General features: G+C 55.1%; 2 protein-coding genes and 1 pseudogene across 6 annotated transcripts in view; all 3 read right to left on the reverse strand.

Moving 5' to 3' along the window:
- Positions 1 to 7640: 7640 nt before the first annotated feature.
- On the reverse strand, positions 7641 to 53953 carry LOC133355405 (diphosphoinositol polyphosphate phosphohydrolase 1-like). 5 transcript variants are annotated; one of them, XM_061572685.1, is made up of 6 exons: positions 53354 to 53953; positions 16754 to 16864; positions 15698 to 15742; positions 13528 to 13612; positions 9039 to 9153; positions 7641 to 9001 (listed from the first exon to the last, which is right to left on the reverse strand). In XM_061572685.1, the coding sequence occupies exons 1-6, from the start codon at positions 53447 to 53449 to the stop codon at positions 8920 to 8922; spliced, it is 534 nt and encodes a 177-aa protein (XP_061428669.1). In that variant the 5' UTR covers positions 53450 to 53953; the 3' UTR covers positions 7641 to 8919. The 5 variants fall into 5 exon arrangements, with proteins under 5 accessions (XP_061428669.1, XP_061428668.1, XP_061428665.1 ...); XM_061572684.1 differs by having other exon boundaries at positions 7641 to 9153; positions 13528 to 13606; XM_061572681.1 differs by having other exon boundaries at positions 7641 to 9153; positions 13480 to 13606.
- Positions 53954 to 54471: 518 nt separating this feature from the next.
- Positions 54472 to 57311, reverse strand: LOC133355644 (basic proline-rich protein-like; annotated as a pseudogene).
- Positions 57312 to 65784: 8473 nt separating this feature from the next.
- Positions 65785 to 71441, reverse strand: part of LOC133355652 (6-phosphofructo-2-kinase/fructose-2,6-bisphosphatase 3-like) — a 43913-nt gene continuing 38256 nt past the window's right edge. The window contains exons 9-14 of the mRNA XM_061573028.1: positions 70178 to 70324; positions 69883 to 69987; positions 69192 to 69321; positions 68443 to 68505; positions 67345 to 67409; positions 65785 to 66909 (exon numbers count right to left, since the gene is read on the reverse strand). Of these exons, the coding sequence (XP_061429012.1) occupies positions 66889 to 66909; positions 67345 to 67409; positions 68443 to 68505; positions 69192 to 69321; positions 69883 to 69987; positions 70178 to 70324 (531 nt within the window). The 3' untranslated portion in view covers positions 65785 to 66888. The remainder of the gene's footprint in view (positions 66910 to 67344; positions 67410 to 68442; positions 68506 to 69191; positions 69322 to 69882; positions 69988 to 70177; positions 70325 to 71441) is intronic.

Raw genomic sequence — 71441 nt, forward strand, 5'->3', positions numbered from 1 at the left:
ACTCACTCACTCACATGTACACTCACTCACTCACATGTACACTCACTCACTCACATGTACACTCACTCACTCACATGTACACTCACTCACTCAATGTACACTCACTCACTCACATGTACACTCACTCACTCACATGTACACTCACTCACTCACATGTACACTCACTCACTCACATGTACACTCACTCACTCACATGTACACTCACTCACTCACATGTACACTCACTCACATGTACACTCACTCACATGTACACTCACCTACACACTCACCTGCACACTCACCTGTACACTGGCTCACATGTACACTCACCTGTACACTCACTCACCTGTACACTCACCTGTACACTAACTCACCTGTACACTCACCTGTACACTCACTCACCTGTACACTCACCTGTACACTCACTCACCTGCACATTTACCTGTACACTCACCTGTACACTCACTCACATGTACACTCACCTACACACTCACCTGCACACTCACCTGTACACTGGCTCACATGTACACTCAAATGTACACTCACCTGCACACTGACTCACCTGTACACTCACATACACACTCACCTGCACTCACCTGTACACTCACCTACACACTCACCTGTACACTCACCTGCACACTTACCTGCACACTGACTCACATGTACACTCACATGTACACCCAATCACCCACCCACATACCTGTAGACTCACTCACATTTAGACTCACCTACCCACTCACCTCTACACTAACCTGTACACTCGCTCACATGCACACTCACCTGTACACTCGCTCACATTACATGCACACTTACCCACTCACCCACCTACTTACCTGTACACTCACCTGTACACTCACTCACCCACTCACCTGTACACTCATTCACATGGACATTCACCTGCACAACGACAACGATGTCCCGTATAGCCTGTAACAGACTGTTGGGGCAAGTGCTGTTAGCGAGTATCAGCACCTATGAAGGCCGGCACGGCACACGAGGGGGTGGGTGGCCAGCACCACGCCCTACCGCCAACTCACTCATTCACCTACTCACCCACCCATTCACCAATCACCTATTCACCCCCCCCCTAATCTGCCCACTAGCCCACTCACCTGGACACGTATCTACTGACTCACCCACCTACTCACCTGTACACCTTACTCGTCGGTGCAACTCACCTATAATGCTCACCTATAATATTTAGCACCCTAGGGGCCGTCCATAAATGACGTCACGCACCTAGGGGGGGGAGGGGTCAGACATTTGTGACGATGTGTGATGAGGGGGGGGGGGGTGAGAAATGTGACGTCACGTCAAAATGCGCAACTTAATAAATATAGACAACACTTTCTACTTAATTAAATAGACTTTTTAATACATGTTTTCTCCTACAACATCAGAGTGCAGCGCCACATTAAATACGCACTACAACTGACAATAGTTTAAAGCGATTTGAAGCATGTTTTATTTTGGGGGGGGGGGGCAGAGCTTTGTGACGTCATATTTGAGGGGGGGGTCTGACTTTTTGTGACGCCGTGTGACGAGGGGGGGGGGGGGTCAAAAATCGTCCAAAGTCGCGTGATGTCATTTATGGACGCCCCCTTATATACAGGTACACTCACACACGCGATTGTAAAATTAAAAATATATATTGTGCACGTGCGCTTGACGTCGTCAGCGCGCGCTTCTAGACGGTTAAGATAGTTACCGTATACAGGAACTCCTCTACTTACGAACACTCGACTTACGAACTTTGAGAGATACGAACAAGCCTGGTCCGTACGTCCGGTTGTCTGTTCGGACCTCGAGTCGTGAGTTCAACCGCCCCGCGCAATAGATGGCTGTGGTGGCATCTACATCTGCAGAACACGATGAACCGGTGGCATCTACACCTGCAGGAGAGTTTACAACTTTTAAAGCCATTATGAGACCTCCTTTACCAGTGGCAAAATATAGTAATAGGTTAAATTTCGATTTAAAGCTTTCGTGACTGCAGGGATTCATCTTCTTGGTTCTTTCGGTAAAGTCACGTAGAAGGGAAGTAATAAAATAATAAAAATAAAACATAATTATTTTATTTTATTATGTTTTATTTTTATTATTTTATTACTTCCCTTCTACGTGACTTTACCGAAAGAACCAAGAAGATAGTAATAGGTATTTACCCTTTCAACTGGTACAAAAACTGACACCTGTATACAAGGGATCATGTTTGCAATAACCACAACACAAGCAGTCAAAATGCAAACAAAAAGAAACAACTCTGATAATGATAATGATATCCACTATCCTTGAAGTTGATTGGTCCACACCCGAGACAGCTTTTCTTAGAGCCTAGTCTCCACTGGTGTTGGACCAGATGACGCCAAAAGGCGTACAACTCAAAAACAGCGCACTATCAGAGTATAAAGGTGTCAGTTTTTGTACCAGTTGAAAGGGTAAAAACCTATTACTATATATTGCTACTGGTAAAGGAAGTCTCATAGTGTAAATGCTTACCCCGAGCTCTCAATACTCTGATAGTGCGCTGTCTTTTGAGTTGTATGCCTTTTGGCGTCATCTGGTCCAACACCAATGGAGACTAGGCTCTAGGAAAAGCTGTCTCGGGTGTGGACCAATCAACTTCAAGGACAGTGCATATCATTATCATTATCAGAGTTGTTCTTTTTGTTTGTATTTTGACTGCTTGTGTTGTGGTTTTTGCAAACATGATCCCTTGTATAAAGGTGTCAGTTTTTGTACCAGTTGAAAGGGTAAAAACCCATTACTATTTTAAAGCAATTCCCCGTGTTTCGTGTGCACGCCGTACAACGCGTTTGAAATCGACGGGAGTAAAATTGGACTTACGAACAGACATCTGGAACGTAACGCGTTCGTAAGCAGAGCCCATGTAGTCACTGAACAAAGTGGTTGTTGTTGTTGTTGTTGATTAATAAAGACTTCAGTTGTTTAACAGCGACTCACTTCACCGGTATTTACTTCTGTATCGTTACGAGACCATCCGAAGCGGAACGTGTGTTGAACTTCTTTCGCACCGTACGTACCCAACCGCGCTAATCGGAGGTGCGCGGGGGGAAGGACAAGAAACTAAACACAAGAACCACTTCTAAGCAAATGAGTTTTCAATCTAGATGTACAAGTGTACAGCTCTATATTGGCTTCCTTAATGATAACCGTAAACGACTTCATTCGTGAACAGCCGTGGTCGGAAACACGTCAATTATCATATTTTGCTACTGGCAAATGAGGTTCCAATGGTGTAAAATCTTACCCCGAGCTCTCATACTCTGATGGTGCATTTTCTTTGAGTTGTGCGCCTTTTGGCGTCATCTGGTCCAACACCATGTGAGACTAGGCTCTAAGAAAAGCTGTCTCGGGTGTGGACCAATCAATTTCAAGGACAGTGCATATATTATAAGAGTTATGTTTTTTGTTTGCATTATGACTGCAGGTATTGTGGTCTATGCAAACATGACTCCTTGTAAAAAAAGGTGTCAGTTTTGTTGCCAGATAAAAGGGTAAAAAAAAACAATTATCATTATTTGCTACTGGCAAATGAGGTTCCAATGGTGTAAATTCTTACCCCGAGCTCTCATACTCTGATGGTGCATTGCCTTTGAGTTGTGCGCCTTTTGGCGTCATTTGGTCCAACACCATGTGAGACTAGGCTCTAAGAAAAGCTGTCTCGGGTGTGGATCAATCAATCTCAAGGACAGTGCATACATTATCAGAGTTATGTTTTTTGTTTGCATTATGACTGCAGGTATTGTTGTCTATGCAAACATGACTCCTTGTAAAAAAGGTGTCAGTTTTGTTGCCAGATAGAAGGGTAAAAAACCAATTATCATATGTTTTACTGGCAAATGAGGTTCAATTGTGTAAATGTTCACCAGGTTGGTTTTCTACCTGATGGCGATTGCTTGCGTTGCAATCGAAACGTCGGATTTTATTACTTAATTTATTTTCTGCCCACGTGACTTTACCGAAAGAACCAAAGAGTAATTCCTGCAGTCACGAAAGCTTCAAATCAAGTGTAATACAAGTTCATTTACACATCCCCATCACCGACACGGCTTTCTTGAAAGTGCACACTTTTCAACAGCATCGGGTTTCATCCCACGCATAAAAATACTCTGCACCAGTTTCGACATTTGTTGTTTCATCAGCAGTCGGGCTTGCTTGAGCCAATGCTGATGATGAGCCAGATGTGTTATACGCAACGGCCCTCTGTGTAAGATATGCGTTCTACTTCTATGCAAAACACTTTAGTAGATTAACATTAACACAAACAAAAACATTCATGAGGGTCGCTGTGTCAAATATAACAAAATGAAATTGCTTTTTTGTTTTGTTTTACTCGCCACAAGGGTGGGAACTTCCACGGATTTCTCGAGGACGTCCCCACGGATTTCTTCTGTCAGAGATGGTGCAGGTGTTGGTGGAGAGGGGGGCCCACAGAGACCCCCTTTGCCCAGAGAGGCCCCGATTATCCCTCATTAATTAACGCGCTAATTAAATGCCCGGCTTAGAGGGCAGATAGGGAGCTCCCAGGTTCCAGCACCGGCGACGCGATTACGCGGAGCAATCATAACAAAGACAAAAGATCCACCCCCCCCCTCCCCTGTATAGCCTTAACAGACTGCTTGGGGCAAGTGCTGTTAAGCGAAGCAGCACCTATGAAGGCCGGCACGGCACACGAGTGGGTGGCTGGCCAGCACCACGCCCGGCCGCCTTTGTCTCCCCAGCGACGATGAATTTTTTTTTTACGCGCAAGCACGCACTCCCCCGGTGGCGATGTTTTTACGCACCGCACCAAGTACTCATTTGAGGCCGAGTCGACCTAGGGGAGGCCCAGGGACCGGTTCAAACAACCGTCACCGGTGGTGTTGGTGGCCGTGAGCGGGAATCGAACTCGGGTCGCCGGGTTTCATGTGCAGCGGAGCGCTAACCGCTGCGCCACCGCTCGCCACATTCATAACACGGCCGTCCAAGCACGTTCTAGATTTGAAGCTTTCGTGACTGCAAGGATTAACATTCTTAGGTTTTTTTCCGGTAAAGTCACGTAGGTAAAAATTTAAATTAATAAAAGTAAAATAAAATAAAAAAATAAAAATCACGACGTTTCGGAGGCAACACAAGCTTCCGTCTTCAGGTGGAACCGTCACAGCACGATAGCTGTATCAAGTGATACAGCTATCGTGCTGTGACGGTGATACAGCAATCGTGCTGTGACGGTTCCACCTGAAGACGGAAGCTTGTGTTGCCTCCGAAACGTCATGATTTTTATTTTTTATATTTTACTTTTATTAATTTTAATTTTTTACCTACGTGACTTTACCGAAAAAATCTAAGAATATGCGTCCAAGCACGTGTCTACCGCCGCTGGCTTGAATCGTTATTCTTCTCCGCTTTGCGTCTCTCTCGCGAGCGATGATTTATTCCAGGGTTTCGTTTCTCGGGCCACAAAAAAATCATCTCAGATCGGGACGCTAAATAATGAGTTAAGATTTATATTTATTTTCAAATGTTTCTTTTTTACGAAAAGCGCCCACAAATTCGGCGTCGTAAATGTGGAAATATTTCGTGCCCAGGATGAGAGAAACCACCGTCACGGCGCGCTTCATGATCCACCCTCGCCAATGTACCCCCCCACCTCCACTCTCCCCCAGTCATGACTTTGTAATTAAATGTAATTGACTATGGTATAAGCCTACATACATATTTAGGTAGGGAGAAATAATATGCACTGCGCAGATCGTCCCTTTAGCCCTCTTTAGTGGGGGGCTGGGAGGGGGTAGCGAGTTTTTACTAAAAAAATAAATTGAATGAACGAATCGGCCATGATCGAGCCACTGCTGGATGAAGGCCTCCAAAATTCTCTGGCGGATTCCCTCCGCTGGTTCGCCACTCGGTCGCCAGTCTCGATCATCAACCGCGTCCGGGCTGTCACGACCCACAACACACCCAGATATTGCAAGGCACACGCAAATACTCGGCAATGTGTGCGGCAAATTGCAGCTCCGTAGCCCTTCCAGAACCTCACTACAACGTACACTCTGCCAATCACTCAGGCACTCGATTAGCGCCTCCGTGTAGCACGGTTGGCTACTACGTACGGTGCGAAAGAAATTCAACATACAAAGATCCCCCGTATAGCCTTAACAGACTCTTGGGGCAAGTGCTGTTTACGAGCACCTATGAAGGTCGGCACGGCGCACGAGGGGGTGGGTGGTCAGCACCACGCCCGGCCGCGTTTGTCTCCCCAGCGCCGATGTTTTTACACACCGCACCAGGTACTCATTTGAGGCTGAGTCGACCAGGGCCGGTTCAGATAATCGTCACTGATGTTGGCCATGAGCGGGAATCGAACTCGTGTCGCCAGGTTTGTAGCGCAGCGCGCTAACCCACGACACGACCGCCGATCACTACGTACGGCGCGAAAGAAGTTCAACATACATACATCTTCTTGGTTCTTTCGCTAGTCACGTAGAATGGAAATAATAAAATAATAAAACTATAACATAATAAAAGAATATATAATTTAAAAAAACATAATAAAATATTATAATAGTATTTAATGCTTTATTTTTATTATTTCCATTCTACGTGACTTTACCGAAATAACCAAGAAGATAATCCCTGCAGTCACGAAAGCTTTAAATTGAAATTTAACATACATACACTCACAACCACCTTGACACGAATAAATCTATGAAACAACCTTCTTCAAAAGTGCTTTTTTTTATTTAAGAATGTTTCCATTTGTTCCGGTGGCCTAATGCCTGCTGCAAAGCGTGCCGGGTCTCACGCTGCCCATACGCTGCCATCTGCGATCGGCGTCCTTCACACATCCAACCCTCCGCACGGTCACCGGCGTCATGGCGACAGATACACAGCCCTGCCTCTTCTGTTGGCGAGGCAACCATCCCATCGGCAATTCCTCGCAATCGATCGCACGGCCAGCAAGCTCTTAAATCGGCGCGCAACTCAATCCGCCTGCGACTGCTTTGTCCAACGTCTGAGAAAGTGGTTGCCCATTTCGCCCCATGACGTCAGAAACACGCCCCTTCACATCGGAGCCCCGCCCCTTTCCCGGTTAGCTCCACCCCGCATCAGGATCGCGATGACCAATCACGAAGGCAGGATTGTAACGACCAGATTTCCAATGTTGCAGCACGTGCTGCAAGTATCGTCGCTCGAGGGACGAGCTTACCGCCGAGTAAACCAGTTGCGGAGGCGATTTAAGTTGCGTGCAACCAAAGTTGCGCGAACCGATCTCCGAGGTGTGGACGCGCGTTTAACACGCGTGTCGTTAAGCAAGTGCACGCACGTTAAACAGCTGCCTTATGCACCAGGGTTGTTGGCGAGTCGTCCATCCTGAAGCTTTGCGTCCACATAGAACCCATGTCGAGCAGAGAGGCTCCGTGCCAACAAACATCCGGCAGGTCACCGGCATTGGATCAAAGCAAGACTTAATCTGCCGCCGAGATGCCCGAATGTTGAAATCTTCCCGGCCTTTTGCTGAACACTGCTGGAATTACGCACTTAGTGGATGACGGGATGTGTAAAAAGAAAACAAAAATACTTATTTTTTTCCTTCACGTGGAGGCATCGATATGGGTTAAGAGAGTTATTCAGTAAAAACTATCGGACTTCTTAAGTTGAACTTCACGTTTTAATAAACACATAAAGCGCGTTTAAAAAACGTGTGACACATTTACGAGGGACGTCAACCTTGAGGCTGCCCGCGTACAACTTGACACGAGCCGAGCGTCGCTGCTGCTGCTACCGCTGCCGCCGCCGCCGCCGCTGCTGCTGCCGCTACTGCTGCCGCTGCTGCCGCTACTGCCGCCGCTGCTGCTACCGCTGCCGCCGCTGCTACTGCTGCCGCCGCTGCTGCTGCTGTTACTGCTGCTGCTGTAGCTGCTGTAGCTGCTGCTGCCACTGCCGCCAGCTGCTGCGTCAGCGATCTTCACTGCCCAATGACGTCTACATCAGCACGTCTCTTCTCGTGCGACGTGGAATTCGCCATCACCCGATGCCCGATTGCTTTGCTACAGAACCCTCGGTTCATCCCACACTGAACCCTCGCCCCTCATCTCAAGTGGGCGCGCTTAGGAACTCCGCTTATTCGCCGGTGACTGACAACTCTTTATCCGACGATGCAATTAGTCGTCAGCAGCAACTGCAGTCTAAACACTTCGATATAAAATGTTCGTAACTAGTTTTTTTGTTGTCGTAATAACGAGTGTTGCGCGTAAATGTTTAAACACATTTTTTTAGTAGTGTTATATTACACGGGCGCTTAACAACATTTCACCTATATACTGATAAGTTAACTTTTTTTTTCAGGGAAGTTGAAAATCCCGGCATGGAGTCCCACACAACTGGAGTGAGTGGATCATGGAGTGAGATACTTCTGTTGCTTTGTGCAGAGAAAAAAAATAAATGCGTAAAATTGACATTTGAGAGAAAATTAAATAAAATCACAAAACCCAAGAGTATGGCTTAGGATAATTAACTTTGTCATGCGGTGAAACAGCAGCAGTAACTTCGACAATAGAAATTAAAAACCACTCTCTAAAAATAAAACGACGGGAAACGCAAATTAATGAAAATAAAGACAAGAAATATGACAAATAAAAATAATAACAACGCCTGTGCAAATTCAATACTGGCAACATCCATGCAAGCCTCTGTACATCACATTATAAAATACAATTGAACGTTTCTCCTGTCCCGAGCTGCTGATAATGATCTCATCTCCGCGTCACCGTTTAGTTTCTTTGTTATCGCACTACGAACATTAACATCGCAAGTGACAACGCGTGCCTGCACAATTCACACCGCACCGTCGTCACCCTCGCCATCATCTATCTCCTCCCCCCCGCCTCGCTCAATCTCCGTCGCTGTTAAAGATGCTCGCGCTCATCGCCGCTATCATCTGACGTCGGGCGTGCTAGCGATGGGGTGGGTGGCGGCCTTGTCTTCGGTTGCTGCTGCTGCGGCGACGACCGGGGTGGTGGGGGTGGCGCCGTTGTTAACGGTGGCGGCGCTGTCCTCCCCTGCTGGGACCGCCCTGCTTGTGCTTCTGCAGGTACGAGGCCTGCACGGGCTTGTGACCCTGCAGACACTCGATGGCCGCGTCCACGGAGAACCAGCCCCGCTTGCGGCCTACGCAGGGCACACGCGGGGGCCGTAGTCGGGATGGGATTGGTGGGGGGGTGGGTTGTGGTCGGGATGGGATTGGTGGGGGGGGGGGGTTGTGGTCAGGATGGGATTGGTGGGGGGGTGGGTTGTGGTCAGGATGGGATTGGTGGGGGGGGGGGGGTTTTGGTCGGGATGGGATTGGTGGGGGGGTGGGTTGTGGTCAGGATGGGATTGGTGGGGGGGGGGGGGTTTGGTCGGAATGGGATTGGTGGGGGGGTGGGTTGTGGTCGGGATGGGATTGGTGGGAGGGGGGGGTTTTAGTCGGGATGGGATTGGTGGGGGGGTGGGTTGTGGTCAGGATGGGATTGGTGGGGGGTGGGTTGTGGTCGGGATGGGATTGGTGGGGGGGTGGGTTGTGGTTGGGATGGGATTGGTGGGGGGGGGTTGTGGTTGGGATGGGATTGGTGGGGGGGGTTGTGGTTGGGATGGGATTGGTGGGGGGTGGGTTGTGGTTGGGATGGGATTGGTGGGGGGTGGGTTGTGGTTGGGATGGGATTGGTGGGGGGGGGGGGGGGTTGGGATGGGATTGGTGGGGGGGGGGTTGTGGTTGGGATGGGATTGGTGGGGGGTGGGTTGTGGTGGGATGGGATTGGTGGGGGGGGTGGGTTGTGGTCGGAAGGGATTGGTGGGGGGGGGGTTGTGGTCGGGATGGGATTGGTGGGGGGGTGGGTTGTGGTCGGGATGGGATTGGTGGGGGGGTGGGTTGTGGTTGGGATGGGATTGGTGGGGGGGGGTTGTGGTTGGGATGGGATTGGTGGGGGGGGTTGTGGTTGGGATGGGATTGGTGGGGGGGTGGGTTGTGGTTGGGATGGGATTGGTGGGGGGTGGGTTGTGGTTGGGATGGGATTGGTGGGGGGGGGGGGGGGGTTGGGATGGGATTGGTGGGGGGGGGGTTTGTGGTTGGGATGGGATTGGTGGGGGGTGGGTTGTGGTTGGGATGGGATTGGTGGGGGGGGTTGTGGTTGGGATGGGATTGGTGGGGGGGTGGGTTGTGGTCGGGAAGGGATTGGTGGGGGGGGGGTTGTGGTCGGGACGGGATCGGTGGGGGTGGGTGGAGTGGACGGAGGAGGTGGTACGGGGGAAGGGGAGGCATTGGGCAAGCCGATAGGGCAAGGACCAGGAGTAGGTGGCCGCAGCGATTGAATACCAGGGATTGGTGGTAGGTGGTGGGGGTGGGTGATTGGTAAGTGGCACAAGGTAGGTGGTAGTTGGAGGTGCAGGGAGTTGGTAGTTGCCGGTAGTAGTTGTTAAGTGGTGGTAGTAGGTCGTAGGTGGCATGGGTAGTTGGTAGTAGGTGGTAGTAGGTGGCAGTAGTTGAGGGCAGGCCATGGGGAAGGAAAGGGGGAGCGAACATGGGGTTAGAATGAATGAATACACAAAGGCGGATAGATGAATGAGTGAGATGACATTTCACAATTGTTAATAAACAATATCATATTCATTTGCATGCACATGGGGCTTGAATGGCTCAGCAACTCAAACCAGCTCACATATTCAGAGACCCCCTCCGCCCCCCACCGTGGCAGCTGTTCCCGTGCATCAGTCTGCCAGTAACGGGTGACGATTGCTATTGAATGTGGAGCTTATTTAGATTATTTTGGTGCTATAAATGTCCAAATGATGGGCCACTTTGTTGAGCTATCATTTGCGGCCAGCTCGCTTCTGAAACACAAGTTAATACCTCAGTGGGCTTTGCCTGGTAGGATGGGGCTGATTTAGTTTCATTTGCATGTATATGTAGTGATTCGTTTACCCTTCTTATACTTTGCACTGTCATGCTTTTTGTATTGTTTATTGTTGCAACGTTCTTACCCGTCCCTACTGGACAACTGTGAAAAATACCTCATCAGCTCATCGGATTCCTCCTGCAGTATAAATAAATACAGTAAAACCTTGGATTGCGAGCATAATTCGTTCCGGAAACGTGTTTATAATCCAAAGCACTCGTACATCAGCTGTGATCACGTGACGCTCGGCAGACAAAGCGTACACGTACTACTCGTATTGCAAGACCTCGCTCGTTTATCAAATTAATATTTATTACAAATTTCTGCTCGTCTTGCAAAACACTCGCAGACCAAGTGACTCGCAATCCAAGGTTTTACTGTATTATCATTCTGTAAGATCTGCGGCCTGCGATTTAATTGTTTAAATGAGACAAACTTGGACTGCGACGCCGGGCACGCGACGGCCTACTCGGTTAGAATGACGCCGCGGGATGTTTGAGGCCCACTGCGAAGCGGACAGCGTGCGGTAATTATGGGTAAATACACCCGGCAGTAATAACCAGTGTTGTCCTTGTGTACCATAGACCATATTGTTTTATATGGAGGCTGCTTTAAAATTCCAATTCGGACCACGAACTGATTCAACAAGCGGGCAAACGGGCTCCACCCCCCCCCCCCCATTTCTCTGGGCCGCGTTACCGCTCCAATCAGCGGACAGTTCGACTCGGTTCCACGCGGTGCAAGTAAAACATCTAGAACTGCGTGCGCTCGTGCATGGCGCAGCTGATTTATTCACCGTTAATGATTCACTGCTATAGTAAGTAACATAAATAAACAGATGATTCCTGCATTTCCGACATGTGCCTTGATGTAAAAAATACAAGTAGGTTTTGTTTACACAATCCCATCGGCCACACGGCCTTCTGGGAGTGCATTTCAACAGCATTCGTTCAACTCTGGACCCGTTTCTGACATTCAGTGTCTCATTTACAGGATTGATAATAATACGTGTCTCTATGTGACTGTATGTGTGTCTGAATGTGTGCCCCGCATGTGTCTCTGTGTGTCCGTCTGCATGCACCTTCGTGTATGGGGAGCGGTAGTGTAGCGGTTAGAGCGCTGCACTACGATCCCGGCGACCTGAGTTCGAATCCCACTCATGGCCAACACAATTGAGAATTATCTGAACTGGTCCTGGGCCTCCCCTTGGTCGACTCAGCCTAAACTAAGATGTCAGTCATCTCAGGCGGTTAATCCATAACACCTGAGTCTATCCCGTGACGTCAATGAGCCTTGAACACTCCACCTGGCTTCAAGTGCACCTAGCCTGGCACAAGCGCTGTTGTTGCCTCAACGTGTCTGTGCCTGTATGTGTTTGCGTGTCACTTGACAGCCTGGCCACCCTTGGAAGCGAGTTGTTCCAATCTCAAGGAATTTTCCAGGTGAAATGTTTAAAATAAAACACGTTTTCTTTTTTCATCCGCAATGTTCAGTGAAAGGAAAGCGCGTTAAGTTTGCTCATACAGTTTGTAAATACGCGACTAAAATAGACAAAACGTGGCGAATGGAGAGAGAGGACCCCAGAGTAGCGGTGGCCAACGGGCGCCGCCCAAGCCGCGTGTGGCTTTTTAATCCACCACATGCGGCTCTATCAAAGGGGCATGACGTAGAACACACGGTCACAGTCGCAGCAAAGAATGATGAATGTGTCCCGTGATGTGCCAAAAACTGTCTATATATACACTCACATATACATATATAAATATCGGCTCTTTGCAGAACTCGTGGGTACTTTTTGGCTGTTGGTCTGTTACAGGTTGGCCACCCCTGCCCTAGAGGGGCAGGCCGAGAGTGGCAGGTTGAGAGGGGCAGCCCAAGAGAACGGCAGCCCAAGAGAGGGGCAGCCCAAGAGAGGGGCAGCCCAAGAGAGGGGCAGCCCAAGAGAGAGGCAGCCCAAGAGAGGGGCAGCCCAAGAGAGGGGCAGCCCAAGAGAGGGGCAGCCCAAGAGAGGGGCAGCCCAAGAGAGGGGCAGCCCAAGAGAGGGGCAGCCCAAGAGAGGGGCAACCCAAGAGAGGGGCAACCCAAGAGAGGGGCAGCCCAAGAGAGGGGCAACCCAAGAGAGGGGCAACCCAAGAGAGGGGCAACCCAAGAGAGGGGCAGCCCGAGAGAGGGGCAACCCAAGAGAGGGGCAACCCAAGAGAGGGGCAGCCCGAGAGAGAGGCAGCCCAAGAGAGAGGCAGCCCAAGAGAGAGGCAGCCCAAGAGAGAGGCAGCCCAAGAGAGGGGCAGCCGAGAGAGGGGCAGCCCAAGAGAGGGGCAGCCCAAGAGAGGGGCAGCCCAAGAGAGGGGCAGCCCAAGAGAGGGGCAGCCCAAGAGAGAGGCAGCCCAAGAGAGAGGCAGCCCGAGGGAGGTGGCTTGAGGGAGCCCCGAGCGGATCAGGTGGAGGCCGAGGCCACCCGAGAAAGGCAGCCCAAGCAGAGCAGGTGGAGGTGGCAGCCGAGAGCACGTTGGTGGCCCGTCCAAGTCCGGAGGTGGGAGAGAGCGCGGCGAGCGAGGGTTCTTACCGGCGGCTGCGGCGGCGGCGGCGGCTGACGGAGCGTGCGTTTCCTTACCGATGTTCACGGAGTCCTCCCAGTCCTCCAGGATCTCCGTGACGATCAGGATGTACACGTAGGTGCGGTGCTTGCGCTCCTGGTTCTACGGTTTGGGTTTTGGCGAGAGACGCGCGCACCGACGGAGACTTTCTAAATCACGGTTGCGCCGAGCACAGAACCGAAGGCGCGGAATGTCAAGTAAAGAGCAACACAGAGCTCAGTGCTGCTGTTGTAGGTGGAGTTAATGTGTGTCTTGCATTGAGCAAGGGTGTTGTATGAACTTGGGAAAAAGAAGCGAGGTGACCTGCAGTTTGGCGAGTGGGTGGGTGGGCGAGTGAGTGAGCAGGTAAGCGAGCAGGTGAGCGAGTGGGCGAGGGGCTTACAGCATGCTTGTGTGCTGCGCCAGCTTTCATAGGTGCTCCCTAACAGCACTTTCCCAAAAAGGCTGTTAAGGCTACACAGGGGATCTTTGTCTTTGTGTCCTGCAGTGTGATGGGTGAATGTGGAGCGGTGGGTGAATGCGGCGCGGCGTGAAAGTGAACTTTTCGAATACAGAAAACAGAAAAGACAAGTGGCACGGGGAGCAGTGGCCTTGATTGACAGCCCCCCATTCCAAAACGGCTGTATGTACCGTATGTTGAACTTTCTTTCGCACTGTACGTAGCCAAACATGCTAACCGGAGGTGCGAGGAAAGCCAACAAACTTTGGGTCTCTGTGTGAGTCTATGCGTCTCTGTGTGTCTATGGGTCTCTGCGCGAGTCTATGGGTCTCTGTGTGAGTCTATGCGTCTCTGCGCGAGTCTATGCGTCTCTGCGCGAGTCTATGGGTCTCTGCGCGAGTTTGTGGGTCTCTGTGTGAGTCTATGCGTCTCTGTGTGAGTCTATGGGTCTCTGTGTGAGTCTATGGGTCTCTGTGTGAGTCTATGGGTCTCTGTGTGAGTCTATGCGTCTCTGCGCGAGTCTGTGGGTCTCTGTGTGAGTCTATGCGTCTCTGTGTGAGTCTATGCGTCTCTGTGTGAGCCTATGCGTCTCTGTGTGAGTCTATGCGTCTCTGTGTGAGTCTATGGGTCTCTGTGTGAGTCTATGGGTCTCTGTGTGAGTCTATGCGTCTCTGTATGAGTCTATGGGTCTCTGCGTAGGTGTATGGGTCTCTGTGTGAGTCTATGGGTCTCTGTGTGAGTCTATGGGTCTCTGTGCGAGTCTATGTATGTACGTATGTTGAACTTCTTTCGCATTGTACGTAGTCAACCGTGCTAATCGGAGTTGCGGGGGATGGACAAGAAACTAAACAACAGCAGTTCCAAATAAATGAGTTTTCAATAGAGATTTAAAAGTGCATAGCTCCAGTGGCTTCCTAATATCGGAAGGAAGGGCGTTCCAGACGGCCGCTGACACGCGTCCGAAAGCGTCACGCGATGATGCGGTTGACCCGCTGAGAGAACCACCGACAACACCGACGGCTCTCAAGCCGTACCCTCGCGTCACCCGCACGCCGGTGGCCGTGTCGAACGTGGCCTGTAGCCCAGCGCGGTGGAGGCAGCGAAGGTTGGTGGATCACCCACACACACGCACACGCGCGCGTGCGTGCGTGCGTTCACGTCTCCTACCCTCTGCGCATTGAGGTCGCCACCTCCTGGCTCATGACAGCACAGCAAGCGGATTCATTGCCGTGTGCACGCAGATTGAGCATTACCCCCCCCCCCCCCACCGGCCCGTCCCCCCTTGAATGCCTGTGGGGTTTGTCCAGGTACTCCGGTTTCCCCGCACAGGTACAAGTACTCATTAATGGAGGTGGCAAGACGACAGAGGTCGCAAACGGGTTTTGATTCCTTACCCGTACCCGGCCGCACCAGGGTCGCAAACGGGTACCCGTACCTGGCCGGGTATGGGTAGCCGGGTATCGGGTAGGGTACGGGTATCGGGTACCCGGTTGCGACCTCTGCAAGACGAGCAAGGGTAGGACGACCACAGGGGTTGGGGAAATTGTTGGCGCCACTTCTGGCTGCCCTCCCCCGCTCGTTGTCCGTGGTATCCCGCCACCCCGTGAGCAAACTGAGCACTTCTACGGCTATTTGACGCTGCCGCTGTATACAAATAAAACATTATTATTCAGAACCAGAACATGCATTTACACTGGAGGAATCCGATGGCTCTTTTTCCCCCCACAGATATTGCAATAAGGACTCACCTCAAACACTCCCAGTAACCGCCCAAGGTCTCCCTTCACTCCAGCCTGGAATTAAAGCCACACAAACCACATCGCAGATTTATGAAGGTCGAGACGTCATCCTAGCCACCATTTCGCTCCCAACACTCTCCACCTTCCACCAGATCATGAAGCTATTGCGCAGTCAACAACCAATAAAAGTAGCAAATATGTGAAGCGGTCCTGGGCCTCCCCTAGGTCGACTGAACCTTAAATTAATACCTGGTGCGGTGTGTAAACATCAGCACTGAGGAGACAAAGGCGACCGAGCGTGGTGCTGGCCACCTACCCCTCGTGTGCCGTTCTGGCCTTCATAGGCGCTCGCTAACAGCACTTGCCCCAATAGTCTGTTTAGGCTATACGGGGGACATTTGTGTGTGAGGGGAGGCGAGGTTCTCCCCGTGTCTCCCAGTATCTCCACAATGTCTCCCACACGTCTCCCACATGTCTCCGCGTGCCTCCCCCGTGCCTTCTCCCCCGTCTGTGTCTTCCCCTGTCTTCCCCTGTCTCCCCCGTGCCTCCCCCGTGTCTCCCCCGTGCCTCCCCCGTGCACTCCCCCGTGTCTCCCCCGTGCCCCCCCCGTGCCTTCCCCTGTCTACCCCGTGTCTCCCCCGTGCCTACCCCGTGCCTCCCCCGTGTCTCCCCCGTGTCTCCCCCGTGCCTACCCCGTGCCTTCTCCCCCGTCTGTGTCTTCCCCTGTCTTCCCTGTGCCTCCCCCGTGCCTCCCCCGTGCCTCCCCCGTGCCTCCCCGTGCCTCCCCCGTGCCTCCCCCGTGCCTCCCCCGTGTCTCCCCCGTGTCTCCCCCGTGTCTCCCCCGTGCCTCCCCCGTGTCTCCCCCGTGCCTCCCCCGTGTCTCCCCCGTGCCTTCCCCGTGCCTCCCCCGTGTCTCCCCCATGCCTCCCCCGTGTCTCCCCCGTGTCTCCCCCGTGTCTGCCCCGTGTCTCCCCGTGTCTTCGCCGTGCCTCCCCCGTGTCTCCCCCGTGTCTCCCCCGTGCCTTCCCCCGTGTCTCCCCCGTGTCTCCCCATGTCTCTGCGTGCCTCCTCGTAGACCTCCCGCATGGCTGCCACGCTCGCCTCCTCTTCGGGCTCCATGCCACCGCCCGGCACGATCCACTTGTCCGGGTACCGGCTACTGCTCACCAGTAGCACCTGCATTGGCACAGACACGCACGCACACTCACTAGCCCGTCCACAAACACACCCATCCACAACTCACTCGCCCACGCTCATACACACAGAGCGCCTATGCTAAGCTCGGATTCATTTTGATGGTCGGCGTCGCCATCCACTGGACGATGTTGGAATGAGCAACACTTTCAAACTCCCCGCAGGGCCTGTACAGGATGCACAACGGCAGGCTGCGGGAGCCAACAACAAAGATATCCACTCCGACACCCACCCCCAGAGGTCGCAACCGGGTACCCGATACCCGTACCCTACCCGATACCCGGCTACCCGTACCCAGCCGGGTACGGGTACGGGTACCCGTTTGCGACCCTGGTGCGGCCGGGTACGGGTACGGGTAGACCGTGAGTCACTGGTGAGTAACTGTTTGTCACTCATTTCCCAACGTCTTGTCTCTTCTCACAATTCAAGTTCCTAGAATGAACCCACCCGCGCCTGCAACATGGCTTCATCCCAGAGGTCGCAATCAGGTACCCGATACCCGTACCCTACCCGTACCCGGCCGGGTACGGGTACGGCCGGGTACGGGTACCCGTTTGCGACCCTGGTGCGGCCGGGTACGGGTACGGGTAAGGAATCAAAACCCGTTTGCGACCTCTGCCCACCCCCGACCAACAGCAGGCACAGATTTGAGAGCAGAAAAAGGGAAAGGAGAGGGGGAGGTTGGACGCCCGAAAACGTAACGCGGCGATCGTCGTTTGCGCTCCACAACAAGCATGAGGATACGAAATGCCATCGGCCAGGCCCGAGAACGAAACGCAACGCGAGACCTGTGCAGAGCGGTACCCGACCGGTGAAGCGCCCTATTTGAACTTGTTTTTAAACCAGGTAAAAGGTCCACTGAGCTACCATATAGCTCTTTTTTTCACAAGCCACCTGACCACAAACAATAGCACAACCAAGTGGCTTATCGTGTGGAAATGTAGAGCGGCTACATTATCTAAACGTATGTTGCTAAATTTGGAGGGAAAACCCCGGATGACCCGGATAAAAATCCACGCAACGCCGGGGAGAACGAACAGGCAAACTATAAATATACAGGAGTCAGGGTCGGGATTTAACCCACGACGACTTCCTGTATACCAGGCGAGGTAGTTAACATCTCGCCACCGTGGCGGCCGAGCCAGGCTCAACCACACTTAGCGCACTTCTGGAAAATTGGTCATTGGCACTTCAAAAGTAGATCCGATGAGAACCCTCCAACACACTATGAGACCTCCTTTACTAGTGGCAAAATATAGTAGTAGGTTTTTACCCTTTAAACTGGTACAAAACTGACACCTTTATACATATATGACACCTATATTTTGCCACTGGTAAAGGAGGTCTCATAGTGTAAATGCTTACCCCGAGCTCTCAATACTCTGATAGTGCACTTTTTGAGTTGTACGCCTTTTGGCGTCATCTGGTCCAACACCAATGGAGACTAGGCTCTAAGGAAAGCTGTCTCGGGTGTGGACCAATCAACTTCAAGGACAGTGCATATCATTATCATCATCAGAGTTGTTTCTTTTTTTTTGCATTTTGACTGCTTGTGTTGCGGTTATTGCAAACGTAATGCCTTGTATAAAGGTGTCAGTTTTTGTACCAGTTTAAAGGGTAAAAACCTACTAATACAACCCTCCAACAGTCCTAGCGCGATTGGCCGACCGATTGGCCGGCCGGTCGGCCACACACATGGACAGGTGGGAGTCCAGCGGCCGACGATGTCGACCATCAAAGTTTTTCACCCCAGGTATACATTTTTATTCTATGATAATTGGTGTTTTAGCCTTCTATCTGGCAACAAAACTGACACCTTTTTTACAAGGAGTCATGTTTGCATAGACCACAATACCTGCAGTCATAATGCAAACAAAAAACATAACTCTGATAATGTATGCACTGTCAAAAGCACAACCAACCCTCAACATCGCCGCCGACTGGACGATATCGTCATTGACAACGTCGGCGACTACCACAGCTGGCAATCTGGAGGAGGGGACACGGCCATCAAACAAGGCGGCACTCCCAAAGGAAGCATTCGAGGAGGCCAGAGTACCCAGCCTGCAATGCCTGGTGAAGGTACGGGCCTCCCACTTCCACGTAGCCGCCCGGCATATGGCCCTGGACCAGGAAGGTCGCCACTGCCCTGGTGGAGTGGTGCCACCCCCTCAAGCCTTCGGGTCACAACTCGTAGCAAGGGGTGATGCAGGCTCCGAACCAGTCAGAAATGCGGGCCACACGCGGCTGCAATTCTCCCAAACTGCTTCACCGCACGCGACGAAAATCTCGCGAGACTTGCGCCGGTCAGTTGTCCTTCAGGAGACTTGCCACATCAGTATCAGAATCTTTAGTTTATCATGGAGGGATCCGAAGAGCTATGATGCTTTCTTTCGCAGATCGCGTAAATGTAAGCCCCCTCCCCTCTGCCTATCCGTCGCAAAAGGCGGCGGGCACACAGTCGGCAGGTGCAGCTCCTGCTGAAAGTGGAACGTGGATGGCACCCAGCGGATGCCACCCTGCAGAAAAACTGCGGCGAGATTCTGAGCACCTCCAAGTCCAGCTAGAAGAATACGGAGGGAGCATGAGACCTCGCCTGGCATGCAGGAGGTCGTGGGTTCGATTCCAAACCCGACACCTGTATATTTGGGGTGTGCGTGTCCTCTCTCCCCGTGGTCATGTGGATTTGTCTCCGCGTGCAGAGTATTTGGCTGCTATAAATGTCCACGTGATAAGCCACTTCATGTGTGGCCAGTTCGCTTGTGAAAAATAAGCTATATAGCTCAGTGGGGCCTTGGCAGGTAAAAGAATTTTTTTTAAATTCTAGTTTCGTATTTCACTCCTGCCAAATGACTTGCCCGGAGCGTAACCTCCTGGGGCATTGGGGCCACTGCAGCAGCTCCCAACGCATCCCGCGCCAGGCGGGGGGGGGGGGGGGGGAGGTGCGGAACATCGACGACCCCTTGCCGGTCGTCGTATAATCATCGCGCCTGATTTAGAACGGACTTCCTCCTAATAAATGAAACTGAAAAAAAAGTGAAAAAAACTGAAGATAGCTCAAGAGAGCTAAGTAGTTAGATCTATTTTTTACTTAACCCCATTTTTTACTTAACCACATTTTTTTGCTTAACCCCCACTAAAAATGTTGTACTTAACTCCATTACGAGGTGCCGGATTTATTTAGTCTGTGCATAAAACATACAGTTGCAAAGATCGTTTTCCGAGGCTCCAACCGACTCCAAGGCGACTCCAGCCTTATTTTATAACCAATTTGTTCGGGGCCTTTAGCCTGCGGCTAAAATATCTCGCTGCATTCGGAACGAGTGATGAAGTGATACGTCGTGGGTAGTAGCACGTGATGGAGGAAGATTTCGCTCTGCATTCTGGACGGGCATTGTGAGTACCAACATCATCCAGTGGGTGGCGACGTCAGTGGTTAAAGACCCACAACATAGAAATGACCCTGCCAAATCAACACTCACACCTCACACCCAGCCTCACCACCCAGACTCACACACTCACCACCCAGACTCACACACTCACCACCCAGACTCACACACTCACCACCCAGACTCACACACTCACCACCCAGACTCACACACTCACCACCCAGACTCACACACTCCCACCCAGACTCACACACTCCCCACCCCAGACTCACACACCTCCCCACCCAGACTCACACACTCCCACCCAACTCACACACCTCCCACCCAGACTCAACACACCTCCCAACCCATGGAGCTCACACACTCCCCACCAGACTCACACACTCCCCACCCGACTCCCACACTCCCCCACCCAGACTCACACACTCACCCACCCAGACTCACACACTCACCACCCAGACTCACACACTCACCACCCAGACTCACACACTCACCACCCAGACTCACACACTCACCACCCAGACTCACACACTCACCACCCAGACTCACACACTCACCACCCAGACTCACACACTCACCACCCAGACTCAACACACTCATCCACCCAGACTCACCACACATCCCACCCAGACTCACACACTACCAGACTCACACACTCACACCCAGACTCACACAATCACCACCCAGCTCACACACTCACCACCCAGACTCACACACTCCCCACCCAGACTCACACACTCCCCACCCAGACTCACACACTCCCCACCCAGACTCACACACTCACCACCCAGACTCACACACTGCCCACCCAGACTCACACACTCCCCACCCAGACTCACACACTCACCACCCAGACTCACCACCCAGATTCACACACTCCCCACCCAGACTCACACACTCCCCACCCAGACTCACACACTCCCCACCCAGACTCACACACTCACCACCCAGACTCACACACTCACCACCCAGACTCACACACTCCCCACCCAGACTCACACCTCACCCCCAGCCTCACACACACTCACACTCACCACCCAGACTCACACACTCACCACCCAGACTCACACACTGCCCACCCAGACTCACACACTCACCACCCAGACTCACACACTCCCCACCCAGACTCACACACTCACCACCCAGACTCACACACTCCCCACCCAGACTCAAACATTCACCACCCAGACTCACACACTCCCCACCCAGACTAACACCCACTCTAGACGAACACACACCACCCACCACCCAGCCTAGCACACACACATGTACACAATAGACAAACACACCATAGATACACACACACTCTCCACCCAGACTAGCACACACATACACCATAGACAAACACACACATACACAATAAACACAAACACACTCTCCACCCAGACTAAAATACACTCACCACCCAGACTAACACACATACACACCCTAGACGAACACACATTCACCATCCAGACAAACACACACACCTCACCCAGAATAACACACACACTCACAACCCAGAGTAACACACATACCTCAACCAAAATAACACACACACTCCCAAACCAGACTAACCCACATACACACCCTAGACAAGCAAAGACACACACACACTCCCCACCCAGACTAACACACACACACACACCACCCAGACTAACACACACACCACAACACACACACACACACCACCCAGACGAACACACACACACCACCCAGACTAAGACACACACACACCACCCAGACAACACACACACCACCCAGACGAACACACACACACCACCCAGACTAAGACACACACACACACCACCCAGACAAACACACACACACCACCCAGACGAACACACACACCACCCAGACTAAGACACACACACACACCACCCAGACAAACACACACCACCCAGACTAACACACACACACCACCCAGACAAACACACACACACCACCCAGACTAACACACACACACCACCCAGACTAACACACACACACCACCCAGACGAACACACACACACACACACCACCCATACTAACACAGACACCACCGCTGCCTTCAGCCTACCACAACCCATGGTGGCGTTGCAGTGTTGATGGCTGTGCTGGGTCTCACCACAACTCCCCTTACCCCACCACTCTGAGAGCCACTAATCTCTCTCCAATTACAGGCTGTGGCCGATTGATGAATCGCAAAATTGATTCGCTCGCTTAATCCATCTCCACCACGTGAGCCTCTGGTTGTCTGCCGTGCCAGCGCTAAGATCGTTGTGATGCGGTCGCACCATCACACTCGTGCGCGCCCATTTAAGGCCGAGTCGACCTAAGGGATGGCCCAACAGCGGTTGCAGGTATCACTCGCCGCTAATGTTGGGAGCTGCGGTCGGGTAATCAAATTCTTTGGCCAGCAATAGCCGGCGCTAATTCAAAAGCTGTTATGAAGGATTAATGCGTCCCTTGATAACAGGTTTTTTTGGGTTAGATCGCGTGAATATATAAATGTGTCGTTAAACCTGCCATTACCCGACACGGCCAATAAGTAAGGGTAAACAGAATGTGCCAGTTCGTCACTAGTTCAGCACACCGGTGTGTTGGAGAGACAAGCCACAACATTCACAATCTGAGTGACGTTTCGCCAGGAATTACAACCAGCTTCATCAGGCGGCAGCCAGATTTGTGGAGGAGTCCTCCTGTTTCGTTCCTTAAATACATTTTGTAAATGTTGTGGCTTTGCTCTCCAACACACCGGTGTGCTGTACTAGTAAAGAATTGGCATGTTCCGTTCACGTGACAAACCTTACTAATTGGCTGTGTCGGATGGTGGCGGGTTAAATGACACATTAATTCATATATTTACGCGATTTAACCATAAAAAAAAACCTGTATTATGGATGATATTGGTCGCGAAAGGCTACGTGTTATACGTTCCTTGAATTGGGCAAGGTTTGAGACCATACCTGTCAACCCCTTATCAGTGCTCCTACCTGATTACAGACCAATTCAGAACCTTATTGGTCACCCCGTGCCCCTTATAAATATCAGCGTTCATCCTACAAAGTCCCATCACAAGGGAGAAACACAAACAAATAGACGCGTTTTTGGTTGTTGTCCCGTGTTGAAACGGCTGTACGCAGTATGGACATGAAAACTTAAATTTCTCTGTACAAGAATACGGAGTCAAATCGTATCGGTTGACACAGCATGTTAGAAGTTGGACATCGGGGGCGTCAACGACACCGGTTATTAAACAAAAGGCCAAATCAGCCAGAACGTGTGTCAACGCCTGCGTCGTCGTGAGCGCAAAAAAAAAAAATCTGCCCCTCGTAAGCGACACGGACAAAAATAAACTAAACAAAAATTAAGGTAATTTTACGCATCCCATCAGTATCACTGCCTTCTTAGCCGTGCGGAATGTCAGCAACATTGCTTTCGTCGCTGCAAGAAACCTCGGGAACCAATTTCGACGTTCAGTGTCCACATCAGAGGTCAAGCTTGCTTGAACCAACGTTGGTGAACTGCCAGATGCTTACAGGCAAGGCTCCCCCCACCAAATATGAAGCTTTTGCAAGGCATCAAGTCCACATTTACCACACACAGTTCTTATGGTGAACACGCTCTGATAAAATAGATGGCATTGTCTTTGAACTGAATGGCCTACACCAGAGACAGAAGCCCTCTTTATGGCCTAGTCTCACCAATGTCAGACCAAAGAACGCCAATTGGCGAACATTACATAGCTACAAACACAATCGATGTGTATTACGAAAGCCTGTTGAACTTCTTTCGCGCGGTACGTAGGCAACCGCGCTAATCTGAGGTGCGGCCGAAGGACAACAAACTAAACACAAGCTCGACCCAGGCAACCCGTAGGAACCCCACCCCCCCCCTGAAACCCACCCCCAGCCCGTCTCTCCCTGATAACATCCACACAGCAAGCGCTCTCTTGCCACATCGCATGATGAGGTTACGACAAGCTGGTTTAATTAAGGACAGCTGACCAGATTTCACCCCAGGATCTCAGTGGCGCCAGCTCCGTGTCTCCGACTCGAGTATTAGCTGCCGTCCACTCGCCAACCTGCTTTGGCTGTCAGTCGCCTCAACGTCACTCTTCTACAGAGGTCGCAAACGGGTTTTGATTCCTTACCCGTACCCAGCCGCACCAGGGTCGCAAATGGGTACCCGTACCCTACCCGATACCCGGCTACCCGTACCCGGCCGGGTATCGGGTAGGGTACGGGTACCCGTTTGCGACCTCTGGGATGACGCCATGTTGCAGGCGCGGGTGGGTTGATTCTAGGAACTTGAATTGTGAGAAGAGACAAGACGTTGGGAAATGAGTGACAAACGGTTACTCACCAGTGACTCACGGCCTACCCGTACCCGGCCGCACCAGGGTCGCAAACGGGTACCCGTACCCGGCCGGGTACGGATAGCCGGGTATCGGGTAGGGTACGGGTATCGGGTACCCGATTGCGACCTCTGGTCTTCTATCCTCACTACCACGTGGTTATCGTTCCTGTGAACTCAGTATTAGCTGCCGCCCATGGTCCACTCACCAACCTGCTTGGCTGTCAGTCTCCTGCTCGTCACTCTTGTATCGCTCCTACCACGGTTACCGCTATAAGCATCCATGATGTATACGTATTTTGAAACTTCTTTAGCACCGTAAGCAGGCAACCGTGCTAATCAGAGGTGCCGGGCGGGGGGACAACATAAATTCCTTTTCAATCTCGATGATTTGAAAGTGCACGGCTCCAGTGGCTGTCTCATCCTGCAGCAGTCATCAGATACATTTTCAGGTCTCGCTCGAAGTGGCTGAACTCGAGGTTGCTGGTTCAAGAGTTTGTGGGACCCACTGTGAGGGGACAGACATTTTGGGCAGTGCAGCCACCGTACGTCTTTAGCCGGGCACGTGTAACAACTGGGTCACCACCAAAGTCAAATATCCCCCGTATAGCTTTAACAGATTGTAGGGGCAAGTGCTGTTAGCGAGCACCTATGAAGGCCGGCACGGCACACGAGGGGGGTGGGTGACCAACACCACGCCCGGCCGCCTTTGTCTCCCTAGTTGCGATGTTTACACATCGCACCGGGTACTCATTTGAGGCCGAGTCGACCTAGGGGAGGCCCAGGACCGGTTCAGATAATCGTCACTGGTGTTGGCCGTGAGCGGGAATTGAACTCGGGTCGCCGGGTTCGTAGCGCAGCGCGCTAACCGCTACACTACCACTGGGTTACCACCACCACCACCATCATCACCACCATCACCACGACCATCACCATCACCACCACGAGCAGCTGGGCTAAGGTGGTGTCGTTTGCAGGTCACTGGTGACAGGAGCACGTAGCTCCGACAGATAACGGGGTGCGCCGCAACGCGTATCGGCCCTCGCGCGCGCAGCTAGGTAAAGTTCAACGCTTTACACGCTGTGGGACAGGAAGCCAGTGAAGGTCTTACTGCATCAGCTTCTGGTGTCCGTGGCCACATCGCCTCGTGCCGGTTAAGTGCCCTGCCTGCCGCACTCACGGCATCCTGCAGTTGTTTCGGCGCATTCTTGGTTGAGCCCACCGGCGAGCCATTGCGACGGCTCAACTCGGCGACGGAGGAACGCGCGCTCGAGTGTAGCAGCCGCCTCGGCGTCAAGGGATCGACGGGACGGGGGTGGGACGCAGCAGCTGACCGAAACTGCAAAGATCGGGCCGTGCAGATCGCAGCCACGCGTCGTGCGGGTTGGGGATCAGGTGCAGCTCGAACGGCAAGGCTATTAACGATCGGTGGCAGCTGGTGCTGGGTATGGGAGCGGCGTCCGCGTTGAGCGACAGACCACGGCTATTCGGCTTGCTCAAGGCTGCGTTTGGCACCCGACCAGATCAAATCTCTTTATTCTGCATTCAGTTTGAGTCGAGCGGATGCCGTTCGGTTGACTCGCGTTGAGCGCACGTTGTTCAAGAGCCGATGTCGCCACGCCGTCACGGCTCACAGTGAACAGATAATTCAGTGTCATCTGCAAATACGCGTAGGTTCACTCCACGTTTGTCTGCTAGCTCAGATCGCTCAGAGGTGTGTAGATGATGAAAAGCATAGGACCTAGGGACAGATCCTATTGGCAATGAACAATTGTCACGAAAATCCGATGACATCGACATAAACCCGGACAGTGCCGAATCTTCGCCCGAGATGCTGTAGCAGTACGTCGCGGTCAAACGTACCGAACGCTGCGGTAAGATCGAGAAGGCACCGTGGAGATACAATTCCGTTGTCCGTGGCCTTCAGGAGGTCGTTGCAGGTTTTCAGCAGGACTCTCTCGGTGCCGTGACACCTCCGATGGACCGGCGGAAACGTCGAAATTGGTTCTGTGGCATCGAGATGATGGGGCCTGTAGTATGCAGTTGTACTGTTTTCTCAAGCAGCCTCGAAATGAATTGCAGATGCGATACTGGTCGGTAGTTCTTCAAGTCATCAGCATCAAATGTTGTACTTCTTGAGTGGTGGCTGAACTATCACTTCCTTAACTCGCCCTGGGCAGAGAAACGAATGGCGTCAGAGCGCACCGGCGCTGCTTAAATCAACCAAGTTGGTGGACGCGACTTTTTTGGGGCAGCAGAAGCGGTAATCGGCTTCCCTCCAAGTCCGTTGTCGACCAGAGCCCATGAGTTGCGAGGAACTTGGCCCAACGGTGCCCCACCGGCGATCCAAGCCTGACAATCGGCGACCACGCGAGCCAAAGGGCGAGGCCGAAGCCTCCGCTTTGCGAGAACCACCGTTCATTTATTCCCCCGCGTTCGCCATCTCTCCGCGCCTCAGACAACAGGTCCACGTGCCACAGCCTCACAGTTCCCGTTTCTTCTTACTTACCTTACTCCTCTTCGATCCCTGTGGAGCACTAGGCCGCAACAAGCCCATGCCATGCCGGACGGTCTTTAGCAGCTTTCTTATCAGAGATCTCATCCGTGCCAGTGCTGGGCTTCAGATATTGTGATGTAGTGACTGCCCCCCCCCCCCCCCCCCCCCAAGGCGTGATGGACCCATGTTGGTACGAGTGCGTCGTACCAGCATCGGTCAAACGCTCCTCTTTGCCGGTGTACAGCAAAAGCACTCGGTGTGTGGGCAAGTGTCGTAGCGAGTAAGGTAGTGAATGTGAGTGCATGGTCAAGGTTATAGGCGTATGTACATTGTGAGATCCGTGAGAGACGGTGACGGTCTTGATCCAGCAGTGGATTGCTCATGGCTGACGATGACGACGGTGGACGGGGTGGGAGAAGTGACGAGCTGATGCCTCGCGAGATTGAGCGAGCGAGACAGCAGAAAGAGCCATCGATTGAATTAACACCCCCCTCCATCCATCTTCTGCCTCCCACCACCACTTTCCAGATTAAGGGGGGGCCCCCAAGGGCTTAGACGAGAGAGCGGAGGGGGGAGAGCGGTGGGGGGGGGGGTAGAGTCAACCGAGTTCATGGTGCTCATTGTCAAAGCGGCTGCATCTTGCTCGCATCCCGGTGAGACGAACGGCGCCACTAAATCACCGGTGCCACCGCCGCCGTTGAGGATTCATGTTATCAGCGTATTCACCACGTATGTATGTTGAACTTCTTTTGCACCGTACGCGGCCAACCGTACTAATCGGAGGTGCGGGGGAAGGACAACAAAATAAACGCAAAAAGCAGTTTTAAAAGAAATGAGTTTTTAATCTAGATTCAAAATTTCCAGACGGCTGCAGAAATGCCTCTGAAAGCGTGCGATGTCTTTGTTAGATAGCCAGCCAAAAGCCGCTGCGAGGATAAGTGGAGTTCGCGTGGTGGTTTATGTTCCTTGACGAGATCACCACGGTGGTCATCATCGTCGTCATCATCGTCGTCATCACCAGCCGTGGTCAATCCACTGCTGGACCTCCCTGGTGAATGGATGGAACCCGACTGAAGAAGACGATTATGAGCATAAAGATTTAGGGGTTGCCAGTCTGGGAAATGGCATCCATGTTGATTTCGTACCAAGATCAGGTACCGGTGTTGTGATGGGATTTTGTTACAGATTACTGCGCAGTCTTGACGACAGACCTAGGGGCTGACGGAGAAATCTGTCCGAGTTTGGTCTGGAGCGGGAGAGGTGGCAAACCTTCGTAATAATATCGATGAATCGATGCCTGGCGGCAAGCCACGACTGGAGGGGGAGGGAGAGCAGCGCTACTCGGCGACGTGCAGTGTGGGGGGTCTTGACGAGCCACGCTGACCTATGCAATATTTATTTTTGCGTCGAGTAACCCAAGCTCTGTCTGTGCAGCCCTCGACGCACCCCACACCACCGCCGCCACTACTACTTCCATACCAGACAGCGCCACACCATAACTCCCCACCGCAACCACCATCACACAACCACCGCCATCATTACCACCACAAACACCGCCACCCACTGCCAACGTAATCACCGCCACCATAACTGCTGCTACAATAGCCACTGCCGACCATCACACTCGCTGCTTCCAGCACCGCAATCACTGCCACCACCACCACCGTCACCGCCACCACAAAAACCGCCACCACTGCTATTAGCACCACCATCACCATCACGTGGCCGAGCGCTCAAGGAGCGATCGCACAACGTGGAGACTCGGGTTTCACTGCGGCGACCGCAGATTATTCCTGTCCCCAGCGCCGAGAGAGAGCGCATGGTGGCGGTGATGATGCCGATGACGGTGGTGCCGACACAATTGTGGCGGCGCTGCTGCTGCTGCTGCCGCCACCGTCGCCTGTAATGGCGGCGGTGGTGGCCCTGGCAGTCGCTAACGTCGTCGCCATGAAGGCGCGCCAGGCAGACGTTGCCGGCAGCAACGACTCTCGCGGTATCACTGATGATGGGGAAGGTGGGTAGAGCGTAATGCACAAAGTCCATCACCGCGGTGGGGGGCATGGAGACACGACGAAGGGGGTTGCGACGTGGGGGGGCGGCGAGGAAGGGGGAGCGCGGGGGGGGGGGACGACGGATGGAACAGGCTCGTGATTGTAAGCCGCTCGTTGCGTTGCCAATGCGTGCGTGAGCGCGCGTTGCGGAACGCTCTTGTGTGCGTGCCAGCCGCAGCTACATTGGCGGTCTTCATCCAGCAGCGGACTGAGCATGGCTTGTTGCCAATCCACCCGCCGTCAACATCACAGATCACTCGCCTGCTCCCATTCCCTCACACGTGCCCCTCACGATTGCTCCAACACCCACATGCTTTCTCATTTAAACACGATCACACGCTCACACACGCTCTCACTCACACACACGCTCTCACGCTCACACATGCTCTCACCCTCTCACCCACTCTCACACACGCTCTCACTCACACACACGCTCTCACCAGCTCACCCACTCTCACACTCACCCTCTCACCCGCTCTCTCACTCACACACATACTCTCACCTTCACACACACTCTCACTCACACTCTCTCACACACACGCTCTCACCCTCTCACCCCCCCACACTCGCTCTCTCACCCGCTCTCACACACTCTCTCAATCATACACACGCTACCCTCTCACCCACTCTCACACTCACTCTCTCATCCGCGCTTTCACACACGCTCTCACTCTCACACACATGCTCTCACTCACACACACGCACTCACCCTCTCACTTTCACACACACTCACTCTCACACACGCTCTCAATCATACACACGCTCTCACCCTCTCACCCACTCTCACACTCACCCTCTCACCCGCTCTCTCACACGCTCTCACTCTCACACACATGCTCTCACTCACACACACGCACTCTCACACACGCTCTCAATCATACACACGCTCTCACCCTCTCACCCACTCTCACACTCACCCTCTCACCCGCTCTCACTCACACACATACTCTCACCCTCACACACACTCTCACTCACACTCTCTCACACACACGCTCTCACCCTCTCACCCCCCCACACTCGCTCTCTCACCCGCTCTCACACACTCTCTCAATCATACACACGCTACCCTCTCACCCACTCTCACACTCACTCTCTCATCCGCGCTTTCACACACGCTCTCACTCTCACACACATGCTCTCACTCACACACACGCACTCACCCTCTCACTTTCACACACACTCACTCTCACACACGCTCTCAATCATACACACGCTCTCACCCTCTCACCCACTCTCTCACCCGCTCTCTCACACGCTCTCACTCTCACACACACGCTCTCACCCTCTCACCCACTCTCACACTCACTCTCTCATCCGCGCTTTCACACACGCTCTCACTCTCACACACATGCTCTCACTCACACACACGCACTCACCCTCTCACTTTCACACACACTCACTCTCACACACGCTCTCAATCATACACACGCTCTCACCCTCTCACCCACTCTCTCACCCGCTCTCTCACACGCTCTCACTCTCACACACACGCTCTCACCCTCTCACCCACTCTCACACTCACCCTCTCACCCGCTCTCTCACACGCTCTCACTCTCACACACACGCTCTCACCCTCTCACCCACTCTCACACTCACTCTCTCATCCGCGCTTTCACACACGCTCTCACTCTCACACACATGCTCTCACTCACACACACGCACTCACCCTCTCACTTTCACACACACTCACTCTCACACACGCTCTCAATCATACACACGCTCTCACCCTCTCACCCACTCTCTCACCCGCTCTCTCACACGCTCTCACTCTCACACACACGCTCTCACCCTCTCACCCACTCTCACACTCACCCTCTCACCCGCTCTCTCACACGCTCTCACTCTCACACACACGCTCTCACCCTCTCACCCACTCTCACACTCACTCTCTCATCCGCGCTTTCACACACGCTCTCACTCTCACACACATGCTCTCACTCACACACACGCACTCACCCTCTCACTTTCACACACACTCACTCTCACACACGCTCTCAATCATACACACGCACTCACCAGCTCACCCACTCTCACACTCACGCTCTCAATCATACACACGCTCTCACCCACTCTCACACTCACGCTCTCACTCACACTCCCTCACTCACTCTCAATCGCTCTCACACACTCTCACTGACGACGATGATGTTGATGACAATGATGACCGAGTGATTGATATGTGACAGTGATTATTTTGATGATGGTTGATTTGATTATTGACATGTGCGAGGGCGTGAGTGTGTGTGAGAAAGTGCCAGTGAGTGTAAGCGAGTGTGGTAGCATGTGTGTGATTGAGTATGTGTGGAGCGGTAGTGTAGCGGTTAGCACGCTGCGCTACAAACACGGTGAACCGAGTTTGATTCCCGCTCATGGCCAACACCAGTGACGATTATCTGAAGCTGCCCTGGGCCTCCTGCAGGTCAACTCAGCCTCAAACGAATACTTAGTGCAGTATGTAAAAACATCGCCACTTGGGAGACAAAGGCAGTCGGGCGTGGTGCTGGCCACCCACCCCCTCATGTGCCATGCCGGCCCTCCATAGGTGCTCGCTAACAGCACTTGCCCCAACAGTCTCTTACAGGCTATACGGGGGATCTGCGTTTTTGTTTTCGTGATTGAGTATGAGAGAGTGTGTGGGAACATGTGAGAGTGTGTGAGTGAGCGAGCGTGTGAGCAAGCGTCAGAGGGAGTCTGCAAGCGAGCTGAGAGCAAGCGAGTCCGAGGGTGTGAGAGTACGTGTGTTGAACGAGTGCGAGAGCGAGCATGACACGATAATGTGGGTGAGCGAGAGCGAACGGTGTGAGTGAGCCAGAGCGAGCGTGAGACGCTCGCTCTGGCGAGCGGACAAGGGGCCTTAGAGAGAGATCGGGGCGGGCTGATCGCTCGGGGGGGGGGGGGAGTGACGCACGTGGTAGCCGCTGGCGCCTCCACGCTTACTCTCGTCGCTCACTCACGGAAACTTTTCTAAAAGCGATCGCCGCGCCCGCCGGTCCGAGTGAGCATAAGGCCGATTTGAAACACGGTAGGACCAATCCTTCTGCCGTGGCTGATCATTATTTTCATGCGAATGGCTCACGCGAAATGTATTTCTCGAAGACGAAGGTACTTTGCAAGCCCACTGGCTATCAAAAAAGATTCGTTCATGAAGCCATCCATAAATACAGACACGGACACAATTTCAACCGAGAGGATGGTTACAAACTGAGCAATCATTGGAAAGATGTCAACCACTTTGGGTCATGACTTGAGTCGTGTTCCTCCTGCCAAGGGAGCACAGGTTAAGTGATGATTTGATTTGTGTTTTCTTGTTACCTTACCCCAGGGCACATACGCCCCGCCCACTTCGTTCTGACACCTGTACGTTGTGGCCCTGCATGTTCCGAGCTTTGGGAGTGCTTGTACCATGCCCACTTTTTTGAAGCCTTTAAAAGCGGTTGCTTTCTGTGACCTTCCCCCCCTCTTTCCTCCTGACAACCGCTTGTGTTGTGATCGAAACGTCGTGGTTTTTATTTCATCAACTTTTTTTTTCTTTTTCTATCTACGTGACTTTACCGAAAGAACCAAAGAATATTAATTCCTGCAGTCACGAAAGTTTTAAGTCGAAATCTTGAAGTCCTTCATCCAGCAGTAGACGGACCACGGTCGAGGTCGATAATGAGCACATGGGGATAGTGCGATGGCCGCGTGGATTCAACGAGGTTCCTGCAACATTCACTGCGATTGGTGATTTAATTCAGGTGTTGCCATCGCAAGTGGCACCAACAAAGTAAGAATGTCGTCCAGGCCCGTGGAAAAACTTTACGATTTTCTCCCGGGCTCTGCTATCGAGGATAGAGAGACAGGCATATGGACAGATACACAAATGGACAGAGGCAGATAGACTTACGTACATGCAGGCACGCACACGTAGAGAGACAGACATATTATAGACATACGGGCATACATACGGGCAGACAGATATTTCCCGACCGGTATGCGGGATGCGTGCAGCAACGCCGAACCTCACCAGGAACTCCGAGCGTCGCGTCGCGCAACGCCAACAGCAGCACAATGGCAGCGTAAGCGGAGTAGCTAACGCAGAAACACTCGCGCTAAAATAAGATGCGGAGTTTCGGGGAATAGAGACACCGGGGTGAGACGATCCCTGATTTAATTGCGGAGGAACACGCACAACGGAAGACTGCTCACCCGCTCGCATAAGTCGCCCGTTCATCCATTCGCTCGCGCTCGCCCATTCACCCGCTCGCCCAGCTGCCATTTCGTGCTCATACGCTCACTCACTCATCCCCTCGCCCACCTACTCGCCCAACCATTCTTCTACTCGTTCACCCACTCTCATCCTAGTTCGTCCACGCCCTCACTCATCCACTGGCCCGCCCACTCACCGAGCCACTCGCCCAACCACTCTGCCACCCGTCAACTTACCGACCTGCTCGCTCACTGTCCTGCTCGCTCACCCACTCCGTTTAGTATATTTAGCGGTGATATTTGAATTTCTTGGCGAGAAAGGGGAAGAGTGATTTGTTTTCAGGGCATGATGAACGCAGTAAAGAGGGAATCGGCGTGGTTGCCGCGCGTTTCGTTTGACCTTGCGCGGCCAGCAGCCGTCTCCAGCTTTGCACACACGCGTGCCTACCAGCGATGCTGTCGAGGAGGGACCGGCTCATCTGCCGTTGTCTAGAGACACAGACATTGGCATGTCTGTCTGTGCCTCAAGTTTGAGGGTTGACACGAGATGTTTAAAATGAATGTATGTTTAATTATTCGGGAATAATTCAAGTGTTCATCAATCACAGCGAGGCTCGATGTGACATTGTCACGAGCGAGCGTGTCTCTCCGCGTGCTTTCTGGGCACGCGAGGCCGCGTGCTCAGCAACCGAACCCTGGGCTCAGCTGATGGCAGCTAAACCCAGACGTGATTTGTATGCGGCGAAACGTGGCGATGGCACACGGGGAGTCTCACAGCCACGTGGGGGGGGAAGGGGGGGGGCGGTGGGCTTCGGTGCCGCGCCACAGCGAGCCGCCAGCGACACCGGACACCCAACTAGGAAATTTAACTCGTTTAACGCGGCGGATTACATTCGTGCGCACCGGTTTTTTTTGTAGTCTTGTTCTATTTGCTTTTCACAACGCGGCTTGTTTTTTGGTCCCAATTTTCTACTTTGTTTTCGCTCCGATTCTCCAACTTGGTTGTTTTTGTTGCTTTGATTTCGCCATCGGCGGGCGCTAGGCTCTTGGGTGGCGCGCGTCGCGTCCCTCCCGCAACAAGGGCGGTCCCGCGTCAAGGTCGGCAAGTCCTCAACCCCAGTCCACCGCGCCCACTGGCCAGTGTGCCGCGGCAAATCCCCGGCGGGTCCTTTACTTTGTTTGCCCAGTCCACCACATCTCCCCCCAACTGATCATGCCTTTGCATTATTTAGCTTATTCTGGCTGCTATACATTTCCAAACGATAAGCCACTTTGTTGCGCTGTCATTTGTGGCCTGGTCGCTTCTGAAAAATAAGTTGATACCTCGGTGGGTTTATCCCGGTAGGATGGCGATGGTTTAGTTTTGTTTGAATGCTTTTGGGTGATTTGTTTACCTGTGGCAAAGAGATTTACAGCTCATCGGATTCCTCCAGTATAAATATTCGGATTCTGATCGCCTCATCGACAGTCACGGAATAAACGACTGCACCTACGCCAATGGCACTCGATTATACCCCACTTTAGCTTGTGACCAGGGCCCATTCAACCTTGCCAATTGTACCTCTACCCTACAGCACTGGTGTTGGTCTAATCACCTCCAGTTGTACCCCGATGAATCCGTAAGCGGCTCTTTTCCCAGGTACAAGGCAGTGGCTCGCCACAGCGTCGCTCCTCTCAAAATCTACTCCATCGCTGCCTCTCGCCTTGCACTCCGCCGTTCTTGCTCCGCTGCCACGGCCCTCAACATAATGAAGACGTTCTAGATTTGAAGCTTTCGTGACTGCAAGGATTCATACTCTTGGGTTTTTTCGGTAAAGTCACGTAGGTAAAAAATTAAAATTAATAAAAGTAAAATAAAAATATAATAAAAACTCTAACAGATAGGTAGAATTCCTCCCCGTAGAGGGTATTAATTCTAGATTTGAAGCTTTCGTGACTGCAAAGATTCATACTCTTAGGTTATTTCGGTAAAGTCACGTAGGAATTTTTTTTAAATTAAAATGAATTAAAGTAAAATGAAAATAAAATAATAAATCACGACGTTTCGGAGGCAACACAAGCTTCCGTCTTCAGGTGGAACCGTCACAGCACGATACTTTTATTAATTAAAAATGTTTTACCTACGTGACTTTACCGAAAAAAACCTAAGAGTATAATGAAGACATGGCAATCACCAACTCAGGGGGAGCCTCGTCGCACATGTGGCCAATGTCGACCACAGCAAAGCACTCGGGATTGCCGCATTGTCGGAAATCCACTCGATTACTGCAACAGACAACCTTGTGCGGACATCATAAAAAAAACGTCTCAACAAACTACAGTGGTTTAAAGCTTTCGTGACTGCAGGGATTCATCTTCTTGGTTCTTTCGGTAAAGTCACGTAGAAGGAAAATAATAAAATAATAAAAATAACAATATTTTATTATAATGTTTAATTTTTATTATTTTGTTATTTTCCTTCTACGTGACTTTACCGAAAGAACCAAGAAGATCAACTACAGTGGCTTCAAAACAGCTCCTCTCAAGTTGTGCCGAGCATCAGGTGTGGCCACAAGGCTTCCATAATACCCGCTAATATAATTTCTATTTGGTTGTTTTTGCTCCGATTTCTCTTTGTTTCATTGCTGTGCTGTGACTTTTGTGTACGTTAGTGTTGCTCTCATTGTGGTGACAACCGAGGTCACCTTGGAAACGAGACTCATCCCTGGGCTCTTGACTACCCACCTGGATCAATGGCTCTTGGACAGACTAGGCCCCCCACCATGGCGATGTGGAATTTCCACCACTGGCTCAGGGCTGTCAACTGGGCACGAGCACCAATGCCTCAATTCTCATTCGAGTACGAATCACTTTGACTATTAGTGAGTGTACAGGTTAGTCTATTGGTGAATGAGCGCATGAGTGAGTATATATAGCACACTGAACGAAAATTTTTATTTTTTATTTCACCAGGTAAGGCCCACTGAGCTATATCGCTCTTTTTCAGAAGTGACCTGGCCACAAATTATAGTTTATAGCAGCCTAATACTCTAAAACGCAAGTTGATTCTAAACGAGGAGGGAAAAACCGGAAAACCCCGAGAAAAATCCACGCGACCATGGGGAGAGAGAGAACAACGCAAACTCCAGATATACAACAGGCATCGTCAGGCTCAAGATCGAAACCCACGACCTCCTGCACACCAGGCGAGGCGGCTAACATCTCGCCCCCTTGAGGACAGCGTCGACCGATGGCGATCCTCGAGCGAAAGCCGGCGGATGGAGAAGGTGGCCTGATAATTGGTTTTTTACCCTTCTATCTGGCAACAAAACTGACACCTTTTTTGCGAGGAGTCATGTTTGCATAGACCACAATACCTGCAGTCATAATGCAAACAAAAAACATAACTCTGATAATGTATGCACTGTCCTTGAAGTTGATTGGTCCACACCCGAGACAGCTTTCCTTAGAGCCTAGTCTCACATGGTGTTGGACCAGATGACGCCAAAAGGCGCACAACTCAAAGACAATGCACCATCAGAGTATGAGAGCTCGGGGTAAGCATTTACACCATTGGTACCTCATTTGCCAGTAAAAAATATGATAATTGTTTTTTTACCCTTTTATCTGGCAACAAAACTGACAGGTGGCCTGGTTCGTGACGTCGCCCCGGAGAGGCTCACCTCCCGGCGGGGACTAAACTCGCAGGCTTCGGCAGCCGATAACTACGCTTCGCAGTCGACTTTTGGACGAGGCCAAGTACGTCGCCGATTTCATTTGCGACGTGAGCTCAGGAGAAATGCCCTACTCGGCGGCGACAATGTGCGAGGAATGCCGTCGCTCGGTGGCGGCGGCGGCAGCGGCGGCGTTGTGCTGCGCAGAACTCTTTTTTTTAGGTCGGGAATTGGCGCCCCACCTGGTGTGCTCCCCCCCCCACCCCGCTCCCACCGCTGCCCCCCCGGCCCCCGGTGAGTATATTTAGTTTGACTCCTCGGGCTGAGCATGGCGAGGCCGGTGCGCGTGCAGGGGATGACCCGGTATATTTAGGGTCTCTATATTAAAATGTAAATACACAAACGGATGGGACGATCGGCCCCATCGCGTCCACGGATGGGGGCCACTCGGTAGTCGCCCGCTGGCTCAGGTCTACCGACGTGTTTTTGGGTGGTACGGTCGCCGAGTGTCGGTCGGAACGATGTCCGACGTTTCAGGGACTGAAGCTCCCTGCAACGAGCCACCCCCGCCTCTCGCAGATCCGACGATCTAACATTTCCCTTCCCACCTGCGCACGAGCCGATTTCATCGCTCCATCTCCGTGCTACGTCAGCAGAGGGCTAAAGGTCTCATGTAAGTCTATGGGTCTCTATGGAAGTCTATGGGTATCTAAGCGAGTCTGGAGTTCTGCTGTACTGTGGATGGGGACATTGTTACACGCCTTATCTACATCATCGGCCAAAATGAATCCACTGCTGGATGAGGGCCTCCTCTACCCGCCGCCATCCCTTGCGAATCAACAATCCTGCACGCAACTCCATCTCCATAGTGGACGTGCTCTAGGGGCATGCTCCCTGCCTTCCTCGGCTGCAGTTCCATCGTTGACTCTGGCGCACCGCCGTGAGGCCTACATTAACCGTCCGAGCAAGTGCTGCTAGCGAGCGGCGATGAGTGCCTGCACGGCGCACGAGGAGGTGGATGGCCAGCACCACTATCGACCGCCTTTGTCTCCCCAGTGGCGATGTTTACACACCGCACCACGTACTCATTTGAGGCTGAGCAGACCTAAGAGAGGCGCAGGCCGTGAGTGGGAATCGATCTCGTGCCGCCGGGTTTGTCGCAAAGCGCGCTAACCGCACACACAAAGACAAAGATCCCCCCGTGTAGCCTTAACAGACTGTAAGGGCAAGTGCTGTTAGTGAGCACCTATGAAGGCCGGAACAGTACACGAACGAGGGGGTGGATCGCCAGCACCACGCCCGATCGCCTTTGTCTCCCCAGTGGCGATGTTTACACACCACACCAGGTACTCATTTCAGGCTGAGTCGACCTAGGGGAGGCCCAGGATCGGTTCAGATAATCGTCACTGGTGTTAGCCGTGAGCGGGAATCGAACTCGGGTCGCTCGGTTCATAGCGCAGCATAACCGCTACACTACCGCTCCCGACCGCACATACACGAAGCAGCAGCTAATACAGTTGTGCAAGATAAGCCAGCGGACAAGATGGTATCTTTTTCCGATACAATTGCCTCTCAGAACTGATGATGTGGCGAGGGGGGGGGCAGGAGGGGGGCAACAGAAGGGGGGCAGGTGTCTGCATTGGCTGGGCCTCTGTCAGACGCACGTAAGATTGATTACGTTTACGCTCCGGCCAATGTCACTGCCCGAAATAAATCACGTTTGTTACGCCCCCCCCCCCCCTCTTCTGCCACCCCCCACCCCCCCCCCCTCACTACCTCTAGGAGTTGGGGGCTTCGGTGATCGCCGCAGGCGTATTGACGATGCCGGCCGAGCCGCGATGACTAACACCTGGAGGCATTAGAGATAGTGTGGCAATAGTGCGATGTGAGTGCGGTGTTAGCATCGTATTAGTGTGGTGTTAAGACGTCCATAATATATATAATCTATAAACATACAGGGAGACCCACAGTCGCATACATTTACATGAAGTCCAATTATTGCATGGCCGTTGGCTACTTACACATTCTCCCTCCTCCTATTCTCTTCTGTGCCTCCCTCTCTACCCACATCCACTGTCCCCAGAGGTCGCAACCGGGTACCCAATACCCGTACCCTACCCGATACCCAGCTACCCGTACCCAGCCGGGTACGGGTACCCGTTTGCGACCCTGGTGCGGCCGGGTACGGGTAGACCGTGAGTCACTAGTGAGCAACTTTTTGTCACTCATGTCCCAACGTCTTGTCTCTTCTCACAATTCAAGTTCCTAGAATCAACCCACCCGCGCCTGCAACATGGCTTCATCCCAGAGGTCACAATCAGGTACCCGATACCCGTACCCTACCCGTACCCGGCCGGGTACGGGTAGGGTACGGGTACGGCCGAGTACGGGTACCCGTTTGCGACCCTGGTGCGGCCGGGTACGGGTAAGGAATCAAAACCCGTTTGCGACCTCTGACTGTCCCCCCCATCGCATTCTCGCTCCAACCTCACCCTCGCTCTCCCTCTCCTGCTTCTGCCCTGCGCCGGCCTGGGCCCTATCCACGCTCCACCCTTCCGAGCCTGCGAGATCTGCCGAGAGCGGGCACATTCTGGCTGAGCGGGTCACGGCTGCCCGACACGCCCCTCAGAGATATCAGGGAGGCAAAAACAATGCACGCAGGAATAAGATTAGTGTTGTTCCAAGTGCACTTTGCCAAGACAAAGTATTCCACTGCAGAATCCGTAGCTGTAATGAAATGCACCGATGTTTTTTTACGAACAGAGTTATTTTATCCGTGCGCCTATCCGTGCTCAACCACCACACTGCAGGTCACAACACACTCACCACTCACTCACCCTCTCACTCACACACTCACTCACACACTCACTCACCCTCTCACTCACACACTCACCCTCTTACTCACACAGTCACTCACACACTCACTCACCCGCTCATACACTCACTCACACTCACCACTCACTCACCCTCTCACCACTCACTCACCCTCTTACTCACACACTCACTCACTCACACACTCACTCACCCTCTCACCCGCTCATACACTCATTCGCACACTCATTCACCACTCGCGACGCTCTCATTTGCAAAAATAATCACCAACTCATCGATTCACTCACAAAGCCAAAGAACCCCCATATAGCCTTTAACAAACTGTTGGGGCAAGTGCTATTATCAAGCACTTATGAACGCCGGCACGGTACACGAGGGGGTGGGTGGCTAACACCACCACATTTGTCTCCCCAGAGGCGACGTTTACACACCACACCAGATTCTAATTTGAGGCCGAGTCGACCTAGGGGAGGCCCAGGACCAGTTCAGATATTCATCACTGGTGTTGGTCTTGAGCGGGAAACGAACTCTTACTCACGCAAACACTCGCTCGCTCCGTCACTTATTCGCTTAGTCACGGGCGGCCTGGGTTAGGGTTGTGACTGGATCCTGAGCAAATTGTGTCGCTTAATAATTCATGTCGTCACATGGAGTGTGGCTAATGACAGGTGAGGGCTCCACACTGTCACCCTGCATGAGTGTGTGTGTGGGCGAGTGAGTGAATTCGTGTGTACGAATCACTGAGTGTGTGGGTGAGTGAGTGAATTCGCGTGTGTATGAATCACTGAGTGTGTGGGTGAGTGAGTGAATTCGCGTGTGTACGAATGAATGTGTGAGTGGGGAGCGGCAGCGTGATGGTTAGCGCGTTGCGCTCCAAACCAGGCAAACCCAGTTTGATTCCCGCTCATGGCCAACATCAGTGATGATTATCTGCACCGGTCCTGGGCCTCCCCAAGGTCGACTCAGCATCAAATAAGTACCTGGTGTGGCGTCTAAACACCGCCACTTGGGAGACAAAGGTGGTCGGGCGTGGTGCTGGCCACCTCCCCCGCTTCGTGTGCCGTAGTTGTTTTGATTTAAAGCTTTCGTGACTGCAGGGATTTATATTCTTGGTTCTTTCGGTAAAGTCACGTAGAAGGGAAATAATAAAAAAATGTCTTGCTGTGGATTTCACACCTGATGATTGCTTGTGTTGCAGTCGAAACGTCGTGAGAATTTTATATTGTTTTATATTTTCATTATTTTATTATTTCCCTTCTACGTGACTTTACCGAAAGATCCAACAAAATAAAGTAGTTGTTACTTACGGGCCCATGCTCAATTTGCGTTTTCGTTGATTTACCTTCTAAAAATACCTTGTCTCGCACACCCCCCAGAAAGAGCCTCTCGCACCCCCAGGGAGTGCATGAACTCCAGGTTAAGAACCACTGGTTTCTGACCGCAGGAGGGGATCTTTGTCTCGCGAGTGTTGCGAGTGCCTCTTTCAACATTGACTTGAGCGCCCTAAGGAGGAAGGCACTCAAAGACTGCTGCCGAGCTTGCCATCATATTTGGCGCGGAGCACTAAGCTCCTACCCCACGACAACCTGATGAGAATCCAGAGCGAAGCGTTTGGGGTGCAACCACTTTGTTCACATTTCAGTGGGTAGCTGTTCTATGCCCATCGCAGCAGCGGAGTCCCAGGGGGGCAACACAAAAGGGTGGAAGCACACGGAGTGCAATACAACAATGGATTTTACTGCACTGCCATTTACTGCCCGCCAATAGTAACCGGGCCGACAGCTGATAGAAACCCGGGGCTACGGCAGATAATAACGAGGATTACAGCCCAAAATAACCGGGACTACAACTGATAATTGGTAAGCCAATTCGTTGAGCTATCGCTTGTGGCCAGGTCGCTTCTGGAAAAATAATTATATAGCTCAGTGGGCCTTACCTGGTAAAAAACAAAAAAAACAAAAATAGTTAACGTTTTTTAAAAAGTTTAACCGAGCTTACATCCGATAACCAGCGGGCCAACAGCTGGTAACAGCTTGCTGTGCATTGTGGCCTCCAGTCCCAGTGGTTATCCAGGCTCAAACACTTGCTTAGCTTGTAGGATTATGAGATCAGCGACGCTGGAGCCGTGCTCCTCCGTCACGGTCGAGTTATATTATCATCATTATTAATACTTCAGCAGCAGACAATGCTTTCCCACCTGATGACGGACGCTTGTGTTGCGCCCGAAACGTCGTGATTTATTTTATTTTACACCTACGTGACTTTACCGAAAGAACCAACGAGTATAATACTTCGCTTGTTTACCCAGGAAGGCCTTGCCGGGTCTCAAGACTACTTCAGGAGGGTCCTGCCAACGTTTTCACAGTATGGGAACCACGTTGCTGCTGGGTGCCATGGTAGCGAGATGTTACATATCTCACCTGGTATGCAAGAGGTTGTGGGTTCAATCTTGACCCTGATGCCTGTATACTTGGAGTTTGCGTGTCTCCTCCGATTTTTTCCCTCCACATTTAGAAACGTGTGTTTAGAGCATTTGGCTGCGATAAATGTCCACGCGATAAGCCACTTTGTTGTGCTTTCATTTGTGGCTAGGTCGCTTCTGAAAAAGAGCCATATAACTCAGTGGGCCTTACCTGGTAAAATTTTAACGTTTTATTAAATAGATTATGGTTTATTTGAGTAATCTGTGGGTACATTTTTCAGCTTTGGGATGTTTTATTCATTCGCTATGGGAGGTCTCTCGTGAGATTGTCAGCCACAACACTGGGCTTACACCTGGGTGTTAATGTCGACATCTGACTCACTGAAGTCTTAAACACAATGTGACACAGGAGTGCAGACCCACACCACGTGTGGGCACGCCGCATTGTCACCGGTAAGGCTGCCACCATTTAGTTTTCTCGAGTTGCCGGGCGACCGCACCGAGAGAAAAACCCACAAACACAAACCCCGATCCAGAAATGAAGCGTGGACAGGGAATGTCTCAAGCAATAAAACCTGAGATGTGGCTGCCCTTTTAACTTTCAAACAAAGGGGCGGTTAGTACACTGCAATCCAAAGGTCGTCAGTTCGATTCCATCTCCTGGTGCTGCCGTCTTAAATCCGCCCCCCCCCCCCCCCGATACCCCTTTCCAAGACGTCTGGTCAGCGTGGAAGAGTAGACCAAACACCCCCTAGACCTCCCTTTGCCGTGAGCAATTGCTAGGCCTGCACCTTTACCGCTTTGCCGAGAAATGAGAACCACTGGGTGCTTAGGCCTCCACCATGCGTTTGTATGTCCAAGCAAACCGATCGGCGCAATGGTTACTCGCGCTCCACCGCCGTTGGTCACCGGTCCCAAACTCTCAGAACCGGTAACCGATTGTGAAATCGATTACCGGTTTACCGGTTACCATACAACGCACCTCCTCAACATTCACCCAGTTTATAAATAACTTCCAACTCAATTGGATTGACAGAGGCCTTCATCCAGCTGCAGACCGGTGATGGATGATGATGATGTTGATTGTCTCGTTACTGTGATCTCACTGGGCCCTCGCATGGTTACGTACAGCATAAGGGCATCCATGAATCGGTCGTTGATGGCTTGTGCCCTAATATTAAACGTGGTCTCAGAGGTCAGAGACGCTGAGTGGCACGGCTGAAATCCTGGGTTTCCATTGCCGTGTTCACAGCCACTGCCTGTTATGAAACTGGGTTCTCAAGTGCAGGTGGTTGATGGTCTCAGCCGGGACACCGATGACGGTAACAAAACCCATCGCATTAAATTTGGTCATGCCCTTAATCTGGCTAAATTCCAGCTTTGAGAATTAAAATATCGGCGTGACTGTCATGCTACTAAACATTACTCTACTTAGCAGGGCAGGTGGAAAAGTGTTGTGCTCCATTGCGTGCACCAGAGGTGAATTGAAGAGATCTTGGAAGTAACCCTGTTATATACGCTTCTACGGTCCACTGCATTGCTCTGCGAGAGATCCGAACAGAGTATTGCTCTTGTGACAATGTGATGCTGAAAGCTAAATTGGGATGAAATTGAGGATTTTTAAAAATATTCTTTAGCAATTTCACCACATTGCGGCGAGCACTTAGCTCATGCAAACTCACACTCGTTGACCTTTCTGTGACCTCAGAGCCCACACTCACGATGATCTAGGGCATGGATTGTGCAATGCTTCATCCGCTGCGTGCAATAAAAATTGGTTCAAAGACACGGGGGGGGGGGGGGGGGGCGCGGGGGGGGGGGGCGCGGGGGGGGGGGGCGACTCGGTGCGTCTCTCGTGATCACACACGCACCCGCTCGCTCACTCACCCGCTCGCTCACTCACCCTCTTGCCTGCTCACTCGCCCGCTCACTCATCCACGCACTTAGATTACCCATCTACTCGCTCGATTAATCAACCAAAACTCGTAATCGACACCTTTTGTGATCCGTCAATCTGGCCTTTTAAGCAAATTTCTTCCAGCCCCCACATCCTGCCTCCAAAAGGCAAGAAAGCCTCCTACCAGCGCCACGGCGCTGAGGAGCGATGGAGGGGGTACTCGGGAAGGGGCTAGTGACGGAGAGAGTCACTTCGACTGTGATTTGTCTCGTCATTCGCGTGACTTTATACACAGACCACATTGCGCAACGTGGCGGAGTGGTGGTGCAGCGGTTAGGGCAACGCGCCCGATTAACCTGTTGATCCGAGTTGTGTTCCGATTCCCGGCCGCGGCTGCCATCAGTGGCGAGTGATATCGCACTGCTGCCACCAAACCAAGCTGACAATCTTGGTAAGGTGTGGTCAGACAACCCCCACGACTGACACGTATGTATGCTGAACTTCTTTCACACCATACGCACGACAGCATCAGGAGGCCCTCACCCAGCACAGGATTAACACCAGACTGCACCTTACAGAACTCAGAGTAAAGCTGTCAGGATGAGTAATGGTCCAGCACTCGCTGATTCACTCCTGCTACCCTGACCCTAACTCGTTGATGCCTCTTCCCATGTTGAGAACTCGGTTCATCAGACTGTTAACCCATCCATCAGACACTGGTTCAACCACCACACTGCAGATCACAACAAATCACACACTCACTCTCCCACCCCCTCATCCACTCACCAACTCACGCATCCACTCACCAACTCACACACCCACTCACCCACTAATTCAACCACTCACCCACTGATTCACCCACTGACTCACCCACTCACTCACTCACCCACTCACCCAGCTGCTCGCCCACTCACTCGCTCACCCACTCACCCACTGACTCAACCACTCACCCACTGACTCACCCACCCACTCGCTCACCCACTCACCCACTGACTCAACCACTCACCCACTGACTCACCCACCCACTCAGCTGCTCGCCCGCTCACTCGCTCATCCACTCACCCACTGACTCACCCACCCACTCAGCTGCTCGCCCGCTCACTCGCTCACCCAATCGCCCACTCACCCACTGACTCACTCACCCACTCACCCAGCTGCTCACCCGCTCACTCACTCGCTCACCCACTGACTCAACCACTCACCCACTGACTCACCCACCCACTCAGCTGCTCACCCGCTCACCGACTCACCCACTCACTCGTGACGTAGGGGGGGGGGGTAAAGAGGGAATGAGAACCAGGCTACCCTAGAATCGTGTCACTCAACCCCATGGCTCTGCGGGGGCTGGGTGGCTCAGCTGGGGCAATTCGTGCTCATTGGATGGATGAGTCAACATGCGCTCCGTGTCTCCGCCGCAAATTGGAGCCATCGCGTTCGCCACGGGAGACTTCTTGAAATTTCACTCGTGACGGCTGCGCACAAACGACTCCCATAGAGCAACGCAGCGAGCTTGTGCCCGCTACACTACACTCGCCCTCCCGCTCGCTCGTTCACTCACTCACTCACTCGCCAGCCCATCCGCCCAATCACCGGCCCACTTGCAATCTCGCGTGTCACCGTCTCATTCATGCCGCCTTGTTCTGTCTCATATGTAGTGTCTTGTTTGTGTTGTCTGTCTCAATCGTGCTTTGTCCCTTTAATAACCCAAGTCAGCATTGTTTAGACTTTGTAATTCCCCCCCCCATCGTCTCATTTCCAAGCTCTTTTACTGACCTTGCTCAATTCAAGAATGTGTCTGTCCCATGTGTTCCCGTCGGTACTGTACGGCTCACGTATACTGCCCGTGTCTCTCTTTACTTGTTTTTGTCCGTGCCGTCCACTTCGATCGTCGTGGCTGCACGGTCGCGTTTGTACTTGAATTTATTATTTTATTATTATTATTACTCGTGTTTACCCAGGGGAGCCTCACCGAGTACCAAGATTCTTTTCCAAGTGGGCAGGAGGCAATGTTACTGCCGAGTGTAATCCAACTGGATAAATTTACAGGTCATTTAGCTTCAGCATTAGGACACTTGGCCAATGCCATGAACGTTTTGTGTGCATTTCAGCTCTGGGAGGAGACCAAAGGAGCCGGAGGAAACACGCGCAGTACAGGGGGAGAACATACTCTTTGTTTTTTTCGGTAAAGTCACGTAAGTAAAACATTAATTAATTCACGACGTTTCGGGCGCAACACAAGCGACCTTCTTCAGGTGGGGACAACTTAACGAAAGCACAACCGCTTCAGTGTGTTTTTCACCTACGTGACTTTCCCGAAAAAACCAAAGAGTATGAATCCTTGCAGTCACGAAAACTTCAAATCTAGAATTAATACACAGTCCACACGAAAAGAGGCCCAAGTGGGGAATCGAACCCAGGCCCGGCTTGCTACGAGGTGCGCGTGTTGACACCGCACCGCAGCCCTGCTGCTGCCTGGTGATACCGAGCGGGAACCGCCCGCACCGGCACGCCGGTTCCGTGGGCTGCAGCAAGGTGCTTAACTTGCGGAACCCGACCCGACTGGATATCTGTGAAAAAGAGCTTCACGGCTCGTCGGATTCCTCCATCCAGTCTCAAGTGAGATTCCGATCCTGTTTGCGCAGGCGCTGCCACTGGCGTTTCCCTCTTCGGTTCAACTCAACTCGCCACCCAGCGCAGAGGTCGCAAACGGGTTTTGATTCCTTACCCGTACCCGGCCGCACCAGGGTCGCAAACGGGTACCCGTACCCGTACCCGGCCGTACCCGTACCCTACTCGTACCTGGCCGGGTACGGGTAGGGTACGGGTATTGGGTACCTGATTGCGACCTCTGGGATGAAGCCATGTTGCAGGCGCGGGTGGGTTGATTCTAGGAACTTGAATTGTGAGAAGAGACAAGACGTTGGGAAATGAGTGACAAACGGTGACTCACCAGTGACTCACGGTCTACCCGTACCCGGCCGCACCAGGGTCGCAAACGGGTACCCGTACCCGGCCGTACCCGTACCCTATCCGTACCTGGCCGGGTACGGGTAGGGTACGGGTATCGGGTACCTGATTGCGACCTCTGGGATGAAGCCATGTTGCAGGTGCGGGTGGGTTGATTCTAGGAACTTGAATTGTGAGAAGAGACAAGACGTTGGGAAATGAGTGCCAAACGGTGACTCACCAGTGACTCACGGTCTACCCATACCCGGCCGCACCAGGGTCGCAAACGGGTACCCGTACCCGGCCGGGTACGGGTAGCCGGGTATCGGGTACCCGGTTGCGACCTCTGACCCAGCGTGGCAGCTTCCACGACTCATTGTGCCATTTGCAGGAACGATGATGCAAATCCTTTAGATCTCGGTCAGGAATTCTACTCCTGTTCAACCAATGCTGCCGAAGAGACGTGGAATGCTGAAACAGTTCTACAGCTGCTGATAAGATGCCAAAATGCCGTGTTGGCTGCTGGGATGTGTAAAAATTACTTACAGTACAGATATGGGAAGCAGGCAAATTGTCTGCTTATTTATTTTGCTCATTCGTATCTAGGTGAGGAGCCGGTCAGGCAATAGTTCCACCGTGTGCACTTGAGTCGAACATTGCCTTGTGGGCATTTGGCAGCAGTGTGCGGTTGACGCGTGCCGGTGGGCAACCGTGTGAGTGATGTATCCAAGTTTTTCTCTCCCTCCAGGGCAGCACGTGCCCAGACCAACGCTTGCACACAATGTTGGCGAGGGATCATTTACAGCCACGTGGAGTGGCTTCGCTGACCGTGCGAATGTTGGGGTGAGTTACGCAGGCACAAAGTGTCACACTAATCACACAAACGTGGACCACGCTCGCATTCGTGCGCACACGCACCAACAACAGCCATTCGCCACCAAGTATCGGTGATGTCACCGCGGTGCTTGTGCCAGGCTAGGTGCACTTTGAGGCCACGTGAAGTGTCGAAGGCTCACTGGCAGGTCACGGGACAGACCCAGGTGCCATGGGTTGCCTGAGATGACAGGCAGATGCACAGGTGTTGCACACACACGCACACGCGCACACAAGCAAGTGCACAGGCATGCATGCCAACGTGCACGCACAAACGCACGCACGCTTTCACGTGTACCGCGCATGCATCGGGCATCGTCAATTATGGTAGCTGACAGCGCTGGCTCCATCTCAGTTAAAAAAAAACGAAGTTGAACGCCGCAGCAGCTTAGAGTTCATGACGGTACGACGAGGGGGGAGATGGGTGCTTTTTCTTTTTAATGCCGCTGCGGGATTCGACAGGACGTCCACCGCTCGTGCGCAGGGGCCAGGCGGCTACCCGGCGATGGGGCGAGCGGCTCGCGATTGGAACGTAGCGAGTTCATGTCCTGCTTTGGGGGTTGACGCGGCCCATCATCTCTCCTGCAAAGGTCGATAGAATGAGTGCCACTGTGCGGGGAAGTCAACAGTGGTTGTCCTGAGGATACGCTCGCCCCTGCCACGACTGTCGTGCGGAATTTTCATACCCTGGCTCAGCTGCAAGCAGGAGATGAGCACCACCGCAATGTTCATTTGAGCAGCAGGAGATCACTTTGAATTTTGATTGCGAGCGATGGCGATCGTTTGGGAAGGCCTTCAAAAAGAAGTGGATGGTACATGGCAGAAGATGATGATGATGATGTGAGAAGCAAAATCTATTCTGGAGGTTGTTGAGTGTTATTGCCCTGGCTCTAAAATAATCACCGTAGCAATGGAGGGGACCCGTGTTAAGGACTATTTTGTTTCAACCACACTGTGTTCGACCACTACACTTGCACATCACAACAATGCTCTCTCACCCACTGACTCACCCACCACCTCACCTCTCTTTCTGCCTCTTCTGTCAACCACTCCACTTTGTAATTCTCTCCCATCGTCTCTTGTCCCCCAAGCACTTACAATAACCTTGCTCAGTTCAAGAAACATGCTGAGGCTCTTATCTATTACAACTTTGGGCCTGTGCTGAGCAACGGCGTTTCAAGTAAATAAGTAACAGTGTTGACTGTAACTCGGAACTAGTCACTCAACATGTATGCATGTATGTTGAACTTAATGTTGAACAGATCAGCACAGCAATTAATTATTGCATTTCTCCAGAGAAAAATGACAAAAATATACACCCACACAGACTAAAGACAAAGATCCGCTGTGTAGCCTACACAGGCTATTGTGGAAAGTGTTGTGAGAGCACCAATGAAGGCCAACATGGCACACATGCTGTGGTCAGCAACACGCCCGGCCGTCTTTGTCTTCCTAGTGCTGGTGCTTATACACCGCACCAGGTACTGATGTTGGTCGTGTGTGGGAATCGAACTCACGTAGCCGGGTTCGTAGCGCTCCCCACTCACACAATCAGTCACACACTCACTCACACACTCAATCACACACGCACTCATACACTCAATGACATGCGCACATACTCGCACTCAATCACAGACGCACACATTCATACACTCACTCTCACAAACAAAGATCAAAAAACAAAGATCCCCCATATAGCCTTAACAGACTGTAGGGGCAAGTGCTGTTAGCGAGCACCTATGAAGGCCGGAACGGTACACGAGGGGGTGGGTGGGCCAGCACCACGCCCGACCGCCTTTGTCTCCCCAGTGGCAATGTTTACACACCGCACCAGGTACTCATTTGAGGCTGAGTCGACCTAGGGAAAGCCCGGGACAGGTTCAGATAATCGTCACTATTGTTGGCTGTGAGCGGGAATTGAACTTGGGTCTATGTGTTCGTAGCGCAGCATGTTAACCGCTACACTACCGCTCCCCACATACCAACACGTTACAAAGAGAAAGATTCCCCGTATAGCCTTAACAGACTGTAGGAGCAAGTGCTGTTAGCGAGTACCTGTGAAGGCCAGACCGGCACACGAGGGGGTGGGTGGCAAGCACCACGTCCGGCCGCCTTTGTCTCCCCAGTGGCGATGCTTACACATCGCACCAGGTACTCATTTGAGGCTGTACATACACAATTAAAAATGTATGTATTTTGAACTTCGTTTGTACTGTACGTAGCCAACCGTGCTAATCAGAGATGTGGGATAAGGACAACAACACGGGGAAAGACAACAAGCATTAGGTTAGGGTCAAGGCTGTAGGATTGAGGTGGCTGGCTATTGGTGCGTTGCATATTATGGGTCAGGGCTATATGGTTAAGGCTGTAGGGTTGACGTGGCTATATGTGCGTTACATGTTAGGTACACACACAGGAACGCATACCGACACAGCAACACATGTTTAAACATCAATACCATTCCAGAATCTCACTCAGATCTGGAAGAACGCTGACGAACAATGCAGTCGTCCAGAATAAACACGTCATTTGAGACCCAAACATCGCAACCACCTGGCGTTGACATTCCTCCTCAAACACACCCGCATCAGAACATCAACAGGCCGCTGAATGTCAAAATTCAAGACATTGGGGCCACACAATCAGAACTGTGGATCACACAGATGCATGAGAGATAAGCCAGAGTGGTGCGCGAATGGGTCCATGCGACCCAAACTGTGGACGATATTACTAAACCCACCATAGTCTGTGCACTCCTTCAACAGAAGAGGAGCGGCGAATCGACACAAACTCTCTCGTGGCCAGCAGACCTCGACATCGTCATCTGTAGCTCCTGAACAAATTGCTGCCTTACGCAAGAGAACACCACAGATCACCCACGTAGCTGATGGGGCAAGTGCTGCTATTACGAGCACCCCGATTATGGCCTAAATGGCACACGCGCAAGGGTGCGATGTGACCCCCCCCTCCGACCGCCTTTGTCTCCCCAGCGCTGATATGCGCACCAAGACCAATACCCGTCATTCGCAACTAAGTGATGGTGACGTCACCACGGCTCCTGTGCCAGGCCAGGTGCACGTTGAGGCCACTTGAAGAGTTGAAGGCTCGCTGACATATGCATACTGACACGTGCACACACAAACACACAATGAAAGTTACACAAACAACCCAGTTTTCCCAAAAAACTGAGTAATACACATCCATAGACTAAAGACTCATCGATTTCCATAGCCATCCATGTGCTAAACTTAAGAGACCAATAGATTCAGAGACCCAAATGCTTAAACAGCTAACCAAACAAATACCCACAGATATACTCACGTTGATATATACTCATATATTATATATCCCTATACTGTACTCAAATAGACCAATAGTCTTTCACAGAGTCAGACTTACACAAAGACCCAGTTATCATATAAGATGCCCATTTGAGACTCACACACAGAGACCCACAGACTTACAAGATATGCATAGGCTCACATACAGGCCCGTAGACTCGCATGCAATACAATGTGGAATGATTTCGCGTCTAAATGTGACGACAGTACACATCTTGAAGACGCTGGGCAGAAGCAGTGCGGACAGCTCTTATGTGGAACGATGCGGTCAACACAGCATATGGGGGGGACAGCTCTTATGTGGAACGATGCAGTCAACACAGCATATGGGGGTCTGTGCAAGAGTCGATCATTCACAGAGGCTGGCTCTGTTTGTGGAGCAGAAGACGCAGCCATGGTCAGCTGCTGCCGCCGAATTCTAAACTAAACACATTTTGGATTTAAAGCTTTCGTGACTGCAGGGATTCATATTCTTGGTTCTTTTGGTAAAGTCACGGAGAAGGGAAATAATAAAATAATAAAAATATAAAACAATACAATTCTCACGACGTTTCGACTGCAACACAAGCAATCATCATCATCAGGTGTGAAATCCACAGCAAAGAAAATTTGAAAAAAGTAAAAGAAATTGAAGTGCTGTGGATTTCACACCTGATGACGATTGCTTGTGTTGCAGTCGAAACGTCGTGAGAATTTTATTGTTTAATATATTTTTTATTTTATTATTTCCCTTCTACGTGACTTTACCGAAAGAACCAATAATATAAACACATTTTTTAAAAAAATGTTTACCAAGTAAGAAGGCCCACTGAGCTATATTGCTCTTTTTTTCAGACGCGACCTTGGCCATCACAAATGATGGGCTCAACGAAGCGACTTATCATCTTGCGGGAATTTATAGCAGCCAAATACCCTAAACGCCGTGACGTTCATTCTAAATGTGGACGGGCAATACTGGAGGACGCGCAGAAAAGAAATCCACGCGACCACGGGGACAGAACTCGAGACACGCAAACTCCAAATAAAGACTTGATTCCTTGAAAAAGGTTTCTAATTGCCGCTTGAACATCTTATTGGCAGGAAGGGTCAACACCTATTCTTATTTTCTCATTCAAATATCAAGGGTGGCACAGTCGGCTTTTTTACAATCGGGTTTGTATTTTTATATGAAACCCGATCATCTGAGATTGGGAGAAATCCGGTTTAATTGGTTCTAATTGCAGAACCGCACTTCTCAACGATGGGCTTCATCCATTCCAAGCTCAGGAACTCACTGGCGCCCACGATTGTGGAGGAGAAGCTCGTGTTCATCAAGACCAACCTGCCCGCCGCATTCTACGACTACCCCGTGCCCGACAGCAGCACCGACGAGGAAGCAGCCTAAGCCTTGGATCAGAGTTTCGTATTCATCAAACCAGGTTTTAATTCCCCGAAATCGGGTTTAATTGTATTAAAGAAAAAACCCGATGCCTGCCGCTGGAAAAATCGGTGTTTTTTCCCACCCATGTCACATACACAGCAGGCGTCACAGGGTCGGGGGATGGAACCCACGACCTCCTTTGCTGTATACCTGGCGAGGGAGTCAACATTTCGCCACCCCCTTCCACCCCACTCTCATTTCATCCAGACAACACGGAGCATCGCAGGCATGGCAGACGTCTCTCATCCAGCAGTGGATTTTGACCACGGCTGCCCGCGGGGAGGGGGGGGGGCGATGACGTCACCCCCCCCCCCACTGTGACGTCATCGCGCGTCCCCCCAAATGCCTCTTCGAAGTCTTCTCAGCACTTCCCCCCCACGACACCGACCCACGTTCCTCCGCGGGTCGATAAAGCAAGGCGCAGATTTAAGAATAAAGCAGCCACGACACGAAGAGAAGGACGAGGGGAAAGGGGACCGGCACGCCGCCTCATCATCATCATCCTCCTCGTAGAGTCACGTGGCCTCAAAGTGCACCTCGCCTGGCACAACACGAGCCGTGACGTTGCCGCTACTTGGGGTGGTTCATGGCGGGTGTTGTTGTTGTTGTGGTGTTGTTGTTGTTGTGTTTGCGTGTGAGGCTCACCTCCTGCTCCGACTCGCTCCTGAAGCACAAGCACGCGGCTCTCTTCCTGTAGCCGTCCCCGTCGAACGTCCGCGTCTGGTTGGGCTTGTATTTCATGGTCGGCGGCGAATTTAGCAGCAGCAGCAGCAACAACAACCACCACCACCCACACAACCCACCCTCTGCTCTCGTTAATTAACGAAGCGAATTAGCGTGGGTGCCCGTACGGCACCACCACCACCACCACCCTCTTCTCTCTCTCTCTCTCTTCAGCCTTTCGCCCGCCCCTGAGCCGCCCGCGAGCCTCCGAAGCGAAGCATCATAATGATAACGACGACGACGATGATGATGATGATGATGACGACGACGATGATGACAGCGAACGAGCTTAAATTAATCGACGGAATGCGACGACGGCGGGAGATGGAAGCCCGAGGCGGCGGCGTTTGCGAGCGCACACGGGGTCGGCGAGGTTCGTCTGGCGTGGGCTGTTGTACAGACACCGCTACCTCGACCACCACCTCGACCACCACCTCCGCCGCCTCCTCCTCAGCTCCCCGAGGCGCTCAGCTGCCCTAGGAGGGTCGACTCAGCGTGCGCGTGGTGGTGGTGGAGGGGGGCGTGGTCACGATGGGACACCACGTGACGCGCGCGAGGCCAATCAGGACGCGTACGTGCCAAAGGGGTGGGGGGGGGGACGCGGCGACGGGTGACGTCACGCGCGCAACGAGGGGCCGTTGTGCGCGATGACGTCACTGCGCCTTGGTTGAGAAGCGCGCGTGACATCATGGAGGCTTGGATGAAGCGCGTGACGTCATCGAGACGTCAATTTGCGTCGGGGGGTTGGATGATGTAACGGGCGGCGGTGCAGCGCGGGGACGTCAAAATGGCACGGCAGTGTATCGTGCGGGGTGACGTCACGGCGCACGGCGGTGTAGCGTGCGAGGTGACGTCATTTATGCGTAGATTTGTGCGCGGTGACGTCACGACCCAAGGGGGTGGAGCGTGCGTGGCGTTGACGCTGCTCGTTGTTGTTGTGATGTTGTTGTTGTTGTGCTGTTGTTGTTGTCAAAGTCACGGCAGAGATTATAGCACGGCTGGCTACGTACGGTGGGTGGGTGGGGAGGGGTGGGTGGGGGAGGGGTGGGTGGGGTGGGGGAGGGGTGGGGGGGGGGAGGGGTGGGTGGGGGAGGGGTGGGTGGGGGAGGGGTGGGTGGGGGAGGGGTGGGGAGGGGTGGGTGGGGGAGGGGTGGGGAGGGGTGGGTGGGGGAGGGGTGGGGAGGGGTGGGGAGGGGTGGGTGGGGGAGGGATGGGGAGGGGTGGGTGGGTGGAGGGGTGGGGAGGGGTGGGTGGGGAGGGGTGGGGAGGGGTGGGTGGGGGAGGGGGGGGAGGGGTGGGTGGGGGAGGGGTGGGTGGGGGAGGGGTGGGGGGGGTGGGTGGGGGAGGGGTGGGGGAGGGGGTGGGGGGAGGGGTGGGGGGAGGGGTGGGGGAGGGGTGGGTGGGGGAGGGTGGTGGGGAGGGTGGAGTGGGTGGGGGAGGGGTGGGGTGGGGGAGGGGTGGGTGGGGGGGGGTGGGTGGGGGGGACGGGGTGGGTGGGTGGGGGAGGGGTGGGTGGGGTGGGGGAGGGGTGGGGGGGGGAGGGGTGGGTGGGGGGGGGGGGAGGGGTGGGTGGGGGGGGGAGGGTGGGGTGGGGGGGGAGGGGTGGGTGGGTGGGGGAGGGGTGGGGTGGGGGAGGGGGGGTGGGGAGGGGTGGGTGGGGGAGGGGTGGGTGGGGGAGGGGTGGGTGGGGGGAGGGGTGGGGAGGGGTGGGTGGGGGGAGGGGTGGGGAGGGGTGGGTGGGGGAGGGGTGGGGAGGGTGGGTGGGGGGGGTGGGGAGGGGTGGGGAGGGGTGGGTGGGGGAGGGATGGGGAGGGGTGGGTGGGGGAGGGATGGGGAGGGGTGGGTGGGGGAGGGGTGGGGAGGGGTGGGTGGGGGAGGGGTGGGGAGGGGTGGGTGGGGAGGGGTGTGGGGAGGGGTGGGTGGGAGGGGTGGGGAGGGTGGGGGAGGGGTGGGTGGGGGAGGGTGGGTGGGGGAGGGGTGGGGGGAGGGGTGGGGGGAGGGGTGGGTGGGGAGGGGTGGGTGGGGGAGGGGTGGGTGGGGGAGGGGTGGGTGGGGGAGGGGTGGTGGGGGAGGGGTGGGGGGGTGGGGTGGGTGGGGAGGGGTGGGTGGGGGTGGGTGGAAGAGGGGTGGGTGGGGGTGGGTGGAAGAGGGGTGGGTGGGGGTGGGTGGGGGAGGGGTGGGTGGGGGTGGGTGGGGGAGGGGGTGGGTGGGGTGGGGGGGGTGGGGGGTGGGTGGGGGAGGGGTGGGTGGGGTGGGGTGGGTGGGGGTGGGTGGGGGAGGGGTGGGTGGGGGTGGGTGGGGGTGGGGGGGGAGGGGTGGGTGGGGTGGGTGGGGGGGAGGGGTGGGTGGGGTGGGTGGGGGGGGAGGGGTGGTGGGGGTGGGTGGGGGAGGGGTGGGTGGGGGTGGGTGGGGGAGGGGGGTGGGGTGGGGGTGGGTGGGGGAGGGGTGGGTGGGGGAGGGGTGGGTGGGGGTGGGTGGGGGTGGGTGGGGGGTGGGTGGGGTGGGTGGGGGGTGGGTGGGTGGGGGGTGGGTGGGGGGTGGGTGGGTGGGGGGTGGGTGGGGGTGGGTGGGTGGGGGGTGGGTGGGGGGGGGGTGGGTGGGTGGGGGTGGGTGGGGGGGGGGTGGGTGGGTGGGGGGTGGGTGGGGGGGGGGTGGGTGGGTGGGGGGTGGGTGGGGGAGGGGTGGGTGGGGGAGGGGTGGGTGGGGGAGGGGTGGGTGGGGGAGGGGTGGGGAGGGGTGGGTGGGGGAGGGGTGGGGAGGGGTGGGTGGGGGAGGGGTGGGGAGGGGTGGGTGGGGGAGGGGTGGGGAGGGGTGGAGGGGTGGGAGGGGTGGGTGGGGGAGGGGTGGGGAGGGGTGGGTGGGGGAGGGGTGGGGAGGGGTGGGTGGGGGAGGGGTGGGGAGGGGTGGGTGGGGGAGGGGTGGGGAGGGGTGGGTGGGGGAGGGGTGGGGAGGGGTGGGTGGGGGAGGGGGTGGGGAGGGGTGGGGGAGGGGTGGGTGGGGGAGGGGTGGGTGGGGGGAGGGGTGGGTGGGGGAGGGGGTGGGGGAGGGGTGGGTGGGGGAGGGGTGGGTGGGGGGTGGGTGGGGGAGGGGTGGGTGGGGGGTGGGTGGGGGAGGGGTGGGTGGGGGGTGGGTGGGGGAGGGGTGGGTGGGGGAGGGTGGGTGGGGGAGGGGTGGGGGAGGGGTGGGGAGGAGGGTGGGTGGGGGAGGGGTGGGTGGGGGAGGGGAGGGGTGGGTGGGTGGGGGAGGGGAGGGGTGGGTGGGGTGGGGGAGGGGAGGGGTGGGTGGGGGTGGGGTGGGGGAGGGGAGGGGTGGGTGGGGGAGGGGTGGGGGAGGGGTGGGGGGAGGGGTGGGGAGGGGTGGGGAGGGGTGGGGGGTGGGGAGGGGTGGGGAGGGGTGGGGAGGGTGGGTGGGGAGGGGTGGGGAGGGGTGGGTGGGGAGGGATGGGGAGGGGTGGGTGGGGAGGGATGGGGAGGGGTGGGTGGGGGAGGGGTGGGGAGGGGTGGGTGGGGGAGGGGTGGGGAGGGGTGGGGGAGGGGTGGGTGGGGGAGGGGTGGGTGGGGAGGGGTGGGGGAGGGGTGGGTGGGGGAGGGGTGGGGGAGGGGTGGGTGGGGGAGGGGTGGGGGAGGGGTGGGTGGGGGAGGGGTGGGGGAGGGGTGGGTGGGGGAGGGGTGGGGGAGGGGTGGTGGGGGAGGGGTGGGGAGGGGTGGGGAGGGGTGGGGAGGGTGGGGGAGGGGGTGGGTGGGGGAGGGGTGGTGGGTGGGGGAGGGGTGGGTGGGGGAGGGGTGGGTGGGTGGGGGAGGGTGGGTGGGGGAGGGGTGGGTGGGTGGGGGAGGGGTGGGTGGGTGGGGAGGGGTGGGTGGGGTGGGGGAGGGGTGGGTGGGGGAGGGGTGGGGGGGGAGGGGTGGGTGGGGGGGGGAGGGGTGGGTGGGGTGGGGGAGGGGTGGGGTGGGGGGGGGTGGGGGAGGGGTGGGTGGGGGAGGGGTGGGTGGGGGGAGGGGTGGGTGGGGGAGGGGTGGGTGGGGGAGGGGTGGGGGAGGGGTGGGTGGGGGAGGGGTGGGGAGGGGTGGGTGGGGGAGGGGTGGGGAGGGGTGGGTGGGGGAGGGTGGGGAGGGGTGGGGAGGGGTGGGTGGGGGAGGGATGGGGAGGGGTGGGTGGGGGAGGGATGGGGAGGGGTGGGTGGGGGAGGGATGGGGAGGGGTGGGTGGGGGAGGGGTGGGGAGGGGTGGGTGGGGGAGGGGTGGGGAGGGGTGGGGGAGGGGTGGGTGGGGGAGGGGTGGGTGGGGAGGGTGGGGGAGGGGTGGGTGGGGGAGGGGTGGGGGAGGGGTGGGTGGGGGAGGGGTGGGGGAGGGGTGGGTGGGGAGGGGTGGGTGGGGGAGGGGGGTGGGGGAGGGGTGGGGGAGGGGTGGGTGGGGGTGGGTGGGGGAGGGGTGGGTGGGGGTGGGTGGGGGGAGGGGTGGGTGGGGGTGGGTGGGGGAGGGGTGGGTGGGGGGTGGGTGGGGGGGGAGGGGTGGGTGGGGGTGGGTGGGGGGGAGGGTGGGTGGGGGTGGGTGGGGAGGGTGGTGGGTGGGGGTGGGTGGGGGAGGGTGGGTGGGGGAGGGTGGGTGGGGTGGGTGGGGGTGGGTGGGGGTGGGTGGGTGGGGGGTGGGTGGGGGGTGGGTGGGTGGGGGGTGGGTGGGGGGTGGGTGGGTGGGGGGTGGGTGGGGGGGTGGGTGGGTGGGGGGGTGGGTGGGGGGTGGGTGGGGGGGGTGGGTGGGGGGGGTGGGGGAGGGGTGGGTGGGGGAGGGGTGGGGAGGGGTGGGTGGGGGAGGGGTGGGGAGGGGTGGGGGGGGAGGGGGGTGGGTGGGGGGAGGGGTGGGGAGGGGTGGGTGGGGGAGGGGTGGGGAGGGGTGGGTGGGGGAGGGGTGGGGAGGGGTGGGTGGGGGAGGGGTGGGGAGGGGTGGGTGGGGGAGGGGTGGGGAGGGGTGGGTGGGGGAGGGGTGGGTGGGGGAGGGGTGGGGGAGGGGTGGGTGGGGGAGGGGTGGGTGGGGGGTGGGTGGGGGAGGGTGGGTGGGGGTGGGTGGGGGAGGGGTGGGTGGGGGAGGGGGTGGGGGAGGGGTGGGTGGGGGAGGGGTGGGGGAGGGGTGGGGGAGGGGTGGGTGGGGGAGGGGTGGGTGGGGGAGGGGTGGGGAGGGGTGGGTGGGGGAGGGGAGGGGTGGGTGGGGTGGGGGAGGGGAGGGGTGGGTGGGGTGGGGGAGGGGAGGGGTGGGTGGGGGAGGGGTGGGGAGGGGTGGGGGAGGGGTGGGGAGGGGTGGGGAGGGGTGGGGAGGGGTGGGGAGGGTGGGGGTGGGGAGGTGGGGAGGGGTGGGGAGGTGGGGAGGGGTGGGGAGGGGTGGGGAGGGGTGGGGAGGGGTGGGGGGTGGGGAGGTGAGGGGTGTGGAGGGGAGGGGTGTGGAGGTGAGGGGTGTGGAGGTGAGGGGTGGGGAGGTGAGGGGTGGGGAGGGGTGGGAGGTGAGGGGTGGGGAGGGGTGGGGAGGTGAGGGGTGGGGAGGGGTGGGGAGGTGAGGGGTGGGGAGGGGTGGGGAGGTGAGGGGTGGGGAGGGGTGGGGAGGTGAGGGGTGGGGAGGTGAGGGGTGTGGAGGTGAGGGGTGGGGAGGGGTGTGGAGGTGAGGGGTGGGGAGGGGTGTGGAGGTGAGGGGTGGGGAGGGGTGGGGAGGTGAGGGGTGGGGAGGGGTGGGGAGGGGTGGGGAGGGGTGGGGAGGGGAGGGGTGGGGTGGGGTGGGGAGGGGTGGGGAGGGGTGGGATGGGGAGGTGAGGCGTGGGGAGGGGTGGGGTGGAGAGGTGAGGGGTGGGGAGGGGTGGGGTGGGGAGGGGTGGGGTGGGGAGGGGTGGGGTGGGGAGGGGTGGGGAGGGGTGGGGTGGGGTGGGGAGGGGTGGGGAGGGGAGGGGTGGGGAGGGGAGGGGTGGGGTGGGGTGGGGAGGGGTGGGGAGGTGAGGGGTGGGGTGGGGAGGTGAAGGGTGGGGTGGGGAGGGGTGGGGAGGTGAGGGGTGGGGTGGGGAGGTGAGGGGTGGGGTGGGGTGGGGAGGTGAGGGGTGGGGTGGTGAGGGGTGTGGAGGTGAGGGGTGGGGAGGGGTGGGGAGGGGTGGGGAGGGGTGGGGTGGGGAGGGGTGGGGTGGGGTGGGGTGGGGAGGGGTGGGGTGGGGTGGGGAGGGGTGGGGTGGGGAGGGGTGGGGAGGGGTGGGGAGGGGTGGGGAGGGGTGGGGAGGGGTGGGTGGGGGAGGGGTGGGGAGGGGTGGGGAGGGGTGGGGGTGGGGAGGGGTGGGGGGTGGGGAGGGGTGGGAGGGGTGGGGGGTGGGGAGGGGTGGGGGAGGGGTGGGGGAGGGGTGGGGGAGGGGTGGGGAGGGGGGGGGAGGGGTGGGGAGGGGTGGGGAGGGGTGGGGAGGGGTGGGGAGGCGAGGGGTGGGGAGGGGTGGGGAGGTGAGGGGTGGGGAGGGGTGGGGAGGTGAGGGGTGTGGAGGTGAGGGGTGGGGAGGGGTGGGGTGGGGTGGGGAGGGGTGGGGAGGGGTGGAGTGGGGTGGGGAGGGGTGGGGAGGGGTGGGGAGGGGTGGGGAGGGGTGGGGAGGGGAGGGGTGGGGAGGGGTGGGGAGGGGTGGGGTGGGGAGGGGTGGGGAGGGGTGGGTGGGGAGGGGTGGGGAGGGGTGGGGTGGGGAGGGGTGGGAGGGGTGGGGAGGGGTGGGGAGGGGTGGGGTGGGGAGGGGTGGGGAGGGGTGGGGTGGGGAGGGGTGGGGTGGGTGGGGTGGGGTGGGGAGGGGTGGGGTGGGGTGGGGAGGGGTGGGGTGGGGTGGGGTGGGGAGGGGTGGGGAGGTGAGGGGTGGGGAGGGGTGGGGAGGTGAGGGGTGGGGAGGGGTGGGGAGGGGAGGGGTGTGGAGGTGAGGGGTGGGGAGGGGAGGGGTGGGGAGGGGAGGGGAGGGGTGGGGAGGGGAGGGGTGGGGAGGTGAGGGGTGTGGAGGTGAGGGGTGGGGAGGGGTGGGGTGGGGAGGGGTGGGGAGGGGCGGGGAGGGGTGGGGTAGGGAGGGGTGGGGAGGGGAGGGGTGGGGAGGGGTGGGGTGGGGAGGGGTGGGGAGGGGTGGGGAGGGGTGGGGTAGGGAGGGGTGGGGAGGCGAGGGGTGGGGAGGGGTGGGGTGGGGAGGGGAGGGGTGGGGAGGTGAGGGGTGTGGAGGTGAGGGGTGGGGAGGGGTGGGGTGGGGGGGTGGGGAGGGGTGGGGAGGGGTGGGGAGGGGTGGGGAGGGGTGGGGAGGGGTGGGGAGGGGTGGGGAGGGGTGGGGTGGGGAGGGGTGGGGAGGGGTGGGGAGGGGTGGGGTAGGGAGGGGTGGGGAGGGGAGGGTGGGGAGGGGTGGGGAGGGGAGGGGTGGGAGGGGTGGGGAGGGGTGGGGTAGGGAGGGGTGGGGAGGGGAGGGGTGGGGAGGGGTGGGGAGGGGTGGGGAGGGGTGGGGTGGGGTGGGATGGGGAGGGGTGGGGAGGGGTGGGGTAGGGAGGGGTGGGGAGGGAAGGGGTGGGGAGGGGTGGGGAGGGGTGGGGTGGGGAGGGGTGGGGTGGGGAGGGGTGGGGAGGGGTGGGGAGGGGTGGAGTGGGGAGGGGTGGGGAGGTGAGGGGTGGGGTGGGGTGGGGAGGGGTGGGGAGAGGTGGGGTGGGGAGGGGTGGGGTGGGGTGGGGAGGGGTGGGGTGGGGAGGGGTGGGGAGGTGAGGGGTGGGGAGGGGTGGGGAGGGGTGGGGAGGTGAGGGGTGGGGAGGGGTGGGGAGGGGTGGGGAGGTGAGGGGTGGGGAGGGGTGGGGAGGGGTGGGGAGGTGAGGGGTGGGAATCCTCCCGCTGCCCCCCCTGCCCCGCCCCCCCCGAGGAACGAGGGCGCCGCAAGACCCCCAGACCACGACGAGGCTTCGCGCGTTTGGCCACGCAACGATCTGGACAACATTAGTTCGCGCCGCAGGACCCTCCACCACCCGACACGACCAAACGAATTTAACTGGGAGGGGGGGCGGAGTAGGGGCCGTCCATAAATGACGTCACTCGATTTTGGACAATTTTTGACCCCCCCCCCCCCCCCATCGTCACACGGCGTCACAAAAAATCAGACCCCCCCCCCCTCAAATATGACGTCACAAAGCTCTGCCTCCCCCCCCCCCCCCCAAAAATAAAACATGCTTCAAATCGCTTTAAACTATTGTCATTGTAGTGCGTATTTAATGTGTCGTTGCACTCTGATGTTGTAGGAGAAAACATTAGAAAGTCTATTTAATTAAGTAGAACGCGTTGTTTATATTTATAGTTGCACATTTTGATGTGACGTCACACATCGTCACAAATGTCTGACACCCCCCACCCGCAGGTGCGTGACGTCATTTATGAACGGCCCCAAAGGGTCGCGGAAAACGAACTGCTCAGTTTAGCTGCAAAACAAACAAACAAACGTTTCTCCGACTCTACCAGCGAGAACGCGCCCGCAAAAAAACGATCATCACCGTTGGAGGTTAAACGCCCGCACACGTGGCAATTTAAGTTGCTTGCCTACGTCAGGTGTTGGTTGGACGTCTCCTCGACGTCACAAAGCGTGGGGCCCAGCTAACCACGTGACCTTAACCCGCCCCCCCTCCCCGCAAAAAAAAACATTAAAAAAAGAAAAATCGATGACGAATCGTAAAATCGTCGCTGCGAAAATCGACTCCGCGTAGAGTTCAACGTCTCCAGCTGTGAGAGGCGATTTCGCTCGGATCGGTGCTATCTTCAATGTAAGGCCTCGCGGGGCCACAGCCGGCCCCTCGTGGCCTTGAGTGCAGGCCCTGACGTGGGCCTCCCCCCCCCCCCACAATTACTAAGAAGCCAAAAATGTGTCCCGCGCGTGACGTCACTCCACATGAGCACGCCCCCCCCCCCCCCCTCATTAATAATCATGAGCGGGTAACGTCACTCCACATGCCTCACCCCTCGCCCTCATTAATAATCATGAGCGGATGACGGGAGGCACCCCCCCCCCCCTTTATTAAAAATCATTATCGGGTGACGTCACTCCACATGGGGCACCCCCCCTCATTAATAATCATGAGCGGATGACGTCACTCCACATGGAACTCCCCCCCCCCCCCCCATCAATCATTAGCCACTCATTTGGATACCCGCCCCGAAACCTCATTAACAATCATGAGCCGGTCATGATTTTCGTTTGAATATTTCAGATTGACTGCAATATTCACCCGTCCTGGGACGGCTATATAGGCGGGTACACAAGTAATGAAAATGTCAGGCAGGCAGGGTGGCAGCAGCCCTTGTGTTGATGTCTCACCGGCCAAAGTGGCACCCCCCCCCCCCCCCGTGTTCCCTCCCCTCTGAAACTGAGTGAAGAAACTCTGCTGTAGAATTGTCACTGCACGTGTAGCGGCGGCGACGACGCTACCTGACGAAACGTGATCGGATGGTGGGGGGGGGGGCCCAAGACATCAACATGACTCTCGTCAACGGACCGGAGTTTCCCTGCCACATGAAACGTGCGGACGTTTAAAAACATCGATGATGACGATAACGACGAAAATAAAACGTCGGTTTAACACGCAGGCTTTCGCGACCAATATCATCCATAATATGGTTTTTAAATCCTTTATATTAAGTTCACTTGCTTGCTTGCGCGCTTACGACCGTGCAAATCTTTCGGTCGTTTTTTAACCCACTTCCCGTGATCCAATCGAGCTGACATTTTGCACACAGACTCGTTGTGCGTGACAATTTTCGCGAAAAATGTTTTCCAAAATTTTACACTGTTTAGGAATTTTTTTTTAAATATTTAATTACCAATTGCTTAATGCTGGCAGAAAATCATCTGACCCATAGGTGGCAGCCATCTCAAGCCAGAGGACGAGAGGACTCTAGCCGCCACGCATATAAAGGATTTATAGTGAAAAACTTTGTTTTTACGGGTTACATTTTTTTTTGTGTTAGACCGCGTATTTATGCGTGTAAACTGCAAGCGTAAACAGACCGCACGTGTCGCACAAAGCACGCGGCTTCACAGCGCTCCTGACCAAGGACTCTAAATGTTATGGGCGATCTGCAAACCGTGCACTGTGGTGCAAAACGTCACAGGTTTGGTCTCAAGGAAGGTCAGGAAAATGCACGATCTCACCAAAACAAAAGAAAACCGATATTATGGAGAAAACCTATGCGACATTTCTACTCGAGGCGAAAAGTATTATTACATCAACGCTTGCATTAAAGCATCGTGTGTTTCGTGGCTGCAAAGGACCATATTCTTGGTTATTTCGATAAAGTCACGTAGATAAAAAAAATATATACATTTTATTTTATTCTTTTTATTTTCTATCTGAGTGACTTTACCGAAAGAACCAAGAATATGAATTCCTGCAGTCACGAAAGTTTGAAGTCAAAATGCAAAGGACCATTTTGAGAACACGACACAAATCAGCAGACAGTTTGCCCCCCCCCCTCCACCCCCTCATATTGGTCCCTCCACAAAGATATATATTTTTTACACATCACATCAGCCACATTAACTTCTGAGTGCATCATTTTCAGCAACGCCGGTTGAACGCAAGCGAAGCTCTGGAGCAGTTTCAACAAACTATTTGGGTCTTTCGGTAAAGTCACGCAGATAGGTTCAAAATAAAATAACGAAAAATTACGACGTTTCGATCGCAACACAAACGGTCGTCATCTACGTGACTTTACCGAATGACCCAAAGAATATGAATCCCTGCAGTCAGGAAAGCTTCAAGTCAGTTTCAGCATGCAGTGTCTCACCAGCAGTCAGCCTTGCTCAAACTGATGCTGGTGAACTGCTAGATCTTCTTGGTTCTTTCGGTAAAGTCACGTAGAAGGGAAATAATAAAATAATAAAAATAAAACAATAAAATAACTCTCACGACGTTTCGGCCACAACGCAAGCAGCCGTCCTCAGGTGAAGAACAGGTCTGTCGGAAAGACAGCGTCCCTTCTACGCGACTTTACCGAAAGAACCAAGAAGATGAATCCCTGCAGTCACGAAAGCTTGAAATCGAACTGCCAGATGTTCATCGACAAAGGAGCCTCTCAGCTCGGTATGGGTTTGCTAGATTAACGCGAAATAATATCGAACACAAAGTAATCATGCGCGTCGCCCGAATGTTAAAACCGGTTCAGAATTTTGCCGCTGAAATTCCGCACTCTCAGAAGGTCGTGTGGCTGCTGGGATGTGTAAAAAAAAAAGTTTATATTCTTTACGTGGAGAGAGACATGTGTGAAGGAGTCGGATCGTCCGCATGTTAAATAGTGCTATTGCGTTGACGCGAAAGGTTATTTCGCGTATAAACCGCAGGCGTAAACACGCCGCACGCATCGCACAAAGGCGTGCGGCTACACGGCGCTCCTGACCAAGGGACTTCAAAACGTTACAGGTTCGGCGATCTGCAAACCGTGGCAAACGTCACAGGTTTGGTCTCAAGTATGGGCAGGAAAGTGCGACGAAGCAAAATTAAAAAACAACAACAATAACAACTGCACGGGCTCTCTGTCTCCTGCATCCACCACCCCGGGGGGATTCGACCACTGCCCGCTCCTCGTTCACGCAAAACAAAACGTCAGGTGTTGGTTGGACGTGTCCTCGACGTCACAAAGCGTGGGGCCCAGATAATCACGTGGCCTTAACCGCCCCCCCCCCCCCGACCCCGCAAAAAAAACATTTAAAAAAAGAAAAATCGATGACGAATCGCTGCGAAAACCGACTCCGCGTCGAGTTCACCGTCTCCGGCTGTCAGGTTGGCATAGGACCACGGTGACTGCTGCCGTGACTCTCACTCACCCACTCAGCAACTCGCATACCGTGTCAACCCATACCGGTTTACCCCGTATTCTTGTACGGGGAAATTGAGTTTTCAGGTCCATACGGCGTACAGCCGTTTCAATACAGGGAAACAATTTTGTTTGTCTATTTGTTTGTGTTTCTCCATTCTGATGGAACTTTGTAGGATGAACGTTGCCATTTGTAAGGGCATGGAGTGGCCAATAATGTCTGAATTGGTCTGTAATAAGGTAGGGCACTGATAAGGGGTTGACAGATATGGTAACTCCCTCCCCTCACTCATCCACACACTGGACATCTGTGAAAATAGTGGACATTTGGGAAGAAAGAGCTTCATAGCTCATCGGATTTTTCCAGGATAAATAAAGATTCTGATTCACACTAGCTCACACACTCACACATCCGTCCACCATTTCCCTGACCCACTCTCCACACCGCAGGTCACCTCACCCCTCTCTCTCTGCTTCTTCCCTCGCACGGCTCCACTGTGGAATCTCCCCCCCCCCCCCCCCCCCATCGTCGTCTTTTCCCCCAAGTTCCAAAACAACGACCTTACTCAACTCAAGAAACGTGTCACGCTCTTTATCGAGTACAACTTTTACTCGCGCTGCTCATTGCTGGCCGCTTGACGTTTTCGGCCTGTGCACAGTAACAGTTTAAAAAAAAATAGAAAAAAAACACAGCTACGTGGTGCCGGGGAGTCACTTGTGGTGGTGACCTTTGACCCCTCGGATGAGAAACATCACTTTAATAAATAACGCATAAATAAAACAAAACACGCAAATTCACGGAGGTTTTTTTGGGGAAAAAAATAACTTAGTCGGATTCCCCCCGCCCCCCCCCCACGTTATTTTGGAAACGCTAAATCTTTTGGCGTTCAAAACCTTTCCCCGGTAAAACCGCTGCATGTTTGCGCTCGAACATGTCGACAAGTTCCGGCTTAATTCTCACCCCTACAGCTACCGGGATTTGTAACACGCACCCCCAACTTATGCTCTGAAGTACAGATTAAAAAAAAAATATGCGCGTCTTATAATCGGAGAATATGGCGATTGTATTGTTCACCAGCGCGCAACGGGGGTTGGAACACGCGGATCTTTCCGCGCGTTCTACTAAAGTAATCGGATTACTCTCTCCACGCATTTTGCGGTAAAGCGAGCCACCGAGTCACTGACCCCTGCCCCCCGCACGGGGGCGAGTGAGGAGCAGCTGATAATTAAACAGGCGCCCGTCCGTTAGTTTAACGTACTCGTATGTCACGGGCGTGGGTACTCCGGCTACCCGCACGACGATCGGCAGTGGCTTGCGCGGCGGTGGCGTCGTCATCGTCTGCATTTAAAAACCAAAAATGAGGACCCTGTGCTTCCCGGGGGGACCCTGTCATTCGACCGCGGGTGGCGCTCCCGTCCCCGCAGCCGCGCCCGCGCGCAAAAACTCGGCCGCACGCGAGGGAATCGCCGACGCGTGGAGCCACGCTCGGCTGCTTGAGTGACGGAGGCACCGTCGCGCTTGGGAATTGCTCGTGCGACGCCGGCCGGCCGCTACGATCCCCGAGCGCAGGCCGCCCTCGCTCGGACGTCCGCCGAGCGGATGCAGGGCGACTGGGTCGCGCGAGCCGGTTTCACGGCGCGCGGAGTTCGTCACGGTTCTCGCGTGGCGCTCTGCACACAGCAACAACAGCCACCGGAATGACACGTGAAGCACGCACAACACACCGTCGGCATCATTGTGCGGTGAGCGAGTGGGTGGGTGTGCGTGTGTGTGTGAGATAGTGAACTCAGGGCGGGGGTGAGTGAGTGGGTGAGTGAATGGGAGAGTGAGTGGGTGAGTGAGTGGATTAATGAATGAATGGGAGAGTGAGTGAGTGGGTGGGTGAGTGAGTGGGATAGTGAACTCCGGGAAGGATGAGAGGGTGAGTGAGTGAGCCCATGAGAGGCGAGGGGAAAGCGAGTTGTAAATGAATGGAGGAGTGAGGCGGTGAATGAGTGGTTTAGTAAGCTCGCAAGGAGGGGGTGAGAGCATGACCAGCACATGGGTGGGTTAGTGAGCTGGTGTGTGGTGAGCATGGTGGACAGCATGTGGGTGAGTCAGCTTACCGAGTGTCCATCTCCATTTGTACTCGTCCTGTCTGCATCCAGGTGAACAGATTCCAACTTGCAGCCTGAGCAACAGGCACAGAAGACATCACCGTTTTACTAGATTACGTACGAGGCTCTGGAGATCACCGACTCCCCACCCACACACCCACCTAGCCTGGTTTAACGGGGCTAGATTGTGTGAGGAGCTCACAAATCCTTGAAACATCTGGATACAGTCCCATCAGTGAGCTCCTCCGGCAGGCGAGGCTGCGTTGGCCCGGTCATGTAGCCCACATTCCCAGCCACTGCACGCCCAAGCAGCTTGTGTTTGGCCAGATAGATCGAGCTGGATAGAGAGGGGCTAAACGGGTGTGGCACGGGCCAGAGAAGACATGGACTTATATGGTACAAGAGGATGTGGAGCTGAGTAGATTTGCTGAAGACTGGTACCAGCGGTGTCAAGATCGGCCACTATGGAGAAGGCTCCTGAAGGATGCTACTGGGTAGTTGGAGGCGGTCGCCCTCCAATAGCAGCATTGGGCAGATAAGCGACGCCCACAATCAGTGGAACACCAGCCGGCTAAAACTCGTTGGCACAAAGTGGAGCACAGGTGGTGCATCTGCCAGTCATATCAGTCAACTCATGGCACATGGGACTGTCACGTGAATTGCCACCGAGCCTCCCAACAGCTCACGTGGCCTCAAAGTGCACCTACCCAGGCACAACCACCATGGTGACATTACCCCCCAACAACAGCCGTGAATGGCGGCTGTTGTTGTATGTGTGTGCGTGTGCGATTGTTAGTGCGGGGAGTGTTGGCGCAGTGGTTAGCGCACTGTGCTACAAACCCGGCGGCCCGCGTTCAATTCCCGCTCTGAGCCATGATGATTATCCGAACCAGTCATGGGCCTCCCCTCGGTCGACAGAGGTATAAATGAGTACCCATCGGTGTGTAATAATCGCCACTTGGGAGACAAAGGCGGTCGGGAGTGGTGCTGGCCACATCATCCCGTCGTGCGGCACGTGTTGGCCTTCATAGGTGCTCACTAACAGCACTTGCGCCGAGAGCCCACGTAGACTATGCCGGGGGATCGTTGTCCGCGTGCGAGACTCACCGTAGGCTGCCGGCGTGAGCTTGAACACGGTGTGCAGCGGGCACTTGAGGTAGGGCAGCTCGTCTAGGGGGAGGCACGCAAGAGGGTCAACCCCACCCGGTCAACTCTCAAACCGAGACGCTCACACACACCACACGCTCGCTCGCTCACACACACACACACACGCTCACACACACTCGCACACACGCACGCTCACACACACGCACGCTCGCTCGCTCGCACACACACGCACACACACACGCTCGCTCACACGCACGCACACACTCGCTCACACGCACGCACACACACACACCACACGCTCGCTCACACACACCACACGCTCGCACACACACACACACGCTCACACTCGCTCACACACACACGCACGCTCACACACACACACACACACACGCACGCTCACACACACACACACACGCTCGCTCACACACGCTCACACATACACACGCTCGCTCGCTCAAACACTCGCAGCACGGGACGATCCCCCAGACTCGCCGTCATGCCGCCAGGCTCTACTCATTTATACCGGTAATCACAACTCGTCCGCACGAAATCTACAACTCTTACGGCCACGGGACAACACTCTGTGGCTGCAAGAGCTGCAGATGTCGGCGACACGGCGCCCTGGGGCGGCTCCCCTCCACCCCCTTCCCCCACTTCGCCAATTTTTTTTTTCCAAAGAGTAAAGGGGTTCAGGGCTGGGTAGTGGAGGAAGTCGTGTCGAGGGGGAATGGGGCGGGGGAGGGCAGTACCTGCCCCCTTGTCGAGGAAGTACGCGAGCAGGCAGCGCAGCACGGCCTGGTGGCACACGACCAGCACGTTCTCCTGCCGCTCCAGCTCCATGATGACCGGCTCCAGCCGCTGCACCAGGTCCTGGTACGACTACGGCGGCGGGGGAGAGAAGGAAGAGGAGACGTGGCAAATCGTCAACGTTGTGACTACATGCCACAGTCGAAAATCATCAATGTGATTACATGCCACAGTGAGTAGGTGGGTGGGCGAGTGGGTGGGCGAGTGTTTGGGTGGGTGGGCAAGCGGTTGGGTGGGTGGGCGAGGGGCTGGGTGGGTGGGCGAGTGTTTGGGTGGGTGGGAAAGCAGTTGGGTGGGTGGGAGAGTGTTTGGGTGGGTGGGCGAGTGGTTGGGTGGGTGGACGAGTTTTTGGGTGGGTGGGAAAGCAGTTGGGTGGGTGGGCGAGTGTTGGGTGGGTGGGTGGGTGGGCGAGCGGTTGGGTGGGTGGGCGAGCGTTTGGGTGGGTGGGCGAGCGGTTGGGTGGGTGGGCGAGTGTTTGGGTGGGTGGGTGGGCGAGTGTTTGGGTGGGTGGGTGGGCGAGCGGTTGGGTGGGTGGGCGAGTGTTTGGGTGGGTGGGCGAGCGGTTGGGTGGGTGGTCGAGCGGTTGGGTGGGTGGGCGAGGGGCTGAGTGGGTGGGTGAGTGGGTGAGCTCACCTCCCCGTTGGGGTAGCGGTAGTGGTATTTGCTGGCGGCGCGGAGAGAGAATTCTTCAGGGAACCTCTGCTTAATTTCATCGTAGGTCATCTCCTCGCAAATCCCCTGCACGGCGCACGCATGCAAAAGCACAGTGAGAGAGATTCCCGCGTGTAGCCGCTGGGGCAGCCGCTGCGAGCGAGCACCTTCCGAAAGCTCGGACCGCTCGCACGGGCGGCTACACCTTGCCGTCGAGTCACCGATCGGCGGGCAAAGTGGCGAGGGTCGCGGGGGGGGGGGGGCAGGGAGGACTCACGGCATCCAGCTCGTTGAGGGGCTTCCACTGCTCGTAGGGCAGCGCGAGCGCCTCGGCCGTCTGGATGGCGCGGCGCAGTTGGCTGGTCCACACGCGCAGCGCCAGCGGGTTCTGCTCCTCCACGTAGCGGCACAGCGCGCCAGCAAACTACGCACGCGCACAAAAGACAAGGGTGCCCCGTGTGGCCTACGCAGACTGCTGGGGCAAGTGCTCTTCGAGAGCACCTATGGAGGCCGGCACAGAACGCGAGGGGGTGGGTGGCCAGCACCACGTCCGAGTGGCGATGTTTACACACCGCATCAGGTACTCATTTGAGGCCGAGTTGAGCTCAGGGAGGCCCAGGACTGGTTAAGATAATCGTCACCGGTGTTGGCCGTGAGCAGGAATCGAACTCGGTCGCCAGGTTCTTAGCGTAGGGCGCCAACCGCTACACTGACGTTGTTTTTCTCCACCAATACCAATACCCTCCATTTGCCACCAAGTGACGGTGACGTCACCACAGCGCCTGTGCCAGGGCAGGTTCCCTTTGAGGTCACGTGAAGTGTCCAAGGCTCGCTGACAGGAGGTCACGGGGACAGACCCAGGTGTCACGGGTTGACCGACTTGAGACGACTGCCAAATGCACCAGCTGTGCCCCCTACTGTGCAAACTTGCTGCGTTTTAGCCGCCCGGCGCTCCGCTAGTTGTTGCGAGCGTCGCTCCTCTGCCCTCCGTTTTTGCTGGAGGGCCACTGTCTTCCGGCTTCTCCACACGGACATGCGCACGGAGAGAGGCAGGGCAGCCGCCGTGAACCGCACGCGTGCACATGCACGCCACCGTACCTGGCGGCCGTGCGCCGTGAGGCCCTGGTCCCCGCCAATGCGGCCCTGCACGTTGCTGTCGCTCTCGCCGTGGCGGCACAGCAGGATGGAGCGCGGCTGCACGTGGATGTTCATGAGGTAGTAGGCGATGCGGCTCTGCACGTGGTCGCGCACGCGGTTCACCAGGAAGCGCTGCCCCACGTTGATGATCTTGATGTAGGACAGCTCGCTGGGGTGGCCGCGTGGGCAGGGGGGTGGGACAGGACAACGAGACAGTTCAGTCCGCGCCGGGTACGGGTAGCCGGGTATCGGGTAGAGCACGGGTATCGGGTACCTGGTAGCAACCTCTGCCAGGTACTGGCTCAACCCGCTAAGTGCCCCCTATAGGTAGGTAGTGGGTACTGGCCGGAGATGGTGTATGTTCGCCTAATAACACCATCACACATGTATGTTGAACTTCTTTC

Source organism: Lethenteron reissneri, chromosome 51 (assembly GCF_015708825.2).
Source record: "Lethenteron reissneri isolate LAM-NWPU_2019-01 chromosome 51, ASM1570882v1, whole genome shotgun sequence".
Lineage (NCBI taxonomy): Eukaryota > Metazoa > Chordata > Hyperoartia > Petromyzontiformes > Petromyzontidae > Lethenteron > Lethenteron reissneri.

Coding starts and splice junctions, on each gene's coding strand:
- LOC133355405 (XM_061572685.1), bottom strand. CDS start 53,449: ATGAAATACAAGCCCAACCAGACGCGGACGTTCGACGGGGACGGCTAC. Junction 9,154..13,527: donor GGAGGACTCCGTGAACATCG/GTAAGGAAACGC, acceptor TGCCCTGCGTAG/GCCGCAAGCGGGGCTGGTTC. Junction 9,002..9,038: donor GGCGGTCCCAGCAGGGGAGG/ACAGCGCCGCCA, acceptor CGCCACCCCCAC/CACCCCGGTCGTCGCCGCAG.